Source organism: Lissotriton vulgaris, chromosome 1_1, assembly GCF_964263255.1.
Source record: "Lissotriton vulgaris chromosome 1_1, aLisVul1.2, whole genome shotgun sequence".
NCBI classification, from domain to species: domain Eukaryota; kingdom Metazoa; phylum Chordata; class Amphibia; order Caudata; family Salamandridae; genus Lissotriton; species Lissotriton vulgaris.
Genome location: NC_141685.1, coordinates 342,248,765 through 342,320,853, shown reverse-complemented (window position 1 = coordinate 342,320,853; position 72,089 = coordinate 342,248,765).

Genomic DNA, 72,089 nt, shown 5'->3' with positions numbered 1-72,089 from the left:
CTTCTGTTTTACACCCAGCCCTTTCAAGATGAGCTGGATAACTTCGGCTCAATCATGGGGGCTGATCCTATGTGTGCAGGGGAGTGTGCCATAGTCAATATGGGAATCAGGTATGAGTCAGGTAGCAACCATTTGTTCGTGTCTTTTGTCCGCCAGCAGCCTTCATCGTCTTTCAGTCCCACCCGTGCCCATTCAGTCAATTCGTGTTGTGAGCTAGCCATTTGAATGTCCCTAATAGTGTCCCTAGCGTCTGTCCATTTCTCTGCTTGTGACCTGTTCACGTACATGCGTGTCGTCGTCCTATTCTCAGCTGTGGTCCGAGTGGTGGTGTCGGCTAGTGCATTTCCCTGTCCAATAATGTCTGTCACTTTCTTGTGTGCCTGGCATTTGATGACCGCAAGTCTTTTGGGGAGAAGGACGGCTTCGATCAGGGCGGAGACTAGATCTCCATGTAAGATGGGGGTGCCATGTGAGGTCAAGAATCCCCTTTCCTTCCAAAGGAGCCCAATATGGTGAACCACCCCGAAGGCATACTGGCTGTCGGTGTAAATGTTCGCTGTGGTTCCTGCTGCTAGGATGCATGCTCGTGTCAGGGCAATCAGTTCTGCTGCCTGTGCAGATCGTTGTGTGATGCGGGCTGTCTCTACTACAGTTCGGGCCGTGGTGACTGCATAGGCAGCTGAAGTGGTGCCATCGGGGAGTTTGATGCAAGAGCCGTCCACCCACAGCTCTCCGCCAGGGTCAGGAAAAGCCGTGTCTCTGAGGTCAACCCTACTTCTAGTCTGTTCCTCTGTGAGGGTCACACAGTCATGTACAGGGGACACATTTGGATCGTTCTCCGGTAGGGGCAACAAAGTTGCCGGGTTCAGTGTGGTGCATCTTTTCAGGGTGATGTGGGGTGCAAGCAGAGTCAGTTCGTATCCAGTCAGTCGTGCACTCGTCAGGTGTTGCGTCTTAGTTTGGTTCAGGAGGGTGTCAACTGCATGGGGTACTAATACCGTGAGGGAATTCGAGAGCACGATCCCCTCACTCTGTCGGATAGAGATAGCAGCGGCAGCTACAGCTCGAAGGCAGGCAGGCAAGGCTCTGGCTACGGGGTCAAAAGTGGCAGAGAAGTAAGCGCATGGTCGTTGCTTTGGGCCAATGGACTGGGTCAAGACAGATAAAGCACACCCCTCCCTTTCGTGAGTATAGAGGGAGAAGGGCTTCGTGTAGTCGGGGGTTCCTAGGACAGGGGCTGAACAAAGGGCATCTCGCAGCTCTATGAAGGAGGATTGGCATTCAAGGGTCCAAGGGAGGGGGAAGGGGACATCTTTAGCTAGCAGAGAAAGCAGTGGTTTCACAATGAGGCTGAAGTTTGGCAACCACTGCCGAAAGAAGGAGGTGAGGCCTAGTAGGGAGCGGACTTGTTTCTGAGTCTTAGGGACGGAGGTTTCAAGAATGGTTTGGATCCGGTCGGGAGTAAGTTTCCTTCCGTCTTTGAACAAAAGGTGGCCTAAGTAAGTGACCTGGGATTGGCAGAATTGCAACTTCTTCTTGGAGACCTTGTGGCCATTTTCCGCAAGGAAGTGCAGGAGTTGAATGGTGGCTGTGACTGCTAGTGGAGTGGTATCGGCCGCCAAAAGGATGTCATCGACGTATTGTATCAACACCACTCCATCGGGCAACTGGACCTCATCCAGTTGTCTCTTGAGGGCCTGACTGTAGATGCTGGGGCTTTCTGTGTAGCCTTGGGGTGCTCAACAGAATCTATATGAGCGGGCTTTTAGGGTGAAACCAAAGAGATATCGGCTGTCTGGGTGGATGGGGATAGAGAAAAATGCGTTTTTGAGGTCAATGACAGTGAAGGTGGTGGCAGTAGAAGGAATCAAAGTCAGGATAGTGGTGATGTCTGAGACCACAGGGTACTGGGGTACAACTACTTTGTTGATCTTGCGAAGGTGGATGATGAAGCGGTATGCTTTCTCATCTCCCTCTCCTTGTTTCATGATGATGGGCAAGATAGGGCTGTTGCAAACATTGCTAACCACTTCCTCTACCACTCCTGCGTCTATCAGTGACTGAATAATCTTTACCAATGCCTTCTCGCCCTCGGGCGATATCCGATATTGTGGGAGTTTAGGGAGTATTGCGTCCGGTCGAACAGTGATGTGCACTGGGTCAATCATCATGCGTCCTACGTCCGAATCTGTCTTGGCCCACAGATACGGAGGCAGAGTGTCAAATAGGGACGAGTCAGTGTCAGTGATAGAAAACATGCGTCGGGAAGGGCAATGTCTGAGCAGAATGGGGTTGTCGTACAGGAAAACTCGAACTCTGTCTTGTGAACATCTAATAGTCGCTCGGAAATGCTTCAGCAAGTCAAGTCCCATAATGGCGTCAGGAGTATTGGCGGAAAGCAAAAACGTTGTGTCACTTGTGTTGTTCTCTAAGTCAAAGGAGATCGGTCTGGACAAAGGGTTAGTGGAGGGCGTTCCATCGAAACCTATCGATGTTACAAGCGAGCCAGACAAGGGTGCCCTTGGAATCAGTCGTTTAGATAACGCACTATGTGTCGCGCCAGTGTCTACCAGAAATGGAGACTTTGTACCCAGGACCTTAGCGGTGACATAAGGACCTTGCTGGTCAACATAGAGCTCAACTGGATCCCTCCCTTGCCCTTGGCAATCCTATGCGAAGTCGTGGGCATCGTCGTGGAGTTCTGGACTTTTTGGTTCCGTCCAGAGGTGTCAGGGATAACACCCGAAGACCCCGGAGTTCTACCTGTCTCGGTGCACAAATAAACAGAAACACGGGCTTCTCGATGGTGGCGTCAAAGACCAAAGGTTTATTACTGCAGGGACACAGAAGTCACAGAAACTACACACGGGCAGTATCTAGGAGCCTGTTCGATTTGTACAAGAAGGGTTGCTCCTTATATACTAAATATTGGCCTTCAGGCAAATTCTTCACAATGTTAGTACATTCCCAAACCTTTGTGTCCTAAACAATAAATATTTGGCGCTGCACTGGAATCGTCGATAATATCTGATGTCAAACATTACGAAGAGGGGTTCCCACTATTCCATCACAATCCCATGTCAACATTTCATTCAAGAGCCGGACCGCCTCATCGTAAATTTCGTTACCTCCCCCTGATAAAGGCCCAGAAGGAAAGGAGCAGAGCCAGGTGCAGATGATAGAAAAGCAGGATAAGAGATGTTTGTGGGTCGTAAATGGGCAAGGCTACCAGCTTCGGCCGCCTAATCATGATCAGGCCAACGAACACGAGAACCAGTATAGCAGGACTGGCCTCAGGCAGAGGGGGCAGCCTTTGTCGAGTCATGCAGCCACGGCGTGTTCTGTTCTAAGGTGCACGTGTCACTAGAGAGGTGAATCTCCGGCTAAGCCTACGTGTCCTTAATCGAAATGAAGTAATGGAGTTCATTACGTATCCATTGTCTATGTGAGGGCAAGAAACACAAAATGGCTGCTATGATCTAAGATGGATGCCATGGGTAGATCAGAAATGTGTTTGTAACAGGAGTACTCTTGCTCGTAGCATAGCGAAAACACCAGGATATGCTAAATGGATCATTTGCGGTTCACTGATACCAGAATTATGTATTTACGACAATATTGAAAACACGGGTTCAAATCGTCACGGAACCTCAGTCGCAGTCAGACTGCTGGTACTGGTTCTGTCGGGGTCGGTCAAATGTGTTTGGTCTGTTTGATCTATCGTTAGTCGTGTCATTTGCGGACCCCCGTTGCTTTCCTCTATTTCTCGGTCCACCCGCTACGTCCTTGGGGTCCCTATTTCTGTTCATCTCCAACAGAACCGGACACTGGGATTTCCAATGGCCGAATCCTTTGCAGAAGGCACACTGGTCCTCGCTAATGTCTCTGCGTCCAATGTGGGGTGTTGGGGTGCGGTCTTTAGGAGGTGCGCTCCTAGGGACATTTGTCTGGTAGTTCCCTTTGTATTGCTCTCGTCCTATAGTCACCCCTTGCAACTGCGCAATCATTACCCTCTCTTTTAAGTCTTTCTTCTTTTTCTCTGTCGCTCTATCGTTTTCATTTTTCTGGTGCTCGTAATATTGGGCCATCTGAAGGATAGCCGCAGGTTTGGAGGCCGCTCAACTACTCTCACTGGCCTGTAGTTTCTGAGAGACCTCCGGCGACAAACCCTTGACATAATTCTGGACAAACAGATGGTGTCCGGTTGCAGTGGTCATGTCCTGGCCGCTGTAATCGGAGAACACTGTTTCAAACCGGGAGAAGTATTCCGATACGTCTTCCTGGGGTTTCTGACGACAAGCCGTTACTATCGACCAGTCCACTTTCTTTTCTGGGATCAGGGTTTTTCCAATTTCTGTACAGTTTTGTCTGGGAGGTCTAAAATGGATTTCAAAGGCTTCTTTCCAGGTTCTCGTTGCCTATCTATGCCATCGAGTTGTGACCAGGTATGTCCGAACAGCTCAAGGTGGTCGACTTTCCGGATTTGCTTCCACACATCAGCTGGCAGACATAACCCGAAAAACAAGTCAATGTCAGCCAGGTTCATAATCGTTGAACCTAGGGCTGTACCTAATTCAGTGTAGAAGGCAGTGGGGTTTTTACGTAAATCGGGCAGAGATTTCCGGAACGTCAGAATATCTTGCCGATCCCATGGCTGGTAGACCCAGTTGTACACTACCCTCCCTCTTGCATCTTGGTGGTTGACGTCATCGTGTGTTCCTAGACTTCGTGGGGGAACCCAGTAGGGGGCAGCCTCTCTTATAGGCATCATGGTGCTAGCTCGCTCAGTTCGTGGTTCGGTTGCTACAGGTGTCGTAGGTTTAGCTTCCGATTCCTGTTCAGTGAGGTGGCGGAAAACCTCAAGCGTGCGCATAAGGAGGTCCGTCACGTCACACTCGCCCTCATCCCCGATATCGACCTTTCTATACAGAGTCGTTAGGCTCTCGGGACCTTTGTCTCGATATCGGTCCTCATACGCATTCAGGGCATGATAACACAATCGTACGGCAAAGTGCCGTCTGTGGCACCCTGCATATGAGTTGAACATATCCGTGATGTGCTCCTCACTCTCCTTTCTTTCTACCAGTGTCCTCACTATCTTGTCGATCCCTGCTCGCTCATCTTTGCTTAACCTGTTCGTTCTTGTGGAATCTGTCTTTCGGGCCTCTGGGTCATCTAACACTGTCACTTGTGCTGTATCTAGTACAAGGGGTTCGGTCGGCGCGGAGGCCATGGGGACCGAAGCTCTGGTACTATTCTCGTCTGTGCTTGAGGGTAGTGGGTGTTGCGCTAAGGGTTGGGAAGGGGCATAAGGAGGGGGCATGTAGATGATCGGAGGACCTAACAAGAGATCATCGTTGGCTCGCTGTTTTGAGGGTAATTCAGGGTAGAGCGTAGAGGGCGTTCTAACCGGACACTGGCTTGATGTTGCTAACTCTTGTTTCTGTTTGGCTTCTTCTCTCTCCTTAATCTCTTCTTCTAATTTCTTAGCAGCTAGGTGGGCTGCCTTTCGCAGCTCTTTTCCCAACCTACTTTCATTTCTCTTTTTACAATGTTCGGTTTCTTTGCGCCACATGCCGAGACTATCGAGCATAGTGGGCGTTGTCTTGTGTTTCCCAAGGGCTGTTTCTAGCGCGCTTATTTTATCCTCGTCGAAGGATCCTATCAGTGGCCACTGACTTTTCTGATCCTTCTTCGTATATTTATGCCACAGCTTGCTATAAGCTATAGCGATCAATCCATGCTTCATGAATATGTCCTTATTAGGGGTGCCCTCCAGTGGAGCTGGATGGTTCATCTCTAATAAGCGGTCCGGGCTAAACCGGCTACCAATCAGTGGGGAGAAGATAGGCATGACGGATTACAATGGGGACAAAAGTCTGCACTACCTATCTTATCACTGCGTGCAAAGACTAGACAGAATATTTCTATTCTTCGTTGTTTGCAGGCGGTGAATACCTCAAAAGAACCAATATCGAACAGTCAATGTTCGGTCAAACAAACAATCAATGGGGAGAATAAGTAGGCACGACGGGTTACAACGGGGACAAAAGTCTGCGTTACCTACCCTTTCACTACCTGCAAAGAGAGAACCTGTTCTTCCCTGTTTGCAGACAGAGAATCTCCAGAAAACAATCCGCGAACAACAGTTCGGGCCAAACAATCAATCAGTGGGGGAGGAAGATAGGAACGGCGGATTACAACGGGGACAAAAGTCTGCGTTACCTATCCTTCACTGCTTGCAAAGAGAGAGCCTGTTGTTTCTCCGTTTGCAGACAGTGAATCTCCAAAAGAACCAACAATTCAAAGAGTAATACTAATATTATCCAAATCAAACAATCATTTCGCAAATTGTCGCGTTACACGACCTTACCCGGACCGCATGGACAGTTTCTTGTCTTCCTAATCCAGCGCCCGATCGTCCTCTATTCTTCGTGATCTTCGCGGCACTCCTGATGGTTCCCAGTCAGGACCGTAGATCACTCGAGAGAGGTCTGTTCGGAACCAGTGAAGTTCGGATGATCGGCTGCCAGACGAGGGTCTATCTGGTAGGTGCACTCCCGATCGTTGCAGTCGTTCACTCTGTCGTCAGGACCTCTCCTACTGGATCCACGAGTCACTGATGGGCCCCACGTGGGCGCCAATTGTGGAAAAAGGTAGGGCCGACGACCTTTTTCAAAGTTGCCCGGCGCTAACTGCCTCTATTACCACTCAAGTTACAAAACAAAGAGGCAGGCGCTGGAGACTGGAAGGCAGGAAACAGAAGTTTTATTCCGATGGAGCAGAACACTTCAAATCAGACAACAGGGTATCTTCTCGAGGTGCTCTAACCGCATCTCTCAGGCCTGGCCTCTTATACACAGATTTATGATCTTTATTACAGTTTATTGCATGTGGTACATTCTTGCAAATGCTTTGAAGTATGAAAGGACATCCTCGGAATCCCCGCTTCAGGCCCGTTCCCACACACATATACAGTTGAAGTCCCTACCCCGGTCACAACAGGTGACGATTGTTGCGCAGCTGGATATTCCGCCGATTCACGGAATGTATGTGGGTGATCGGATCTCATGGGGTGGGGGCTTTGATCAACTCGTGGATCCTTTGATGGGAGAAGCTTCCTACTGTATGGGGGGGCAAAAAACAGCATCCGCCGGGCCAGGTGGCGGCCTGGGAACGAGTAAGACAATCGGGCACAGAGGAAAGGGGGTTTTATCAAAGGACCTGGGATAATGAAAGGAATGGAGGGAGGTGTTGAGCTGGGAACAGGATGGGGTTCCGAGGCAGAGTTGCGCTGAAGAGGGGTTTATGGCCCAAGGCATATGAGAGCGGGGGCTGTCAGCGCGCGGGGGATACCTGCGAGGTCGAGAGAGAGAGAGAGAGAGAGAGACACGCTGGCTGTGGGTGATGGGCAGAGAAGCCATGGTATTTTAAAATGGCTGCCGCTTACGCGTATGAATGGACTCAAAAGGGGAACAAGATGGCGCCGATAATGTTGACACTGCAGTCTAGGTTTTAACAGTCCTCCCTTTTCAACAAATCTAGCCAGCTTGTCTAATCAATGTCTATCTGCATTAGATTCCTAACCTCGACATCATACAGTGCTCTCATGCGTTCCTTTCCAAAGTCCACAGTCTTAGGGCAGATACAATTCGCACATAATGAACACAGAGGCGGCAGGCATTGAATCCCTAGGCAGAACCCACATATTACAACCACAGGAATCAGGATAATGGTAAACAGTCTGCAGCCCCAGTTCTTAACAGTACTCCAAAACCATCCACCAAGCGATCATTCTTCCTGCTCCTGGTGAACTTCTGAGGAGAGTCTGTGGAGATGTTCGATGGCTTTGTACACTGAGGGTGAATTGTCCGGTATATATGTACAGCAGCTGGACCCAATAATGCGGCATGCTCCACCACGATCCGCTAGAACCACATCTAGAACAAGGCGGTTCTGGAGAGCCACCAGGCGGACCGCTTGGAGCTCGGCTGTGTTGTTTGCAAGGATACCAGCTGTGATGTTCATTGTTGTCTCGACTGCCTGAGTCAAATGTCGGATGGCACGGCTGTTTGCCATTGGGCCCCAGAGTGGAACAAGTCCCTTCATTGCATCGAGGAACTGTGCTCCTGTAGAGTCGGCTTTTTCAATGTCCTTGGCTCGCTTTTGTCTATGGTGATTCGCCGGAGCCACGTAGGTCGGAGGAAGGATGAAGGAGATAAAACAGGTGCCCCCCCAGCCTTTGGGGAGCCAGGTGTAGGCTTTTGTGCCGCAAACAAAGTACATGTTTGGAGAGGATACAAAGGAAGGTGGATCGGTGGAGTCCAAAGTTCTGGTGAAGCGGCAAGCACCGAAGGTAGGAGAAGGTGGGTCTGGTCGGATTGTTGAACACCTGCATTTCAATTCGTTGTTTGGAAGGGATGTCTATGTGGATAAAGTCGTTGGAGGTCTGCGGGCAGAAATGTGTCTTCATTTTGTTTCGCCAGACCTCATGAAAGAAATGTGCCATAGTTTTGCTGGAGGTGGCATTGTCCCTATAGCTCACTTGCAAAAGGATCAGCCAAGCAAGGCAGGAGCCGTGAATTGAGAAGGGTGAAGGGATGAAGGGTATCGAATGTCCAGTGGCGTGGGGTAGCAACCCACAGATCCAGCAGTTGGTGGCATTGGTGGCAAGATTGTGCTGGTGCAGCAGCTGCACGAAGGAGTTGTTCCAAAACTCCTTTCGCCTTTCTCTGAGTTGGGGTGAGAGAGAAATCAAATAATGTTCCTTCATGGTGGTAGGCTGTGCAGTGGTCAGGAATGTCTCATGAGCGGGTGCGTTTTCTTCCACAATCCAGAGTGTGGTCATGAGGAGAAGGCAGAAGAGGATCGTGATAAAAAGTGCAATTGTCTTTGAACTGTGGATTTGGTCTGTCTTTGGGTTTCTGTCGCAAATTTTCGGATGTCCGGTTGCTTCCATCATCTTCTTATCGGGCGCTTCCATCATCTTCTTATCGGGCGCTTCCATCATCTTCAAGGGAGCTCGGTAGCGGGCAGAACCAAAAACCTCGTCTGGCTTTCTCTCCTGACAGCCTTTGTAGTGTTAGGCCACCGATCTGAGAATTATGACTTAGTCAATGGTCTGCTTAGCCGAAACTCCCTCCTTTCGTCGCAGGTTATACCCTTCTTTGGATGGCACGGAGGGGTCAGGAATCTTTGCACGTTCAAGTGTCTCTGTGTCTGGATAGCAGTTCAGTGATGGTCGGTCTTTGTTCAGGAGCTCTTCCTGGACGGTCACGTCTTCAGTCGTCGTGAGAGTCGGGGGGATCCGTTTGCAGTGGTGCGCATGCACCCAGGTCCGCTTTCCTTCCACTCGAAGAGCTGTTCAGGTGGTGAGGAGGACTTGCCAGGGGCCTGTCCACCGGGGTTCCAGACTCTTGGCGCGCTGGAAGTTCTTTATTAACACGAAATCCCCGGGTTGCAGGTCGTGTCCGGGACCCCTGGAAGCATCTGGGATGGCATGCAGCACCTGTTGGTGAATGACAGAGTTTCAGTCAATTTATACAAGTAATCAGACATTAGGACTTCCGGGACGTCATGAATGGAAGTCGGTTTTGGTGCAGACCAGACGCTCATGGGTCGGCCGAAAACGACCTCGTAAGGTGTCAAGTGGTGTTTGGTGGGGGTGGAACGCATCGATAGCAATGCCAGTGGGAGAGCGTCTGGCCATTTCAGTCCTGTGGTAGCCACTATCTTGGCTAGTTTTAGTTTTAGTGTGGCATTGTGTCGCTCAACAAGTCCAGCACACTGGGGTTGGAAGACTGCGTGGAACTTCTGTTTTACACCCAGCCCTTTCAAGATGAGCTGGATAACTTCGGCTACGAAGTGGGGGCCATTGTTGCTCCATAAAATTCGACAAAGGCCGTAGCGAGGGAAAAATTCTTTTAATAGTACTTTTGCAGTGGCCATAGCAGTGTTATCACGGGTTGGGTATGCTTTTACCCATTTGCTGAATGCACACACCACAACAAGTACGTATTTCAGGCCTTGGCATCTGTCTAGTTGGATGTAGTCCATCTGTAGGACTTCAAATGGGTGATTGGGAACCCCAAACCCTCCCCGGGGTACCACAGTTCCTTTCCCGGGGTTATGTTGCAAGCATATCAAGCATTGTTGGACAAGACGTTAGGCGGAGTCTGTGATTTTGTCGTTGTGCCAAACTCTGGAGACAAGTTCAATCATGGGGGCTGGTCCTATGTGTGCAGGGGAGTGTGCCATAGTCAATATGGGAATCAGGTATGAGTCAGGTAGCAACCATTTGTTCGTGTCTTTTGTCCGCCAGCAGCCTTCATCGTCTTTCAGTCCCACCCGTGCCCATTCAGTCAATTCGTGTTGTGAGCTAGCCATTTGAATGTCCCTAATAGTGTCCCTAGCGTCTGTCCATTTCTCTGCTTGTGAGCTGGTCACGTACATGCGTGTCGTCGTCCTATTCTCAGCTGTGGTCCGAGTGGTGGTGTCGGCTAGTGCATTTCCCTGTCCAATAATGTGTGTCACTTTCTTGTGTGCCTGGCATTTGATGACCACAAGTCTTTTGGGGAGAAGGACGGCTTCGATCAGGGCGGAGACTAGATCTCCATGTATGATGGGGGTGCCATGTGAGGTCAAGAATCCCCTTTCCTTCCAAAAGAGCTCAAAATGGTGAACCACCCCGAAGGCATACTGGCTGTCGGTGTAAATGTTTGCTGTGGTTCCTGCTGCTAGGATGCATGCTCGTGTCAGGGCAATCAGTTCTGCTGCCTGTGCAGATCGTTGTGTGATGCGGGCTGTCTCTACTACAGTTCGGGCCGTGGTGACTGGATAGGCAGCTGAAGTGGTGCCATCGGGGAGTTTGATGCAAGAGCCGTCCACCCACAGCTCTCCGTCAGGGTCAGGAAAAGCTGTGTCTCTGAGGTCAACCCTACTTCTAGTCTGTTCGTCTGTGAGGGTCACACAGTCATGTACAGGGGACATATTTGGATCGTTCTCCGGTAGGGGCAACAAAGTTGCCGGGTTCAGTGTGGTGCATCTTTTCAGGGTGATGTGGGGTGCAAGCAGAGTCAGTTCGTATCCAGTCAGTCGTGCACTCGTCAGGTGTTGCGTCTTAGTTTGGTTCAGGAGGGTGTCAACTGCATGGGGTACTAATACCGTGAGGGAATTCGAGAGCACGATCCCCTCACTCTGTCATATAGAGATAGCAGCGGCAGCTACAGCTCGAAGGCAGGCAGGCAAGGCTCTGGCTACGGGGTCAAGAGTGGCAGAGAAGTAAGCGCATGGTCGTTGCTTTGGGCCAATGGACTGGGTCAAGACAGATAAAGCACACCCCTCCCTTTCGTGAGTATAGAGGGAGAAGGGCTTCGTGTAGTCGGGGGTTCCTAGGACAGGAGCTGAACAAAGGGCATCTCGTAGCTCTATGAAGGAGTATTGGCATTCAGGGGTCCAAGGGAGGGGGAAGGGGACATCTTTAGCTAGCAGAGAAAGCAGAGGTTTCACAATGAGGCTGAAGTTTGGCAACCACTGCCGACAAAAGGAGGTGAGGCCTAGTAGGGAGCGGACTTGTTTCTGAGTCTTAGGGACGGAGGTTTCAAGAATGGTTTGGATCCGGTCGGGAGTAAGTTTCCTTCCGTCTTTGGACAAAAGGTGGCCTAAGTAAGTGACCTGGGGTTGGCAGAATTGCAACTTGTTCTTGGAGACCTTGTGGCCATTTTCCGCAAGGAAGTGCAGGAGTTGAATGGTGGCTGTGACTGCTAGTGGAGTGGTATCGGCCACCAAAAAGATGTCATCGACGTATTGTATCAACACCACTCCATCGGTTAACTGGACCTCATCCAGTTGTCTCTTGAGGGCCTGACTGTAGATGCTGGGGCTTTCTGTGTAGCCTTGGGGTGCTCGACATAATCTATATGAGTGGGTTTTTAGGGTGAAGCCAAAGAGATATCGGCTGTCTGGGTGGATGGGGATAGAGAAAAATGCTGTCTGAGACCACAGGGTACTGGGGTACAACTACTTTGTTGATCTCGCGAAGGTCGATGATGAAGCGGTATGCTTTCTCATCTCCCTCTCCTTCTTTCTTGATGATGGGCAAGATAGGGCTGTTGCAAACATTGCTAACCACTTCCTCTACCACTCCTGCGTCTATCAGTGACTGAATAATCTTTACCAATGCCTTCTCGCCCTCGGGCGATATCTGATATTGTGGGAGTTTAGGGAGTATTGCGTCCGGTCGAACAGTGATGTGCACTGGGTCAATCATCATGCGTCCTATGTCCGAATCTGTCTTGGCCCACAGATACGGAGGCAGAGTGTCAAGTAGGGATGAGTCAGTGTCAGTGATAGAAAACATGCGTCGGGAAGGGCAATGTCTGAGCAGAATGGGGTTGTCGTACAGGAAAACTCGAACTCTGTCTTGTGAAAATCTAATAGTCGCTCGGAAATGCTTCAGCAAGTCAAGTCCCATAATGGCGTCAGGTGTGTTGGCGGAAAGCAAAAACGTCGTGTCAGTTATGTTGTTCTCTAAGTCAAAGGAGATCGGTGTGGACAAAGGGTTAGTGGAGGGCGTTCCATCGAAACCTATCGATGTTACAAGCGAGCCAGACAAGGGTGCCCTTGGAATCAGTCGTTTAGATAACGCACTACGTGTCGCGCCAGTGTCTACCAGAAATGGAGACTTTGTACCCAGGACCTTAGCGGTGACATAAGGACCTTGCTGGTCAACATAGAGCTCGACTGGATCCCTCCCTTACCCTTGGCAATCCTATGCGAAGTTGTGGGCATCGTCGCAGTCAGACTGCTGGTACTGGTTCTGTCGGGGTCGGTCAAATGTGTTTGGTCTGTTTGATCTATCGTTAGTCGTGTCATTTGCGGACCCCCGTTGCTGTCCTCTATTTCTCGGTCTACCCGCTACGTCCTTGGGGTCCCTATTTCTGTTCATCTCCAACAGAACCGGACACTGGGATTTCCAATGGCCGAATCCTTTGCAGAAGGCACACTGGTCCTCGCTAATGTCTCTACGTCCAATGCGGGGTGTTGGGGTGCGGTCTTTAGGAGGTGCGCTCCTAGGGACATTTGACTGCTAGTTCCCTTTGTATTGCTCTCGTCCTATAGTCACCCCTTGCAACTGCGCAATCATTACCCTCTCTTTTAAGTCTTTCTTCTTTTTCTCTGTCGCTCTATCGTTTTCATTTTTCTGGTGCTCGTAATATTGGGCCATCTGAAGGATAGCCGCAGGTTTGGAGGCCGCCCAACTACTCTCACTGGCCTGTAGTTTCTGAGAGACCTCCGGCGACAAACCCTTCACATAATTCTGGACAAACAGATGGTGTCCGGTTGCAGTGGTCATGTCCTGGCCGCTGTAATCGGAGAACACTGTTTCAAACCGGGAGAAGTATTCCGATACGTCTTCCCGGGGTTTCTGACGACAAGCCGTTACTATCGATCAGTCCACTTTCTTTTCTGGGATCAGGGTTTATAATTTCTGTACAATATTGTCTGGGAGGTCTAAAATGGATTTCAAAGGCTTCTGTCCAGGTTCTCGTTGCCTATCTATGCCATCGAGTTGTGACCAGGTATGTCCGAACAGCTCAAGGTGGTCGACTTTCCGGATTTGCTTCCACACATCAGCTGGCAGACCTAACCCGAAAAACAAGTCGATGTCAGCCAGGGTCATAATCGTTGAACCTAGGGCTGTACCTAATTCAGTGTAGAAGGCAGTGGGGTTTTTACATAAATCGGGCAGAGATTTCCGGAACATCAGAATATCTTGCCGATCCCATGGCTGGTAGACCCAGTTGTACACTACCCTCCCTCTTGCATCTTGGTGGTTGACGTCATCGTGTTTTCCTAGACCTCGTGGGGGAACCCAGTAGGGGGCAGCCTCTCTTATAGGCATCATGGTGTTAGCTCGCTCAGTTCGTGGTTCGGTTGCTACAGGTGTCGTAGGTTTAGCTTCCGATTCCTGTTCAGTGAGGTGGCGGAAAACCTCAAGCGTACGCATAAGGAGGTTCGTCACATCACACTCGCCCTCATCCCCGATATCGACCTTTCTATACAGAGTCGTTAGGCTCTCGGGACCTTTGTCTCGATATCGGTCCTCATACGCATTCAGGGCATGATAACACAATCGTACGGCAAAGTGCCGTCTGTGGCACCCTGCATATGAGTTGAACATATCCGTGATGTGCTCCTCACTCTCCTTTCTTTCTACCAGTGTCCTCACTATCTTGTCGATCCCTGCTCGCTCATCTTTGCTTAACCTGTTCGTTCTTGTGGAATCTGTCTTTCGGGCCTCTGGGTCATCAACACTGTCACTTGTGCTGTATCTAGTACAAGGGGTTCGGTCGGCGCGGAGGCCATGGGGACCGAAGCTCTGGTACTATTCTCGTCTGTGCTTGAGGGTAGTGGGTGTTGCGCTAAGGGTTGGGAAGGGGCATATGGAGGGGGCATGTAGATGATCGGAGGACCTAACAAGAGATCATCGTTGGCTCGCTGTACTGAGGGTAATTCAGGGTAGAGCGTAGAGGGCGTTCTAACCGGACACTGGCTTGATGTCGCTAACTCTTGTTTCTGTTTGGCTTCTTCTCTCTCCTTAATCTCTTCTTCTAATTTCTTAGCAGCTAGGTGGGCTGCCTTTCGCAGCTCTTTTCCCAACCTACTTTCATTTCTCTTTTTACGCTGTTCGGTTTCTTTGCGCCACATGCCGAGACTATCGAGCATAGTGGGCGTTGTCTTGTGTTTCCCAAGGGCTGTTTCTAGCGCGCTTATTTTATCCTCGTCGAAGGATCCTATCAGTGGCCACTGACTTTTCTGATCCTTCTTCGTATATTTATGCCACAGCTTGCTATAAGCTATAGCGATCAATCCATGCTTCATGAACATGTCCTTATTAGGGGTGCCTTCCAGTGGAGCTGGATGGTTCATCTCTAATAAGCGGTCCGGGCTAAACAGGCTACCAATCAGTGGGGAGAAGATAGGCATGACGGATTACAATGGGGACAAAAGTCTGCACTACCTATCTTATCACTGCGTGCAAAGACTAGACAGAATATTTCTATTCTTCGTTGTTTGCAGGCGGTGAATACCTCAAAAGAACCAATATCGAACAGTCAATGTTCGGTCAAACAAACAATCAATGGAGAGAATAAGTAGGCACGACGGGTTACAACGGGGACAAAAGTCTGCGTTACCTACCCTTTCACTACCTGCAAAGAGAGAACCTGTTCTTCCCTGTTTGCAGACAGAGAATCTCCAGAAAACAATCCGCGAACAACAGTTCGGGCCAAACAATCAATCAGTGGGGGAGGAAGATAGGCACGACGGATTACAATGGGGACAAAAGTCTGCATTACCTATCCTTCACTGCTTGCAAAGAGAGAGCCTGTTGTTTCTCCGTTTGCAGACAGTGAATCTCCAAAAGAACCAACAATTCAAAGAGTAATACTAGTATTATCCAAATCAAGCAATCATTTCGCAAATTGTCGCGTTACACGACCTTACCCGGACCGCATGGACAGTTTCTTGTCTTCCTAATCCAGCGCCCGATCGCCCTCTATTCTTCGTGATCTTCGCGGCACTCCTGATGGTTCCCAGTCAGGACCGTAGATCACTCGAGAGAGGTCTGTTCGGAACCAGTGAAGTTCGGATGATCGGCTGCCAGACGAGGGTCTATCGGGTAGGTGCACTCCCGATCGTTGCAGTCGTTCACTCTGTCGTCAGGACCTCTCCCACTGGATCCACGAGTCACTGATGGGCCCTACATTGGGGGCCAATTGTGGAAAAAGGTAGGGCCGACGACCTTTTTCAAAGTTGCCCGGCGCTAACCGCCTCTATTACCACTCAAGTTACCAAACAAAGAGGCAGGCGCTGGAGACTGGAAGGCAGGAAACAGAAGATTTTATTCCGATGGAGCAGAACACATCAAATCAGACAACAGGGTATCTTCTCGAGGTGCTCTAACCGCATCTCTCAGGCCTGGCCTGTTATACACAGGTTTATGATCTTTATTACAGTTTATTGCATGTGGTACATTCTTGCAAATGCTTTGAAGTATGAAAGGACATCCTCGGAATCCCCGCTTCAGGTCCGTTCCCACACACATATACAGTTGAAGTCCCCACCCCGGTCACAACAGGTGACGATTGTTGCGCAGCTGGATATTCCGCCGATTCACGGAATGTATGTGGTTGATCGGATCTCATGGGGTGGGGGCTTTGATCAACTCGTGGATCCTTTGATGGGAGAAGCTTCCTACTGTATGGGGGGGCAATAAACAGCATCCGCAGGGCCAGGTGGCGGCCTGGGAACGAGTAAGACAATCGGGCACAGAGGAAAGGGGGTTTTATCAAAGGACCCGGGATCATGAAAGGAATGGAGGGAGGTGTTGAGCTGGGAACAGGATGGGGTTCCGAGGCAGAGTTGAGCTGAAGAGGGGTTTATGGCCCAAGGCATGTAAGAGTGGGGGCTGTCAGCGCGTGGGGGATACCTGCGAGGTCGAGAGAGAGAGAGAGAGAGAGACGCCCTGGCTGTGGGCGATGGGCAGAGAGGCCATGGTATTTAAAATGGCTGCCGCTTACGCGCATGAATGGACTCAAAAGGGGAACAAGATGGCGCTGATAATGTTGACACTGCAGTCTAGGTTTTATCACACATGCATAAGTAAGTTTCTAGAACTGAAAACAACAATTCTCACTTTTTTAAAGCCCAAAACCTTTTCTTAATGGCATACATACATCATTTCTCAAATATTTTTGTGCCTTTAAAACATAAATTCAGAATTTCTCAAAGAAAAGTTACATACCAAGTGAACCTAGCACATGCATGGTCAAAGAAATACACCACCCTCACCATACACATGACATTTTTAGCAGCCTTAAAGAACATAAATCCGCATGTAAAAATATATATGATTTCATATTAGATATGCACCTCCAGGCCATCTTTACAAATATATATAGTTCTCTTCATCTTTAAGTAAACTCAAGAGTCTCATTGTACATATAACTATCTGCAACCACAAAAACTTTATCTCACCATCTAAGTATATGGAAACCATTCATATAAGTTAAAAACCACATTGGTAAACACTTCCTAATACATACCTAACAAGTATTTCTAATGTATTATTCATATACGGACACAACACATTTTCCTATGTTTTATTCATGACTACACTACTACTGTTTAATAATGTGACTAAAAGTACTAAAATTGCTCGAATGCAAATAACATAGATCTGTCTGTAGTTTTTTAAAGGCTTGGCTCATGGTAACTTTCAACAGTTCTAACATCTAAAACAAATCCCTCTGCCAGATACAGTTCATGTGATTCTATTTTTGTACATCACTGTGGTACTTTTTTTATCAAACTCCCATATACATCTTTTTTTCTAATGTAAATCTTTTAAATAATGAAAAAATTATATACATACCAGTCAATTGAATGCATAGACTATATTGTTGTTTTAGCTTCTTCTGGATAATTTTGACACTGTTAAAATTTGTGGAAACTAAGCACAAGAATGGTACAACACTCTCATAGAAAGCAACTAGTAGTAGTAGTACTTTATTCGATAGCAAGGTATCATAAAAGTAAATACATCATGAATTGAATTAAAATACGATTACATCATACAAAGAATAAAAGTTACTAAAAAAGTGTTCAGATATAGATTTTGTTTAAAAAGGAGATTTTTCTAAAAATTCAAAGTTAGTAAAAAGGGCAAGAGTCCAAATGAGTATGTCACAGCAGAAAAAGGTACTAAGAAGTAAAGTGCTAATTCAAACAGTTTAACAGAATTTAAACGTCTACCCAGTACTCAATCGCACCAGCTTGGATCGAAATCAACTATGATATGGCAACCTCTTTCACTTTCCATTCTATGATCATGAGAAAGGCAACAAATGAAATCTTGTCTTTCCTTTTAGACTGCAGTATCTCCACTTGTGAATGATTAGCATCTCATAACCTTGTCACACTCTTTCAAAATGAAGTTCCTGTCTCTGCTTATCCAAACCTATATCTAGCTTCAGTTGTTTAGATTTAAATACTGCACAACAGTTTTTTACATTGTCCTCAGTTGGAAATTGAAGTTTACCATTACTTAAATTGTGTAATGACTCCTCAACTTTTTGAAAATATTCTGTCTCTTTAACTCCCTTCCCCTTAGCTGAGTGTACCAAGCAACCCAGTGGAAGCAGTAGGTCACATGTTCACAGCACATTGTAGAAGGAACATGCTGCTTCCAAATGAGATACAGCAGGTTAGGTTTACGCCACAGATTCAAAAGCATATCCATGTCTGTATTACATTTATTTTTTTAAACAACAGCTAATATTAGGACTTCTTTCTAACGCATCCAAACCACTACCTAATTTTATTCACTTTCATGCTGACAGCATCCAATGAAATATATCTTTTTTTTAAACTCAATTTTATCTACTTTTCATTTGTAAAACTACCTCATCCAGCTCCAGTCATCTCCTATCTGCTGTTACTTCTTCAATTCAAAATGCTTAAAGTGTGGATTGTTGGTCACAGCTATGCCTATTGGGCTAAAGAGGCTGCAAAAAACATAGGCATTGACAAGGACTTGGGTCTGCCAAGTGTAGAGCTTGATTGGTTTCACCAGAGAGGGGTAAGTTTCATCAGTTGGCTGCTTTGGTTAAATCAACTGAGGATTGCTGAGCTCCTCATCTCATGAATGTGCACTGTGGTGGCAATGACCTAGGCACATTGACTGTGGTTGGGCTGGAAATCGTAATGAAAAGTACCTTTGCAGAACTGATTTTGCTTTTCCCTCACACTGTCTTGGTGTACTCTAATATATGCCCAAAGACAGAAATGGAAGTGGTCAAATCAATTCTGACCACAGATTGACAAAGCGAGGAAACATGTTAATAAAACTGTTTCTGCATTCCTCAGAGACCAAAGCATTGGCTGTATCTATAGCAACAATCAGCATTTTGACAGGCATTGAATTTATAGAAATGAAGGAGTGCACTTTACAAACGAAGGCAACAGGGTGTTTCTAAGTAAACTGAAACTCTGCATCCGGTCTTATGTGTAGCTGTCATATACAAACAATCATCACAAAGGCATTGTCGGAACCACCCTAGTATAGAGATCCTTTTTTTTCAGTTTTTGGGAATCTTCACGATGACCTCAAGATTGCTGTGCATATGTCACTATGTCACAAAACAAAAGCACACATTCAACAGCCACAAACACATCCAAAAATATTAACAAAAAAAATCTATTCAAAACATTTTGCTGTACTTTTGTAACGTATGTTTTTCTAGTGTATTGCTAAAACAACCATCTCTAAAACCTATTTTCCATTTTTGAGGTGAGGTCGGAGGTCGTGAGTACATCTGTAATCGTGATCCACGTGGATACAGTGTGAAAGCAGAAACCAAAAGCAGGTGTTTAATAGTCACCACCACATTAAAACATTATAACTGCATAATTAATGTTAACAATAACACTAGATTAATCACTTTCTGAAAAACTAGATGAAAACATTTATCGGAATCTCAAAAATAATATAATGTGTATTAATGATAAACTGATTTTTTTTATATTTCCACCAATATTCATGGTGTTGGTACGATACGCATGACATCCCCGCAATGGTACACGAGGGAAGCGCTGGTGGTCGCAGCGTCATCCCGAATATCACGTGCATTGAATCTTTTTTATTTTGGTCACATAACATTTGTCACTAACACACTCATTTCTCAAACATGGAGTCAAAGTATCTCCAGCCTGACCCCTTATTTTAGCTTTCACACAAATTATCTGATCTGGGAATCATTCCCAAATGATAAAATGTAGGCCACAACGTTATGTTCAGGTTCGCTTTCAGCCAATTAGAGCATTCCTAATGGCTCGTGCATTCACGATTAATTGCAAAACCACTGTGAATTATTCGTGGACAGAGATATATCTCGCTTACATTTCTCAGAAACTACTCTACCGATTTGCAACAAATAACGAAAAGCCGAATCTGCTTAACAACATCTAACTTTCTGCCAAATTTGGTTAATTCCGTCCAGTGGTTCTGGCTGTAGGTTCGACAACATGTTTCAATGGGAATTAACATTACAACGGACCCTTTTGTCGCGCCTCTATTGCTGGGTCTCCCTGGACTTATCACCCCCATACTTTCCATGACACACAGACCCTACTTTGACACTCTTTGGGGAGAAATTTTATGAAGATGAGCAAGTGCCCGCCTTTAGGTAATGCATCTATCTATCTATCTATCTATCTATCTATCTATCTATCTATCTATCTATCTATCTATCTATCTATCTATCTATCTATCTATCTATCTATATCTATATATATATATATATATATATATGAGCAAGGGTACTCATTACCCGAAACGCGTCATGCCGAGAGTGAACAAAGAAGGGATAATAAATATACCCTAAATACTCTATGCTGCTTGGTGGTCCGTGATTTCTGTGGTGCCGCACTGGAGAGTCAGAAGTAGCTTGGATATATATATATATATATATATATATATATATATATATATATATATATATATATATATATATATATAGAATACCAAGGAATCGCTGCACACGCCTTGATGATTATGCAGTTTTCTTTATTTCAAACGTGACAAACACCCCTACGCGTTTCGAACCGTAGTTCCTGTTCACGGTAGCTAAGGTGATTAGTCCCTTCATTATTTTAATACATTCAGCCTAAGGGCACACCCTTTGGTTAACTAGGGCATGCTGGGACATGTAGTTTAAATTATTGTTATTGCCAATGCAATTATACCTTTCGGGGTTGTGGGTTTTTGCAACATTGGGGCGCTGATTTATGTTACTGCATGTGGAAAGCGTGTCCGCATTTACCAAAGACAATCTCGCTTTGCTAACGCTCGTGATTACACGTGCGTGTATGATCAACTCTCTGTTTACCTGAGAGTTGATCGTAATGCGTAACTATATGGACTGAGGTCCTTTTGACATTAAAGGGCTGAGTGCCCTATGTCCCCAATGTATGCAGGTGCCCACCACATATGTATTACTTCATTGATAATTGGCAGTCCAAAGATAACTCAGTTGTCGCAACTGTTGTTAGCAAGAAAAGCATAGGTAATAAGAGCACATTCCTGTGATTATTGGTCAAAAATATTTGTCAAAAATATTATGCCTTATGCAGGATAGTCTGTTACTTAGTCCTCATAGATGAACATAAAGTTCTTCATCGCCGTTGAGGCCAGCAGGCTGTTTCGTTTTGAACCTCATGATTAACTTGGATTCAAGTCGTCTTAGTCTTTGTATGCGATTGCCGCCTCTCTCATGCTGTGGTACACTTGCAAGTCCAAAATATCTTACATCTAACCAAGTTTTGTTTTCATGATTTGCTAGATGTTTTGCAATGGCATAGGAGTAATCGCTGTTCTGAATGGCTCGTATATGTTGAAGTATTCGTATTTTGATCGAGCATGTCGTGCTTCCAATGTAAGATTTTCCACAATAACATTGGATCATATATACAACAAATGACGATTCGCAGTTAATGTTGGTTCTAATTACAAAGTTTTTACCAGCAGCATCTTTTAAGTTTTTGATGTTACGTCCTATCTTGCATGCTTTGCAGATTGCACATTTATTAAATCCTTGTTTCCTTATATCAAGCCAAGATTCTGTTTTTTTCATTTCGAAATGACTTTGAGTTAGTTGGTCTGCAAGATTCGGTGCCCTTCTGTAGGAGATGAGAGGATGATCTCCTATGATTGTTCCAATATCTGGATCTTTGCGTAGTACATGCCAGAATTTCATCATGGCTTTCTGTATCTTGTAGCTTTCTTTACTGAAAGTCATTATCATCCTGGGTTGATCATCTTTCTTTTTTTCTTCGATTTCTTCTGTGGCAGCAGTTGCAATACTTCGTTTGTTGATGAGGGTGTCTTCTCTTGATTTGCATCTTGCTTTTGTTTCACATGCATTGAGATCTGTGGTTGTATAACCCCTCTGTTTGAAGCGTTCTTTCGTTTCCTTAAATTTCTTTTCCATTTCTACCTCCTCAGAGCAATTTCTTTTCATTCGCAGGAGCTCACCATACGGAATGCTCTTTCTCAATTTTTGGGGGTGAAAGCTCAGGCCGTGGAGGATGCTGTTAGTCGCTGTTTCTTTTCTATGGACAGTGGTTTGGATTTTTCCATCTGCTATATACACCTTTGTGTCCAGGAAGACTATTTCCTTCGCACTGATAGTATATGTAAATTTCAGCCCCAAAGAGTTTTCATTGAGGATGTTGAAGAATGTCAGGAATTCTGCTTCAGTGCCCTTCCATAAAAGGAAGAGGTCGTCGATGAACCGTAGCCAAAGGGCCACTTTGGCCATGTGATGGTCGTTTTCCTCTCTCCAAGCCACGCCCTTCTCCCACCATCCCATGGTGAGATTGGCGTAGCTCGGAGAAAAAGAAACTCCCATTGCTGTGCCACAGCATTGTTTATAGATGGATTTGTTGAATAGGAAAATGTTATTGAACAAACACAGTGAGATCATCTCCATGATCATTTTCGAATGCTCTCTCTGGGTAATGGGTTGTTGATCCAGAAAGTATTTGATCGCTGTAAGTCCAATATCATGGTTTATCGATGTATACAACGATATCACATCGATGGTACTAACAAGTAGTCAGCTTGCCATTCTGTTTCCATTAAAGTTCGTAGGAAATCGCCCGTGTCTTTTATGTAAGAGCTTAATGTAGGTACTAACGGAGCTATGAAATAATCCACATAACTGGATGCGTTCTCATACAGGCCACCACAACTGGAGATTATCGGCCGACCAGGAGGCTTATTGAGAGTCTTGTGTACTTTTGGTAAAAAGTAAATGGTCGGGGTGATTGGATTCTCGACCATTAAAAATTTCTTTTCTGCATCAGTTATTAAGCCTTTTTCATACCAACCGTTCAATTTGGTTTCGAGTTGTTGTTTCATCATTTCCGTTGGATTTTTGGTTAGTGCGATGTAGTTTTTCACATTTTTTAATTGTCTCATAGCTTCCTCTACATAAAGTTCTTTGTCCATAACTACAATATTTCCGCCCTTATCCGCAGGTTTTATTTCGATTTGGGCGTTGTTTTTGAGGCTGAGTATCGCCTGGCGTTCACCTTTAGTTAGATTTTCTTTTCTTTTTTTATTGTAGTTTTTGGGCATTTCTTCAATTTCATTTGTTACGAGTTCATAGAAAGTGTCAATTTTGTTGCCTGGGTAGAGAATCGGACAAAATTTGGATTTCGGTTTGAAATCTGTTCGTTGCCGTTCGTTGGATGTAATGTTCATTTCATGCAATACCTGGGTGTCTGGAATTTCAGTTTGTTCCATTTCATTCGCCAGTTCATAGGCAACTCTTATTTTTGGAACTTCCGAGGTACGGTATATTGAATTCATATTTGATGATGCGTTGTCTTCTGGCGTTTTGGTCTTATTTGTGGGTTTCTTGGCAAAGAATTTCTTTAATTTAAGTTTTCTGGTATATTTGTAGAGGTCTATTTTGGTTTCAATTGTATCATGATGTGTTTCCGGGCAGAAAGACAGCCCCTTGTTTAGCAATTTCATTTCCATGGGTGTTAAACTGTATTTGGATAGATTTATTACTAAATTACTAAATTGGGGGTTGATGTAGGATGTTGTCCTATTTCCTCTTGGTCGTGCGGGCTCTTAGGTTGTATCTGCTTCCCTGTGCGCTTGCTGCGTCTTGTTTTGCGCTTGGGCTCCTCTTCCTCTCGATCGGTTGCGATACTGTCCACGGCCTCTGCTGTTGCTTTGCGGTGTTTGTTGCACATGGTATAGCAACTGCATCTCGTCTAAAAAAGACATTATACGGAGACCAGGGCGTCTCTGTTCGCCCTCACTGAAATCAGATTCAGATCCGCTTGTTTGTTCACCAGGTGTCAATGTTCCTGTTACCCATTGTTGCTTGTAAATGTCATATTTTTTTGCAAAGGTTAAAATGGTGCCATATTTATAGTCATCTTGATCCCTACAAAATTTTCGTTGTTTGCGGTTCTGTACATCCTCTTCATGGTTATCTAGGTTTTTTTCCATTTCACTTCTTAATTTCTTTAATATGCCAGACTCCTCATTTAAGGCCGTTATTTTAGATTCCAATTCCGCAATTTTTGTGTGTAGTTCTTCGACCTCTATTCTTGCATATTTAATTATTATTAGCATCATATTGTTGGAGCATCCCATGTTATTATTGCCCCATTCGTCGAGCATTTCGGGCTTAGTGTCTGGATGGTTCGGCAAGGTAAAGATGCGAAGACCTCTTGGTACCATCTTGAGTTCCACATATTTTTCTAATGTCAGAATTTCCCATTCTCTAGAGATTTCTTTCCTCATAAGTTTTTCCAGTTGTATAAATAGCGTTTTACTTGTAGTTGGGATCGATTGTGGTGTTGTGGTTGTTTCATCTTTGTTTTCCCTTACTATGTCTGTTTGGAAAATGCTTTCTGCTTCCGTTGCTCTTTTAACTCTTCTTTCTTCCATTATTTATGCTTGCTACCACAGTCAAAGTGTGTTGAGTTACCGGTGAGTAATTTGTTTTGAGAAGCGTTTTAGGAAACTGTCTCACTTGCGCTGATGGTTCTTTTCTTGAAAAGTGGGTAAATTTGTAGTATACCCCTTGTCACGTTATGATATACTTCTCTCATAGGTATAATTGCATTTGCAATAACATTAATTTAAACTACTTGTCCCAGCATGCCCTAGTTAACCAAAGGGTGTGCCCTTAGGCTGAATGTATTAAAATAATGAAGGGACTAATCACCTTAGCTACCGTGAACAGGAACTACGGTTCGAAACGCGTAGGGGTGTTTGTCACGTTTGAAATAAAGAAAACTGCATAATCATCAAGGCGTGTGCAGCGATTCCTTGGTATTCTACGTACTTGGGACACTGTCCTGGTCCCGTCGCTGGCACCTACTGATCTGTGCTCCCGCTGCGACAGGACAACTCGTGAGATTTTATATATATATATATATATATATATATATATATATATATATATATATATATATATATATATATATATATATATAAATATATATATATATAAAAACACACCTCCTCGACAAGAAAAGAGCCGTGACCCTGAGGGAGAGACAAAGGAGCACTTTAATGAACAAAAGTCTCGGGCGAATGCATTTTAGTAATATCTGCCTGCCTCAGCGCCCCTCTCCAACCGCTCCTTGTGCTGTGATGAATCATCCTATCCCGCTGGTGTTATAACGTCTCATACTCCACCCCCAAGATGTAATGTGGCCATCCAATGTAGCCCCATGTGGTGGAACTACATATCCCACAAAGCTTCAGTGTTGTGCCTCAGGGGATTTGGAACATGCTTCACAGGGTGATATTACCTAAGTGAGAATCCGTGAAAGGCACAGCTCAAGCAGTCCATTGGGAGGTGAGGCAAATGAACAGTTCGATGCCCTCTCGAGTCCCCCTACTCGCCGCCACCTCTCCGCCTGGAATCCTTCGCGGGGGTTGGCACAGGAATCCCGGTCACCCGAAAAAAGGGATATGAATATCCCCTTACCGCGTCTGTCAGCCAAGCGTCCTGGTTGGTGCTGGACATGATTGCTAACGCAATCCCACAGGAAAGTGCTCCACCGAGCTAGCCAGAAAGTCCAGACCGCTTATGCAGCGAGGGTCGCGTGAATGCGCACTGGCTTAGCGCATTAATGTCTGAAAACACACCTCCTCCACCAGAAAAGAGCCGTGACCCAGAGGGAGAGACAAAGGAGCACTTTAATGAACAAACGTCTCAGGCAAATGCATTTCAGCAATATCTGCCTTCCTCAGGGCCCCTCTCTATATATTCATTTGATAACATTTGTGTGCTTTTTATATTTTTGGTTTAATCGTTTGTTTGATTTTTTTGGTTAAGATTGTTTAGAGTTTAATTTTATTGTCCATTCATCTTTTCCTTTGAATTTCGATTCAGTTATGTCTTTATATAAACACTTCTAAACTTGTTGGTAAGACCAATCTAAGATGTTTGTACCTCAATGCTAGGTCATTGCCAAAACATTGCATTGAGATTTGGTACTTGATCTCGTACTCTAAACCGGGTCTGCCATTTATTACTTAAACTTGGCGTAAATCTTCCACATCACCATATAACGCTGCAACCATACCTATAGGTTACAAGCTAATGAATTGTGTTAGGAATGACCTCTGAGGAGAAGGTTGTGTTGTTATTTTTTAAGAATCCCTCACTTGCACTGTGGCTCTCAAGCTCATAACAAAAGGTTGGGAGATTTTAGTCTTACAGCTTACCCACATAGAACGACTATTTTAACAAGGTGCAGTTCTTTATAGACCTACCAGATACGATTCCCACCTGAATAATACCATTCTTGCTCAAATACATTCGCTAAAATTCAAATATGAAAATGATCTATTCAATGGAGATTTTAATCTTCATTTTTAAACAAAAATGGAAGATGAGGCATGCAGGCAATTAGAGAACGATTTGTGTATTCTCCAAATGAAATAATGCATTAGTGGCTCAACTCTTAAAGAAGACTATACTTCAGATTCTTTTTCCAACATTAAAACTAATAAAATCCAGGGTATGGTCCCATTTTATTGGACTGATCATTTTTAAATTTGGTTTTCAGTCACGATCTCTAGAGACTTTGGAGGTGTGTAAATAAGGATATATTTCCCAATTATTTCTCCCACTCCTCAACTGAGATGGAAATACCTTTACCTAAACAGATTTAAAATCTAAATGCGATATAGTAAGCTCTTTAGATAAATATGCACCATTAAAAACTGATTCATTCACTAGAAGCAAACCTTCCGAAAAGTGGTATACTGCCAAACTTAGAATAGCGCTAGGAAATGCAAGGGCTTTGAACAAACGTGGAGTGTTAGAGTAGGCCCTTTGTGGCTAAAGTTCCTTAAACATTTTGCCTTCCTCCTAGAACTTTTTCTGACATTATGTTGCCGACTTAGATGCTTTGGGCACTTTGCCACTGCTGATCAGTGTCAAATTGCAAGTGCTCCCTATATAGAGTGTTATGGTAATTGGTTGTACATAATTGGTATGCTTGACTTACTAGTAAAAGCCCTAATAAAGTGCTCTATGTGTGCCAGGGCTGGTAATGCAAATTCTACTAGTGGGCCTACAGCACTAATTGTGCCACCCACACGAGTACCTAAAGAGAGAACTCAGGCCTGCCACCGCATTCTCTGCACACAGTTTGCTAACTGACATGTTGTCCTGACAAGTGCACCCATTTGTTAGACCTTACCCTTCCCTTTCCATGCTCATCAGACACCCCTATGGTAGGTCCAAGGTACCCCCTGGGGAGGGTGCAGTGTCTCTGAACAGTAGGACATGTACTGAGGTGTGTACCATGTCCTTACAGTGAAATACTCTCCATTTAGTTTTTTACTGGTGCAAGACCATTTCGCCCGTAAGACAGAATGGGGAATGCTGTGTAATATGTTTCCAGCCTATCTTCCCATAGGCTTAAGACGGAGAGGTGAAGTTTAGTGTGCCTGCACTCAGAATTTATTAAAACATCTTTTTGTGTAGGTGGTTTTTGCATTGTGTGTTTAGAACTTGCGCTTTCAAAAGTGGCTGATATCTTTTTTCTAGCAATTCTGTGTGTCTCTGCCTGGTTGTGTATTGACTGTCTGGATTTGAATGTGATAGGATCTGGGAAATGTCTTGACTCGGGGAAGGAGGAGGTGAGACTGCAACAGGCTGACCTGCATCTGGAGAGTAGCGGGGAAGTGTAGCCCCCTGGATGTGAAGAGGCCTGGGCTGCTGCCATAAAAGAATGGCACCCTCCTGCTGAGCGATCGAGGAACCACACACCCACTAATCAAAGGAAGAAGGTGTCACTGGCAGTGAGAAACCAATAACTGGTTTGGACAGGGGTCAGTGCCCCCTGAGCACAAAGAATTCAAAGACATGTAGGGGGGATAACTATGAGAGCTGAAACCCCTGAACGTTGGACTGACCAAGACTAAAATGGATTGAAACTACTTTGTGATCAAGAGGAACCTCTGCCAAGTAAGAACAGCTGAAGAAACTGAAGAGAAGGACTGACCTGTGCTGTGCGTTCTGGGTCTGACCTCCAGTTTGCTGATTTAACCAAGGAAGGCTAAGTGACTTTCCTGTGTGCTGTGTCCCCTGCTTGAAAGGACTTTGCTGTGTGCTGTGTCCCGAAGTAACTTGTCCCCAAGGGCCCGAGGAAAGTTGTCTCCCTGTTGTGGAAACTCAGGAACGTCAAAGATTCCAAATGTGTCTCAGCGGCTCTGTGTGCATGTGCTTGTTGCATTCTGAGACCTTCGTAAGCATTGCCCCGGGACTGTGTGGCCTAAAACCTAACCGAGTCTCACAGACGCTTTGTGTGTGTGCGTTTTCAGCCTTAGACTGCCGTTGGGGTCCATGGTGCTGGTTGGAAAGTGCCCCCTGACTCAAGTGCCACCGCAGCGTGAATCAACGTCCACGCTGCTGTGAAGTTGTTTGTGGACCGAGCCATCATCGTAACAGAGGCTGCTGATCAAGATCACTGCCGCTGGCCCGAGCTGCAAAGTGCGGAAGGATTTCGTAAAGCTAAGGAAGTCGTGAGGTAATCGTGATTGTTGTTTGCCAGAGGAATCTGTCCAAGATCGTCGGCAATGAAGAAGGCAGCGCTGTAACCTGTCTGGCTACAGCATCGCCTTGCATCGGAGCTGCGTTGTCATCGGGAGCGCCTAGCAGGACGTCTGATGAGCGGGGAGAGAGAAAGAGTGAGGCAGCGCATCCCTAGGTAAGGCTTGGACTTTGGTCAGGAGCCTCAAGTGTGTGTGGCCTGTGGATGCACAGGAGGAGCTCCAGTCTCTATCCCGCTGCATAGCATTAGAGGCGCTGAGTCCTCGAGGGGCCTGAACCTGCCCGGCAGAACCGGAGCCACCCTTGGAGGTTCAAGACTGTTGTCTGTGGTTGGGGTCTAGTGATGCCGGTGCTAATCGTGTTGGTTGGCCTGGTATTATTCCCGCACTACGAACTACTGTATTACTTGCATTAAGGAGTGCGTTATACTTGCAGTAAGGAGTGCGTTATACTTTAATCAATCAATCAATCAAAACATTTATAGAGTGCGCTACTCACCCGTGAGGGTGTCAAGGCGCTGAAGGGAGGGGGGTGCTGCTACTGCTCGAATAGCCAGGTCTTGAGGTGCCTCCTGAAGGTGAGATGGTCCTGGAGCAGTCATAGGTGTGCGGAGAGGGAGTTCCATGTCTTGGCAGCCAGGTAGGAGAACGATCTTCCTCCGGTTGTGGTTCTGCGGATCCGTGGGACGATGGTGAGGGCGAGGCTGGGGCAGCTGAGCCGGCGGGTGGGAGTGTAGAATGTGAGGCGGCTGTTGAGGTATTCGGAGCCCATGTTGTTGAGAGCTTTGTGTGCGTGGGTGAGGAGCCTGAATGTGATCCTCTTGTTGACGGGGAGCTAGTGCAGGTCTCTCAGGTGGGCGGATATGTGGCTATGGCGAGGGATGTCGAGGATGAGTCGTGCGGAGGCGTTCTGTATGCATTGTAGTCGTTTCTGGAGTTTGGCGGAGGTTCCTGCGTATAGGGCGTTTCCGTAGTCCAGTCGGCTAGTCACAAAGGCCTGGGTGACCGTCTTTCTGGTTTCGATGGGGATCCACTGGAATATCTTTCGGAGCATGCGCAGGGTGTTGAAGCATGATGACGAGACGGCGTTGACCTGCTTGGTCATCGTGAGGGTGGAGTCCAGGATGAATCCCAGGTTGCGTGCGTGGTCCGAGGGTGTTGGTGCGGAGCCCAGTGCTGAGGGCCACCAGGAGTCGTCCCAGGCGGAGGGGGATTGTCCGAGGATGGGGACCTCTGTCTTGTCTGAGTTCTGCTTCAGGCGGCTGAGCTTCATCCATTCTGCGACGTCTTTCATTCCTTCCTGTAGGTTTGTTTTGGCGGTGGCTGGGTCTTTGGTGAGGGAGAGTATCAGCTGGGTGTCGTTGGCGTAGGAGATGATGTTGATGTTGTGTTTGCGTGCGAACGTGGCGAGGGGGCTCATGTAGATATTGAAGAGCGTTGGGCTGAGCGAGGATCCTTGGGGTACGCCACAGATGATTTTGGTGGCTTCTCAGCGGAAGGGAAGGAGGCAGACTCTCTGGGTTCTGTTGGAGAGGAATGAGGTGATCCAGTCCAGGGCCTTTCCTTGGATCCCAGTGATGAAGAGGCGTGTTATTAGGGTGTGATGGCATACGGTATCGAAGGCTGCCGAGAGGTCCAGGAGGATGAGGGTGGTTGTTTCTCCGTTGTCCATCAAGGTCTTGATGTCGTCGGTGGCTGCAATTAGGGCGGTCTCGGTGCTGTGGTTGGCTCGAAAACCGGACAGGGAAGGGTCTAGTGAGTTGTTTGTCTCGAGAAAAGCAGTCAGCTGTTTATTGACGGTCTTCTCGAAGACCTTGGCCGGAAAGGGAAGAAGAGAGATGGGGCGGAAGTTCTTGAAGTCTTTGGGGTCTGATGTGGGTTTCTTCAGAAGGGCATTGATTTCTGCGTGCTTCCAGCACTCGGAGAAGGTGGCTGATGCAAACGAGATGTTTATGACGTTCCAGAGATGGGGTGCGATGATGGTGTCGGCTTTGTTGAAGATATGATGGGGGCATGGGTCCGAGGGGGAGCCGGAGTGGATGGAGTTCATGACGTTGGTGGTTTCTGCAGTGCTGATGGGGGTCCAGGCGCTGATGGTGGTGGTGGGGGTCATTGGTTCGGTGACTGGAGGCGGAGTCTGGTGTCCGAGCTGTCATGTATATCTGCGATCTTTCGGTGGAGGAACGTGGTGAGGGAGTTGCAGAGTTCTTGCGATGGTGTGATGTCGTTGTTGCTGGCGCTGGGGTTGGAGAGTTCTTTGACGATGTTAAAGAGTTCCTTGCTGTTGTGGGTGTTGTTGTCTAGTCGAACTTTGAATGATGTCCTTTTGGTGGTGCAGATCAGCTGGTGGTGTTTGCAGGTGGCGGTCTTGTGGGCTGTCATGTTTTCTGTAGTTTGTTCGTGGCGCCAGGTTTTTTCGAGGGTTTGGCAGTACTTCTTTGATTCTTTGAGGGCATCTGTAAACCATGGAGTTTTCCTGTCGCCGGTCATGCCTGGGGGGTTCTTCAGAGGTGCGAGGTCGTCGGCGCAGTTGGTGATCCACTGTGCGAGGTGGTGGACTGCGTCATTGGTTTCAGCGGTGTTTGTTGGTGGGTTCTGGCTCAGCGATGAGAGGAGCTGGTCTGTGGTGATTTTGCTCCAGTGCCTGCGGGGGATTTGTTGCGTGCGGTGGTGGGATGTATTCTTTTTGAAGGTGAAGTGGATGCATCTGTAGTCGGTCCAGTGTAGTCCGGAGGAGTGGCTGAAGGAGACGTGGTTGCTGGCGGAGAAGATGGGGTCAAGCGTGTGGCCAGCGATGTGGGTTGGGGTGTTCACCAGTTGTTTGAGTCCGAGGTTGGCGAGGTTGTCGAGTAGGGTGGTGGTGTTGTTGACGCTGTTTTTCTCCAGGTGGAAGTTAAGGTCTCCTAGGAGTATGTGTTCTGGTGAGGCTAGGGTGTGGGGCTGATGAAGTCGGCGATGGTTTCACTGAATTGCGTGCGTGGGCCCGGGGGTCTGTAGATGAGTGTTCCTCTAAGGGTGGTCTTGGGGTCTGTGTGAATCTGGAAGTGTAGGTGTTCGGCGGCGGAGAGTGTGTCTTCGGTGATGGTCGTGTTGTTGATGGTGTTCCTGTAGACGATGGCGATTCCTCCCCCGGTTTGGTTGACGCGGTCCTTCCGGGTGATTTTGTAGCCATCCGGGATGGCTCATTCCTATGGGCCTCTAGGCCCATAGGAATGAATGGCAATTACTGAATCGGTAAATACCGAAGCGTTAAAATGGGGAACACATTGAAGGATGGCAGGGTGTCACTTTGACACCCTGTTGCACCCCTGAATTGTGTATGGGTGCACATGTGGCACACATACATGCCCTAAGGGCATGTATGTCTGCCACATGGCACTGTAATAATTTGCAAAAAATAGCTTCTTTTGGGGTTTTCGATATTTACCTCCAACTTGTAGTTGGTGGTAAATACCGAATCCTAAAATGGAAAAGCACTCATTTGAGTGCTCCCCACATTAAGGACTTGGTAATTTACCGAATGAGTATTTAAGAATTCAGCAATTTACTGATTCCTTAAATTACCGATTCGGTAAATTACCGAATCCTTAAATTAGACCCCTACATCTGAAAAGCCTAATACCGGTCGGGAACGAAATTCAGTAATTTCGACCATTACCGACCGGTATTAGGCTTCCTACATCTGGCCCCATGTGAGGTAATTGGAAAATAATTTCAAAGATAAATTTAGAAAAATATATTCATCTGCAAGGCCAAACCATCTTTCAAGGAATCCCCTAGGTTCACTATGAGCCCCCATCCTGACACTGTCTCTCATTTGGGAGCTTTTGAATATTCTACGGAAGAACAATTCTTCAAATCGATGTTAGAGGTTAAATCTGGCTCCCCTTCTGAGCTGTGCCCATATTTGTATCTATTCTTGGCTACTTACAATACTATGCCCCTGTGAGGGAGGTCTTGCCCCATCCATAATGAATCACGGATCACTAAAAACCCACAATGGATCCCTTACCAGTATGCAACAGAGGAAGATGTCTGTGTCAGATCATCAGCATTAACCCGCGAATCTTCCCTCCTCCCACATCTTTCGACCATTGACCCGGATGCAGCTTGCTCTCTGGGAGGCGGGGTTGACCAAAGGAAGGACCAGTCAGGACCCTTCTCTGAGGAACGGTGACGCCTGAAAAGCGAGAAGCAACACCATTGGGTCGTCCTGCGATGGAGACACCGGATGGAGATCGCTGCGCGAACCTAAACTTGCCGGGAGGAAACGCCGACGCCGGGACCGGAGAACGCGAAGACGAGAAAAGCTAGAGTGAAGAGTGGTGAAGCCCGGAGCAGGAGCGAGCCGCCACAACTCCGGAGAGTTGTGGCTAGTTGCGGTACGTGGCAGGCAGGAGTCTAGGGAAGGGGAGGGACACTGTCCGGGGTTGAGGGTAGAGAGGGGAGGACTAAAGGGAGGGCACTGTATGCTCCGGTAAATATGCCGTTTTTAGAGCCTAGTCTTCTGTCCGTGTTGAACCTAAAAGCACTGCGCAAAGCTTGCTCAATCTACCCAATCCCTGCCTCATAACCTACCAGGACTCTGCCTTAATACCAAGCCTGCAACCCCTATCTCTTTGCCATCACTCTACCTATGGTCTTCAAAAATAGGCCGTAACAGAATTCCCGTTTTTTTTTCCCTTTAAAATTAAAACTCAACAGTTATTGTACTATCTCTCACGTGGTTCTAGTGACGGTACCCCTCCCTAGTGTAAAAAGGATAGACACTGATGCCACTCTCTTCTGTTTTGAGGTGCATCCAGATCCAGGCCACCCCCCTGAAACCCGTGATAGGTTTCATCTCCAAGGAGCGGACCACCCGAAACCCGTCATAGGTTTCGCAACGTGGGGAAAGAACCTATTAGAAGACACCTAACCTCCCAGCGATACCCGAAGAGAAGAACCACATCTTTGAAACAACAATTGTCCTTCTACCCTGAATCTCATTTTGACATTTGGTGCTAACTGTATACCTCCTTACTATAAGTTTAAAAATCAATAAATAGCCTCAATATTGACCCCATACGACCTCCTCACTTCTGATCCGACCATCCCTCCGACAGCCCCTATTTTACAGAAACGTTTAATCTGTCCTTCGCAGAAGCTACCTACCCCGATGACTGATAGGAATGCAACACTCCTACCTCTTGCCAAAAAACCTGCAATTGGTGCCCCCACTCTTTCCAATTATTTGCCTATATCACTCCTCCCTTTTATGTAAAAAATTCTAGAAAAATGAGTGAACTGACAACTAACACATTTTTTAGAAAACAATATTCTTCTGAGTCCTTCGCAGATGGACTTTTGGGCCAATATTTGCACTGAGTTTATGTTGCTAGCTGTGTTGGATTACATTTGGCTAGTAGTTGATCAAGTCAAGCCCATTGCCCTGATCCTACAAGACCTTTGGCGGCTTTGAACACTGTGTCTCACAGTCTGTTGATTAACAAAAATCTTGACATTGGTGTACCTTCCAGAGTTCTCCAAAGTCTGAGCTCATTTTTAAAAAACAGGTCATACATAGTTCAGCTGGGCTCTTTCAGATCCAATTTCCATAAATCAGAATGCAGACTCCCTCAGGGCTCCTTACTAAGTCCTACTCTTTTTAATGTTTATGAGGCACTTTGTCCACAGTTGCAAGGAAACGGGGTTTCAAAGTATGTTCATATACTGACAATACCCAGTTGATCATTTCACTAGGAGAGAACCATGAGGAAACATGTGTCAAACTACATAAGTTCTCACCAAAATGGCAGACTTTATGACCAACTATTGTCTGAAGTAAAATGCAGACAAAACTGAGATTCTGTTATTCGGTGAGGCCCATCAGATGTTGGATGCCTCGTAGTGGGCCGATTCCTTAAGCAACATGCCTCCCCCAATAGAAATCTGCGAAAAATCTGCGGTTTATCATTGATGACTCTCTTTCGAAGCGAAGACATATTAATGATAATTGAAGCAAATATTTTGATATCATAAAATGTTTTAGAAGGCTCTTTAAATGGATTCCAATAGTCTAATTAAGGATCATTGTCCAGCCTTTGATTATGAGTCATTTGGACTATGGCAACACTCTCTATGTGGGCATGGAGAAATACCTTTTTACAAGATAACAGGTAATCCACGGATCACTAAAAACCCGCAATGGATCACTTACCAGTATGCAACAGAGGAGGACGTCGGTGTCAGATCATCAGCATTAACCCGCAAATCTTCCCTCCTCCCACATCTTTCGACCAGTGACCCGGATGCAGCTTGCTCTCTGGGAGGCGGGATCGACCAAAGCCTTCTCTGAGGAACGGTGATGCCTGAAAAGCGAGAAGCAACACCATTGGGTCGTCCTGCGACGGAGACACCGGAAGGAGATCCCTGCGCGAACCTGAACTTGCCGGGAGGAAACGCCGACGCCGGGACCGAAGAACGCAAAGATGAGGAAAGCTGGAGTGAAGAGTGGTGAAGCCCGGAGGACGAGCGAGCCGCCACAACACCGGAGAGTTGTGACTAGTTGCAGTACGTGGTAGGCAGGGGTCTAGGGAAGGGGAGGGACACTGTCCTTGGCTGAGGGTAGAGAGGGGAGGACAAAAGGGAGGGCTCTGCATGCTCCGGTAAATGTGCCGTTTTTAGAGCCTAGTCTTCTGTCCGTGTTGAACCTAAAAGCACCGCGCAAAGCTTGCTCAATCTACTCGATCCTTGCCTTATAACCTACCAGGACTCTGCCTTAATACCAAGCCTGACCCCTATCTCTTTGCCATCACTCTACCTAAGGTCTTCAAAAATAGGCCGTAACAGAATTCCTGGGTTTTTTTTCCTTTAAAATTAAAACTCTTCACACAACAGTTATTGTACTATCCCTTACATGGTTCTGGTGACAGTCCCCCTCCCTAGAGTAAAAAGGATAGCACTGACGCCACTCTCTTCTGTTTTGAGGTGCATCCAGATCCGGGCCACCCCCCTGAAACCCGTAATAGGTTTCATCGCCAAGGAGCGGACCACCAGAAACCCGTCATAGGTTTCGCAACGTGGGGAAAGAACCTTCTAGAAGACAGCTAACCTCCCAGCGATACCCGAAAAGAAGAACTACATCTTTGGAATAACAATTGTCCTTCTACCCTGAATCTCATTTTGACATTTGGTGCTAACTGTATACCTCATTACTATAAGTTTAAAAATCAATAAATAGCCTCAATATTGACCCCATACGGCCTCCTCACTTCTGCTTCCGACCATCCCTCCGACATTTGGTGTCAGAAGTTGGATCGGAAGCTATGGAGACCGTCATTAAGAAAATGGCAGAAAGACAAGAACGATTGGAAAAAGTTATGGAGCAGTTTTTGGAAACTGCAGAAACAGATAGGGGTACGTTACATAAAACTATTACTGAACAAAGTCTATCCCTATCCTGATATTAAACGATGTGTTTTAGAAAGAATGGGAATTGATGAAGAGACCTATCGATTACATCTCCAACATATTAAAGAAGGTCCCTAGGAGAATCCCCGGGCTCTGTGTTACAGCATAAAAGGCGCTACTGACCGTTGGTTAAAACCCATGACGGCTTCTAAAGAAGCTATCTTAGAAAAGATATACTTAGAGCAATTTCTCACTTCTTTGCACCCACCGATTCAGAAGTGGGTACGGCAACCCACTGATCTGACCCTAGAGAGAGCCGTGGAAGTAGCTTCTGCATATTTCAGGGCACTTGGAAACCACCTTCCGATCCCGTAGTTAGGCCACCACGATCTTCCATCTTCCCCAAGAAACCTGAAGCTGTAACCCTTGTACCTCATCCCCTCCCAGTAGTATAGAGACCTACAGCCCCCTTAGGACCCCAATGTTTCCACTGTGGGGCCTTTGGACAGATAGCTAGGGTATGTCCACAAAAAGAAGAACCAATGGAGGTGTGCTATACAAGAGTTCTATATGGCGGACCGGTAGAGGAGTCAGGCTCCTTCCACCGACAAATTACTGTAAATGGGGAACCTAGAGAAGCCCTTGTAGATACAGGAAGCAAACAGACCTTAATCAGGCCCCAGATAGTCCCTGGAGAGGTTTCTCTTCCTACGGGAGTGGAAAACATCCAATGCATACACGGTGATAACAAGTTGTATCCTATGACTGATTTGGATATACAACACCAACCCGACTAAAACCCTATCAAAATGAGGGTTGGTTTTCTCCCTCATTTACCGGAACCTATGATACTTGGAACAGATTACCCCCACTTTAATCAACTATTAATGGGGAAAAGGGCAGCTACAACGGATTGGAGAGAGGAAGCCCCTTTTTTCAGAGCCCCAAATCGAATGGGAACTAGGCAAAAACAGGAAAAGTAGGAGACAATGAAAGCAGGAAAAGCAAAAAGGGAAACCAGTCCTACTAACAAAACCTGTTACTCCCTTCTGGGAACATGACTGGATTTTTTGGGTGGCACAAAGGTAAGACAACACTCTGCAAGAAGCCTGGAGACAAGCCAGCGAACAAGAAGACCAATTACAAGTAGGTCCACAATTTTTTATCAACAAAGGATTGTTATAAAGGAAAGGATGCAAGAAACAACCCTCACAGCTTTTTGTCCCTGTTCCTTTTAGGGACAGACAGGTACATGCATCAATCTCGGCATTTGCGATTCCTTAATTGCGATTTTTAAGGAATTGCAAATGCCTATGCATTAAGAAATCGCTAAATAAATTGTGATTTCTTAGAATTCTTAGAATTCCTTAATTGCGATTCATTCCTATGGGCCTAGAGGCCCATTGGAATGAATGGGAAGACAATCTCAATTTGCGATTCGCAATTAGCTAATCGCAAATTGAGATTGCGATTTCAAGGGTGCAGGGGTGTCCAAAGGACACCCTGTTGCACCCCTGAAATCAAACAATGCACATATGTTGTGTACACACATGCCCCCTAAGGGCATGTGTGTGCACAACATGAAAGTTAAAAATATGCACAAAGATGCATTTTTCTAACATTTCGCAAAATTACCATGAGGTCTAACCTCATGGTAATTTTTTCTCTCTAATTGCGAAATCGCAATTTTTTTCAGTTTCATGCATTGCTTTTAAGGAATCGCAAAATTGCGATTCCTTAAAAGCAATCGCACTTTAAAAAATCGCTAAAATAGCGATTTCTTCACTTTTTGGATGATGCATCCCAAATAGTGATTTGGGAATCGCAAACGGACGAATTTTGCGATTCGCACCGTTTGCGATTCCTAAATCGCTTGATGCATGTGCCTGCGAGTGTTGTATTTAGCTCACATTTGTTGGGGGGCCATTTTGGGGGGGAGAAAACTGAAAAAGCCATACTAGAAAGGTTTTATTGGCCCGGTATTTACCACCAAGTCAGGAAATACTGTAGGGAATGTGCAGTATGCCAAAAAACTAGTCAGTCACTTCCCCCCAAAGTGCCCCTAAGACCATTACCCATAATTGATGTTCCTTTCTCCCGGGTGGGTATGGACATAATAAGCCCTCTGCTCACTTCCCGAAGTGGATGTCGATATGTGCTGGTCTTAGTAGACTATGCCACTAGATTTCCGGAAGCTGTAGCTTTGAGACAACCCAACACTAGCCAAATTGCTAAGGCTATGATTAATATCTTTGCTAGAGTAGGATTCCCAAAGGAAATCTTGACTGATCAAGGCACGCCCTTTACTTCCCGACTCATGAAGGAGGTATGTCAACAGTTGCACATTAAACAGATTGGCACCGCTGCCTACCATCCCCAAACGGATGGATTAGTAAAACGGTATAACTCCACCCTAAAGACGACCCTGAAGAAATGACTAAACTTGGAAGCGCGCAAATGGGAGGACATGCTTCCTCTAGCTCTTTCTGCTATTCGGTGCCATCATCAAAAGAGCTTAGGATATTCCCCTTTCGAATTACTATATGGAAGGCCTCCCCGCACTCTTATTGGCATGGCGAGGGAGGAGTGGGAGGAGGAAACTGACAACACAAAAACCCTATTGAATTATGTATCAAGTTTAAAATCCCATCTAAATCAAGTACGACAGATTGTTCGTACTAATTTAGAACAATCACAAATTAGACAAAAAAAACAATATGACAAGACTACTAAAGAACGATACCTCGAGATAGGTGATCAAGTCTTGTTGTTACGTCCCTCTTCTGAACATAAACTGCTCAGTCAGTGGCAAGGACCATTTAGGGTGATAGAGAAAATCACCCCAGTTACCTACAAATTAGAACTAGACCCCCAATGAAAACCACTCAAATATTTCACATAAACTAAAGAAGTGAGTAGGACCCCCCCCCTGAGATGGTAGCTCACCCAACTATAACCCTGACAGAACAGAGCATAAATCCTGAACTTTCTGATAACCTCAAAGTAAAACTAAGGGAGGCTGTTATTCCCCTACAAAAAGTATTTTCCCTCACTCCAGGTAGAACAACACTGATAGAACATGAAATCCACACTCCACCAAGAAAAATAGTCAGATTAAAACCATACAGGGCCCCTGGAGCCCGAAGAGCAGCCATAGAGGAAGAAATACAGCAAATGCTGCAAATGGACATCATAGAACCCTCTAAAAGTGAATGGTGTTCTCCCGTCATCCTAGTATCCAAACCAGACGGGTCTATACGCTTCTGTATCGACATAAGAGAAGTGAATAAACTATCACAGTTCGATGCTTACCCCCTCCCGTGGGTCGATGAAATGGTGGAAAGACTTGGCAAGGCCCAATACATCAGTACTCTTGATCTGTGTAAAGGGTATTGGCAAGTGCCACCAAGACCTCAGGACAGGGAGAAAACTGCATTTTGTACGCCTAAAGAATTGTACCATTTTAAGGTCTTGCCCTTTGGCTTGCATGGGGCTACAGCGACCTTCCAACGTTTAATGAATAAAATCTTACATCCCCATCAGCAGTATGCACCACTGGATTCAAGCAAGCTGGGCTGAAGACGGCTGGAATGCCAGAAACCGGTCCTCGGAAGCTTGTTTCCGGTCCAGGAAAGGCATGGCTTGGCAGTTCGGGCTGGACTGTTCCCATGAGGCACAGGGTCAGACTGATTTGCATATGGCCATGTCTGAACTGGGTTGGTGTGGAGTGCAAAAAAAACCGATGGATTTAGGCCCAGATCTCTGTACTGGGGTGAATGTATGACATTGTTCTGCATTCTGCCCATCAACTGTGGTTTTTGCTTTTGTCACCCCGAGTGGGATGGGTATGCTCAGACGTGAGTCCCATGCTCTCCACACCACTGGATTCAAGCAAGCCGGGCTGAAGACGGCTGGAATGCCAGAATCCGGTCCTCGGAAGCTTGTTTCCGGTCCAGGGAAGGCATGGCTTGGCAGTTCGGGCTTGACTTTTCCATGAGGCACAGGGTCAGACTGATTTGCATATGGCCATGTCTGAACTGGGGTGGTGTGGAGTGCAAAAAAACAATGGATTTTGGCCCAGATCTCTGTACTGGGGTGAATGTATGACATTGTTCTGCATTCTGCCCATCAACTGTGGTTTTTGCTTTTGTCACCCCGAGTGGGATGGGTATGCTTAGACGTGAGTCCCATGCTCTCCACACCAGTGGATTCAAGCAAGCCGGGCTGAAGACGGCTGAAATGCCAGAATCCGGTCCTCGGAAGCTTGTTTCCGGTCCAGGGAAGGCATGGCTTGGCAGTTCGGGCTGGACTTTTCCATGAGGCACAGGGTCAGACTGATTTGCATATGGCCATGTCTGAACTGGGGTGGTGTGGAGTGCAAAAAAACGATTGATTTAGGCCCAGATCTCTGTACTGGGGTGAATGTATGACATTGTTCTGCATTCTGCCCATCAACTGTGGTTTTTGCATTTGTCACCCCGAGTGGGATGGGTATGCTCAGACGTGAGTCCCATGCTCTCCACACCAGTGGATTCAAGCAAGCCGGGCTGAAGACGGCTGGAATGCCAGAAACCGGTCCTCTGAAGCTTGTTTCCGGTCCAGGGAAGGCATGGCTTGGCAGTTCGGGATGGACTTTTCCATGAGGCACAGGGTCGGACTGATTTGCATATGGCCATGTCTGAACTGGGGTGGTGTGGAGTGCAAAAAAACGATTGATTTAGGCCCAGATCTCTGTACTGGGGTGAATGTATGACATTGTTCTGCATTCTGCCCATCAACTGTGGTTTTTGCTTTTGTCACCCCGAGTGGGATGAGTATGCTTAGATGTGAGTCCCATGCTCTCCACACCACTGGATTCAAGCAAGCCGGGCTGAAGACGGCTGGAATGCCAGAATCCGGTCCTCGGAAGCTTGTTTCCGGTCCAGGTAAGGCATGGCTTGGCAGTTCGGGATGGACTGTTCCTACGAGGCACAGGGTCAGACTGATTTGCATATAGCCATGTCTGAACTGGGGTGGTGTGGAGTGCAAAAAAAGATGGATTTAGGCCCAGATTTCTGTACTGGGGTGAATGTATGACATTGTTAAGCATTCTGTCCATCAACTGTGGTTTTTGCATTTGTCACCCCGAGTGGGATGGGTATGCTCAGACGTGAGTCCCATGATCTCCACACCAGTGGATTAAAGCAAGCCGGGCTGAAGACTGCTGGAATGCCAGAAACCGGTCCTCGGAAGCTTGTTTCCGGTCCAGGGAAGGCATGGCATGGCAGTTCGGGCTGGACTTTTCCATGAGGCACAGGGTCAGACTGATTTGCATATGGCCATGTCTGAACTGGGGTGGTGTGGAGTGCAAAAAAACGATGGATTTAGGCCCAGATCTCTGTACTGGGGTGAATGTATGACATTGTTCTGCATTCTGCCCATCAACTGTGGTTTTTGCATTTGTCACCCCGAGTGGGATGGGTATGCTCAGACGTGAGTCCCATGCTCTCCACACCAGTGGATTCAAGCAAGCCGGGCTGAAGACGGCTGGAATGCCAGAAACCGGTCCTCGGAAGCTTGTTTCCGGTCCAGGGAAGGCATGGCTTGGCAGTTCGGGATGGACTTTTCCATGAGGCACAGGGTCGGACTGATTTGCATATGGCCATGTCTGAACTGGGGTGGTGTGGAGTGCAAAAAAACGATTGATTTAGGCCCAGATCTCTGTACTGGGGTGAATGTATGACATTGTTCTGCATTCTGCCCATCAACTGTGGTTTTTGCTTTTGTCACCCCGAGTGGGATGAGTATGCTTAGATGTGAGTCCCATGCTCTCCACACCACTGGATTCAAGCAAGCCGGGCTGAAGACGGCTGGAATGCCAGAATCCGGTCCTCGGAAGCTTGTTTCCGGTCCAGGTAAGGCATGGCTTGGCAGTTCGAGATGGACTGTTCCTACGAGGCACAGGGTCAGACTGATTTGCATATAGCCATGTCTGAACTGGGGTGGTGTGGAGTGCAAAAAAAGATGGATTTAGGCCCAGATTTCTGTACTGGGGTGAATGTATGACATTGTTAAGCATTCTGTCCATCAACTGTGGTTTTTGCATTTGTCACCCCGAGTGGGATGGGTATGCTCAGACGTGAGTCCCATGATCTCCACACCAGTGGATTAAAGCAAGCCGGGCTGAAGACTGCTGGAATGCCAGAAACCGGTCCTCTGAAGCTTGTTTCCGGTCCAGGGAAGGCATGGCATGGCAGTTCGGGCTGGACTTTTCCATGAGGCACAGGGTCAGACTGATTTGCATATGGCCATGTCTGAACTGGGGTGGTGTGGAGTGCAAAAAAACGATGGATTTAGGCCCAGATCTCTGTACTGGGGTGAATGTATGACATTGTGCTGCTTTCTGTCCATCAACTGTGGTTGTTGCATTTGTCACCCCGAGTGGGATGGGTATGCTCAGACGTGAGTCCCATGCTCTCCACACCACTGGATTCAAGCAAGCCGGGCTGAAGACGGCTGGAATGCCAGAAACCGGGCCTCGGAAGCTTGTTTCCGGTCCAGGGACGGCATGGCTTGGCAGTTTGGGCTGGACTATTCCGATGAGGCACAGGGTCAGACTGATTTGCATATGGCCATGTCTGAACTGGGGTGGTGTGGAGTGCAAAAACACGATGGATTTAGGCCCAGATCTCTGTACTGGGGTGAATGTATGACATTGTTCTGCATTCTGTCCATCAACTGTGGTTTTTGCTTATTTAGATGACATCATATTTCATAGCAACTCCTGGAAGGAACATATACAACTTCTATCTCAGGTTATCCTAACGCTACACCCTGCAGGATTGACCATCAACCCGGCCAAAAGTAATTTAGCCTCACAATCAGTGAAGTACTTAGGGTTTCTTTTGGGAGGCGGGTGTATGAAAGCACAGACAGAAAAAGTTGCAGCAATAGACCAGTTTCCTTTTCCCAAAAGCAAGAAAGACCTCCAAGCCTTTTTAGGTCTCCTTGGTTATTATAGGAGGTTTATCCCACATTTTTCAGACATTGCCTCTCTCGTAACCAACTTATTAAGAAAGACCAGTCAGGCTGAAAGAAGTTTGAGAAACCCCTCACCCTCAGAATTAGGGGTGTGTCAGCAATTGAAACAGGCCATTACGTCTAAACCAGTCCTTGTCAATCCCAATTATGAGAAAACATTTTTGTTACAAACAGATGCCTCGGATCATGGTATCGGTGCTGTACTATCTCAAGAAGGGGATAATGGGGCAGAACATCCTATCCTCTTTACCAGCAGAAAACTCTTTCCCCGGGAGTCCAAATATGCAGTTATTGAAAAAGAGGCCTTAGTCATCAAATGGGCTGTAGAAGCTCTCCGATATTATTTAGACGGAAGAGAATTCCACTTGTATACAGATCACGCACCCCTTGAGTGGCTTACTAGAAACAAAGGACACAAACCAAGGATGTTGAGATGGTTCCTGGCCTTACAACCCTGCAGATACACTGTGCATCATAGGAAAGGGAAAGACCATGCAAATGCAGATTTTATGTCCCGATATCCCTGTGAATTGTTTCTTGTAAACGAAAAAGTTAGGGAAGGGGGATGTGAGGGAAGTCCCGCCCCCAACCATAATGAATCATGGATCACTAAAAACCAGCAATGGATCCCTTACCAGTATGCAACAGATCTTCTGGTGGATCCCCACCGAGACCAGGAAGACCGTCACCCAGGCCCTCGTCACCAGCCGACTGGACTACGGCAACGCCCTCGACGCCGGTACCACCGCCAAGCTCCAGAAGAGACTCCAGCGGATCCAGAATGCCTCAGCCAGACTCATCCTCGACATCCCACGAACCAGCCACATCACCCGACATCTGAGAGACCTTCACTGGCTCCCCGTCAACAAAAGAATCACCTTCCGCCTCCTCACCCACGCACACAAAGCCCTACACGACCAAGGCCCGCGCTACCTCAACAGCCGGATCAACTTCTACGCTCCCAAACGCCACCTCTGATCAGCCAACCACGCCCTCGCCGCCGTCCCCCGCATCCGAAGAGCGACAACAGGAGGAAGGTCCTTCTCCCACCTGGCCGCCAAGACCTGGAACTCCCTCCCGACCGACCTGCGCCTGACCCAAGACCACCTCTCCTTCAGGAAGAAGCTGAAGACCTGGCTGTTCGAGCAGTAGCGGCACCCCCCCCCCCCCCAGCGCCTTGAGACCCTACGGGTATGTAGCGTGCTCTATAAATGTCATTGATTGATTGATTGAACAGAGGAGGACTTCGGTGTCAGATCATCAGCGTTAACCGGCGAATCTTCCCTCCTCCCACAGCTTTCCACCAGTGACCCGGATGCAGCTTGCTCTCTGGGAGGCGGGATCGACCAAAGCAAGGACCAGTCAGGACCCTTCTCTGAGGAACGGCGGATGCCTGAAAAGCGGGAAGCATCACCATTGGGTCGTCCTGCGACGTAGACACCGGAAGGAGATCGCTGCGCGAACCTGAACTTGCTGGGAGGAAACGCCGATGCCAGGCCTGAAGAACGCGAAGACAAGGAAAGCTGGAGTGAAGAGTGGTGGAGCCCAGAGGACGAGCGAGCCACCACAACTCCGGAGAGTTGTGGCTAGTTGCGGTACGTGGCAGGCAGGGGTCTAGAGAAGGGGAGGGACGTTGTCCGGGGTTGAGGGTAGTGAGGGGAGGACTAAAGGGAGGGCTCTGCATGCTCCGGTAAATGTACCGTTTTTAGAGCCTAGTCTTCTGTCTGTTGAACCTAAAAGCACCGCACAAAGCTTGCTCAATCTACCCGATCCCTGCCTCATAACCTGCCAGGCCTCTTCCTTAATACCATGCCTGACCCCTATCTTGTTGCCATCACTCTACCTAAGGTCTTCAAAAATAGGCCGTAACAGAATTCCTGTTTTTTTCCCTTTAAAATTAAAACTTAACAGTTATTGTACTATCCCTCACGTGGTTCTGGTGACGGTACCTCTCCCTAGAGTAAAAAGGATGGACACTAATGCCACTCTCTTCTGTTTTGAGGTGCATTCAGATCCGGGCCACCCCCCTGAAAACCGTAATAGGTTTCATCTCCAAGGAGCGGACCTCCCGAAACCCGTCATAGGTTTCGCAACGTGGGGAAACAACCTACTAGAAGACACCTAACCTCCCAGCGATACCCGAAGAGAAGAACTACATCTTTGGAATAACAATTGTCCTTCTACCCTGAATCTCATTTTGACATTTGGTGCTAACTGTATACCTCCTTACTATAAGTTTAAAAATCAATAAATAGCCTCCTCACTTCTGCTTCCGACCATCCCTCCGACAGCCCCTATTTTACAGAAACGTTTAATCTGTCCTTCGCAGAACATACCTACCCCGATGACTGGAAGGAAGCAACACTCCTACCTCTTGCCAAAAAACCTGCAATTGGTGCCTCCACTCTTTCCAATTTTTTGACTATATCACTCTTCCCTTTTATGTAAAAAATTCTAGGAAAATAAGTGAACTGGCAACTAACATATTTTTTAGAAAACAATATTCTTCTGAGTCCTTCGCAGATGGACTTTTGGGCCAATATTGGCACTGAGTCTATGTTGCTAGCTGTGTTGGATTACATTTGGCTAGTAGTTGATTAAGGCAAGTCCATTGCCCTGATCCTACAAGACCTTTTGCGGCTTTGAACACTGTGTCTCACAGTCTGTTGATTAACAAAAATCTTGACATTGGTGTACCTTCCAAAGCTCTCCAAAGGCTGAGCTCATTTTTAAAAAACAGGTCATATATAGTTCAGCAGGGCTCTTTCAGATCCAATTTCCATAAATCAGAATGCAGACTCCCTCAGGGCTCCTTACTAAGTCCTACTCTTTTAAATGTTTATGAGGCACTTTGTCCACAGTTGCAAGGAAACGGGGTTTCAAAGTATGTTCATATACTGACAATACCCAGTTGATAATTTCACTAGGAGAGAACCATGAGGAAACATGTGTCAAACTACATAAGTGCTCACCGAAATGGCAGACTGTATGATCAACTATTGTCTGAAGTAAAATGCAGACAAAACTGAGATTCTGTTATTCGGTGACGCCCATCAGATGTTGGATGCCTCGTGGTGGGCAGATTCCTTAAGCAACATGCCTCCCCCTATAGAAATCTGCGAAAAATCTGGGGGTTTTATTGATGACTCTCTTTCGAAGCAAAGAAATATTAATGATAATTGAAGCAAATATTTTGATATCATAAAAATTTTTAGAAGGCTCTTTAAATGGATCTAAATAGTCTAATGCAGTTGTCCAGCTTTGATTATGAGTCATTTGGACTATGGCAACACCCTCTATGTGGGCATGGAGAAATACCTTTTTACAAGATAACAGGCAATCCAAACAACTGCTGCTCAAATAATCTTTAATATAGACAGGTTTAGTTCTGCCTTGGCGTGCTTCACATGTTTTCACTGGCTACCAATGTGAAAAAGAGCAGACTTCAAACTTCTATGCTATGCTCACAAGGCTTTGTAAAACACTGGCTTGGAAATTTTATAGACCAGAGTTGAATTTTATAAACCTCCCCATGACCTGAGATCCAGAAATGTATCAGAATAAGGAAAGCCAGTACAGGCAGACGCTCATTTTTGCATCTGGTTGCAGTTCAGTGGAATGCCATCCCCCTGGAACTCCGCCTCACCATTGATCATTTTCAGTTTAGTAAGAGGTTGAAAACATGGCTGGTTTTGGTTTAATTTCCTCCTGTACCATTGAGAACACCAGAAAGTCAAATTATTCTTGTCAGACTGCCTACATAAGCGTTGCAAGCTGTGAGAACATAGTCACAGGAAATCGGTTCATCTCAATGTGTGTGTCTATTTAAGATGGCAGACCAACTACCGATAGAGCCACTAGTGATGGTAATGAGGGAGCGATTGGTCTACGAAGCACCGTGCAATACGAAACTCTTGCTCCTGTGTTCTGCAGAGGTTCCGACACTCACTAGTGTAGAGGTGGTGTGCTCCCCCAATGATGACAGGACTCACTGTGGCTGTCAACACTATTTATTCTATTCAAAATGTATGCTTCACAGGGAGCGCCGAGCCTGCTGCTCCTCTCTCTGGCTCCGGCACCCGAATTCGCGCTCTCCGCGCGACCTAAAATGGCCACCGTTCACGCTACGTGATGACGTAGCGTGAACACTAGAGCATCAACTCTACATATCTTCCCCTTTTTGTACCATTTGAATAAACACAGTCTTAGGGGTTATCGTCCATCACCCATCTCATAGTCCCGGAACCTGGAAGGTGTCACCACCAATCGCCCCCCTTTTGTGCACCTTACCGGGATGGACGTCACTTCTCTTTCGCCAGCCATCGTGGCCTCCCTCGCTTTACCTTCTTGACTGCACGGACTCTCTCTGCAAGACGGCTTTCTCCTCTCTCGACTCTGTGTTTCTGCTCTGGGAGTTTCACTGCCTCCTTGCTCCAACCCAATGTCTGCACCTTCCATGCCTCAGTCCTGGGTGATGTGCTCATTCTCTGACGTACTCTGACCTGTCTCGCTTTGTTCCCGATCTTTGGGAGCCCATTGTAATATCTTGTTGCATCGGGCCATGTGATCCTGGGACCACACATTACCATCGCTCAACAACGCTGCTCGATCATAAACCTTTTTGACTTGGAGGGGTCGGCTGTATTTACTGTCCCCCTTTTTCTGTAACACTGCCAGCTTTACTCTCAGCCATTCTCCTTCTTCCAACGACATGTCCTTTACATTTTTCCTCTTGTTATAATGTTCAGTATATATGGTTTGAGCTTTTTCTAAATTTGCCTGTACAACTACAGGAGACCATTTGCTGGTCACCGTCTTCTACTTCCATGCCAAATTGTCTTTAGTGAAGGGGTCTCTGCCTCTAAGAATCTGGAAGGGGCTGTACCCCGTACTCGTGGGGGTGATGCGATAGGCCCAAATCATGTGCAATATCTCCTTTTCCCAGTCCTTTCCCATCATGATAGCTGCCTGGATGGACCCCATTATTACTCTGGTAAACCGTTCCACTTGTCCATTCCCAGCGGGGTGATATATGGATGTGTGTTTTGTGATTATCCCGTTCCTCTCCATGTATCTAAGCCATTTTTCTGATGTGAATTGAGGACCATTATCACTCAATATGGACTTGGGAATGCCTTCCCTGAGAAAGGTCGCCGTGAGGAACCTGAGTATGGTTTCCGTGTCCATCTCCTCTTGGACGTGAATTTCTGACCATTTAGACTACCTGTCTACTAGGACGCACAGATTTTTCGGAGTTCCCTTTTCGTCCAGTATTGGTCCCAGTATGTCAATGGACAGTTCCTCCCATGGATTCGTTGGGCCGCAAATTGTCCTAAGGCTGGCCTCAATGGTGTAAACGTTTTTTCTGCGCGCTGGCATGGGTCACACTTTCTTACGTGTTGTTCCATTTGTATGTCCATGCCAGGCCACCAGTACCCTTGTTTGGCCCTCAGTTTGGTTTTTCCAATACCCAGATGACCCTCATGCAGAATTGCTAGTAGCCTTGGGATTTGCCACTCCGGGGGTACCACCTTATCCCCTCTGTATACAAACACCCCCTTGTCATCCAGCGACAGTTCATCTCTTACTTCGTAGTACTTTCGTAGATTTCCTCTCACATGTTTTTTCTCAGGCCATCCTCCGACTATGTGTTCTATCACCTCTTGGATATCCCTGTCCGCCTTGTACGCATCTTTCCATTCTTGATTGCTTATCCCTTTCTCCGGGTCTTCCATCAGTGCTACCATCGCTTCACTCACTTCCTTCTCTTCATCGGCTGATCCCATTGCTGCAGCCCTGCTCAGGTAATCTGCCCGCTTGTTTCTGCTTCATGGGATGTATTCCAGATCGTACCGATACTCCAATAGTTTCAGGGTCATTTTCGCAATTCTGGGAGTGGCGCTCGCATGCCCACTAGACATGAGGACTCTCACTAATGGTTTGTGGTCCGTTTTAAGTTGGAACCTCATGCCTCATAAGAACTGGCGGAACCTGCTCTTGGCCCACTCTACCGCGAGCATTTCCTTTTCGATGACACTGAACTTCTTTTCTGTGTCTGTCAGGGTTCTGGATGGGAAGCTTAAAGTCTCCAATGTTCCTCCGCCTCTGTCTTGCATTAGGACTGCTCCCAGCCCTTTGTCGCTGGCAACCGTTGTCAGCACCGTTTGACCTTGCGAATCGTACCCCTGGAGGGGTATGGCCTGAACAATATCACTTTTGATGGATTCAAACTCCTTCTGTGTCTCTTCCGTCCATGTAAACGCTGTCTTCTCTCTCGTGAGTTGTCTCATGTGGTGCATCTTGGTGGCAAAGTGTTGCACAAACTTGCTGTAATATTCAGCCATCCCTAGGAAGGACCTGACCTCTTCCTTGCTGGAGGCGGGTGGAGCATCACATATTGCTCTCACGTTCTCTTTCTTTGTTGTGATACCCTGTTCACCAGTTTCGCGTTCCAGATAGGTGACGAAGGCCATTCCTAGACGACACTTCTCCCACTTTGCGGTCAGTCCTTTATTCTCCAGCACATTCAGTACCCTGGACAATTTGGTGTCATGGTCTCGTTGGTCCCTACCCATCACCAGGATATCATCTTGGAAGTATTGGATCCCTTCCATGTCCTTGAAGAGGCGGTGCATGAGTTTCTGGAAGACGGCCGCTGCTGAGGTCAGGCCAAAAGGCATTCTGCAGAATTGGTAACATCCGAAGGGAGTTATGAATAACGTCAGCTTCCTACTCTCCGGGTGTAATGCTATCTGGTGGTACGCCAACGTCAGATCAATGGTGGAGTACCATTTCTTTCCCTTGGTTTTCGCCAGCATTTCTTCGATGCGGGGTAACGGGAACTTTTCCACCACAATGCTTTTGTTTAGTTCACGCAGTCCACGCACAACCGGACCTTGCCGTTGGGCTTCATTACCACCACCAGGGTTGCAAGCCACTCCGCACATGTGATGGGTTCTATTATCCCATTCCTTTCCAGCTCTCTCAGTTCCCATTGCACTGCTTCCCTCACTGCGATCGGCACATTCCTCACTTTGTGTGATATCGGCCTGGAATCCATCTTGAGGACGATCTTGTGAGAGAATTTCTCCAATTTCCCCACCTTTCCGCCGAACACCTTTGGGAAGTCTCTTCTCCATTTTTCTAGGTCTGACCATTGTTCCGGCACCGTCATCAGCACCTGCACCGCTCCGCCGGGGTCCAGCTTGATGCACGGGTCTCCTTGATCCATCCAGCCTAGGACCGACGGGTCCTTTTCTGCTACATATAATTTACAAGCGGCACTGCATCCCCTGAACTCGAATTTCAACTGCCTAAGCCCCACCATTGGGATGCGGTCTCCAAGGTACGTGACCGGTCTGATGTCTGGTGGTTCCAACTGGTTCCAACTGCGGACCCAAATGAGGCGTGAATTTCTCAGTCCATACTGCTCTCTGGACTATCGTGTATGGCGATCCTGAGTCCGCCACGATGCTTATCATCACACCGCCTATTAGCATGTCAAGTAACGGTTTGTTCGATCTCCTGGCATTCACACTTAGAACTTTATCCTCTATACATAGCACCTCATCCTCTTCCTCTTGACATCTTCCTTCTATGCCTTCTTGGTTTTGGTCCACATACTTCACCGTGCTGCAGCCTGCTTTCCTCATAATCGTTGATTGATTCTCCATTTTCTTGTTTCCGCTGTTGAAAGTTGTAGCGGTCTATCGACACGCATACTGCCGGCCAGTAGTGCTCATTGAGTTTTTCTATCACGTGAGCGAAGACATTGTCATCTCCTTCATGCCGAGGCTTGGGTACTAAGTTCTTGAATACCCTGATCCCTTCCAGGCCTAGGTTGTGTAGTAAAATCCTTCTTTTTCTTTTACTCGTGAACTCCTCCTCATTTTCGTCTTCCAGGACCTCAATATAATTCAAGATGTACTCTCTCCAGTCATCCCACTTCATCAGGGGTTCACCCGGTTTGGGCAGGAATGGTATCGGAGCCGTCGCTGAGGTGGTCTGCGCGCACATGGCTTTGCGCTTTTCCAGCACTGTATTCTGCCTCTTGGGGCTGCCTGGTGCACTGCTCTCCTCCCCCTGTTCCGGATGGAGCTGGGGACTTCCTGCATCTCCACTATCTCTGCCCCTTAATTCCGCCAGTGCTCCTGCTCCGATGGGATCTTCCCACGCAGTGTAGCCTCTTTGCGCACTTCCTGGCATCTGTTTGGGCCTGGGTGGGCTGTCTTCCCACTGCCTCACCCTTTCTGGGCATGCTTCTTCCTTCCTCCCAGCCCTGGTCCTGTGGTCCCGTGGTCCCCTTGTACCTGGACTCCTCAAGCTGTTGTCGAAGTTGGTGTACAGCAGCTTCTGCTACGCTCCCTGTGTTGGGCCAGCTAGCTCCTGTGGCCAACTTGTAGTGCTGTCTTACTGCCTGCTCCTGTGCTTCTGTGGATGCCTTCTCAGAATTTCCATTTTTTTTTCTCCTGAGATTTCAGGTCCCAGCCTCGTCGCCACTGTAGAGGTGGTGTGTTCCCCCAATGATGACAGGACTCACTGTGGCTGTCAACACTATTTATTCTATACAAAATGTATGCTTCACAGGGAGCGTCGAGCCTGCTGCCCCTCTATCTGGCTCCGGCACCCGAATTCGCGCTCTCCGCACGCGACCCAAAATGGCAGCCGTTCACGCTACATGATGACGTAGTGTGAACACTAGAGCACCGACTCTACAACTAGTCCATTTTTAGCGGTTTACTGCCAGAAAGACCACCGTAGCTTCCCTCAGTCTCCGCGTCTCCTCAGCGAGAGTCACGGAAACGCCACATCTTCCTTTGGCGCTAACCACGCCCCGTATATATGTTTTTAACTGATGTTGATATGTTTTCATTCGGGTGATTTATAATTAGTTTGGTAATGTAATATATTTATTTTATTGGTAAAACATGTGTTTATGTTGCTTAACGTTTATTTTATTGTTGTGGATAACATAAATAGTAGTTATTTTTTTATTAATGATTATGCACTTATTTTGGCAATATTATTGTAGATAATATAGTGTGAGGTGATATTTTTGATTATTTAACTGTTTGCTTTAAGTTAACGATGGGCTTGTTACTGATATTAGTAAAAATGTATCTTTTTCACAGTGATATCTTTTTTCTCAATGTTTGTGGCTTTATTCTTTAAGTATAGGAAGGCTATATTTTCAGTAACGATATTTAGTATCTGATATTTTTGTCCATCGATGTACAGTGCATTAAACCCAGTGCATGTTGCTACAGTGACTCCTTTCCTAGTTGTGTTCCTCAACTTTCTGCACTGGTCTTTAAGTGTGTGCTATGCTGCCAGAGGTGGTGGAGTGGATATGTAGGTGATGGAATTAAAACAGTTATTCTGTTTACCATTACTTTCTCGACTTCGTTCACATGTATTTATAGTGAGGCGTGTTCCAAATTTGTGTAAGCACTTACATCGCTAGTATGCATTAGATGTAGCAATTCTTTAAGTGTGGTTTACTTTTATTCTGGAATATATACATTATTCCAATTTTACCAGATACCCTGGGGAAGATCAGCTGACATACTACTGAGTCTGGCTGTCTATTAAGGACTTTGCAAAAAAGAGTTTTATTTGTTAGTATTTGTTCTTGAGGGGTGCAAAATTAAATTGTGTTGTGCTTGGTACTGAAGCACTTGTAGAATGCAGATGGCTTCCAGTAGGGCTCTCTGCTTTTTGCATGAGTGGTGTCCACGGTACAAGGATTGACATATCATCATTAGTGTAGTCTAGCATTATGGCAACTGCCGCTTCAGTAGTACTCATGGTATTCCTGGTGTCACAAGTGGTATCCTCAATGACATTTAGGGCTACCTTTGTGGCTCTGAATCTTATGTTGTAGGTAGGAGCCATCTCAAATCTGCAAAGAGCGCTGGCAGTCATTCTTTCTAAAGCAGGGTTGTGATATATTTCTAGTGGCTTCTGGAATCACTGTCAGTTACTGGGGGTCTAAAGCTCCTAGCTCTTCATTGGGCTCTCTATGGCACTACAATGTGTTCTGATGCAGAACTGACATGGACCTCTGCCCTCCTAGCCTTGTATAATCGGTTGTAGCTCGTGGTCTTTATTTATTGATGTTTCTGGGTTACAGATGTAGCTTGTGTTGTCTTCAGTTGCCAGAGTCACAAAATGTTGACATCACTTCCCCTACTTTCATTGCATGCCTTATTTATCTATTTGTGATTTGCAGCTTCAGATATGCGGAGTACTTTCATTGCATAAAAATTACCTAGGTGTGATATTGTGATGGGTCTTAGATGCAATGTTTTTGATTGTGCCAACCTGCTGCTTTACTAGCTAGTGTCTTTCCAGAGCACATCATTTCATTGTAGATTTGGAGCTGGGAAAATTGCTTATAAAGGGAAAGGGTTCAAGTTGATTGGCATTGTAATCTTGGTGTAAGCATGAAAAAATTCACTGGTGAAGTTATATGTTTAATAAATATTTGGGAAAAGTGTGTTGTAAAAAATGTGACTTTGTCTGCCTAACCCTTCAGTTTGTTTCCCCACTGTCAGTGCTTTTCCTTAGTGAGGTGTGAAACTGCTCCTAGAGCAGTACACAATGTCTTAGGGCTTTTGGCAGAAATACCTGGATTTGAGGATTGTGACTCCTATTAGCTTTGGAAGGGCAGTTTGATTCATTAACAGGTAAGAGGCCATAGTGAGACTTTGCTCATTCATGGTTAAGTGTAAAAGGAGACCAGGGTAAGAGAAGCCTTTGTTTTCTGGGCCATCTGTAGGTGGCTGGGCACTAGACCAGTGGATTGAGGAGCTGGTCCTACAACATGTTTGGTGTCGTTGATGAAGAGCAACCCCGAAAGCAAAAGGGTGCTGCCATCTTGACAAGCCATGGACCCGCTAATTATAGACTGTGAGGCAAGGTTTTTCGCCAAATGCCTGCGGGATGACCTAACCTCATGGGTGACTTACAAAAATCTGCTGCCAAGAAATCAGACTGGGTTTTTTAAAGGCATGGGTAATTAATAATATTCAACGGCTAGCACAATCAATTGAATTAGCAAGGCATTGCTCATTGTATCTTCATTTGTGTTTTCTTGGTTTTCACTCTTCCTTTGACACGGTGCGAAGGAATATTCTTTGGGATAAGCTATCCATATTGGGAATTTCACCTAAACTTTTGAGAGCGATTCAATTGCTGTATACGAACACCTGGATGAGAGTAAGGTTGGGCCAGGGCACAACCATTAAAAAAAAATTATTAACAATGAATAGTTTGAAACAAGGTTGTGTCTCGGCTCCGATCTTGTTAAATTTTTATCTTGCTGAAATCTCTTTAGGTTTCAAAAGCATTAACTCACACTCTCAGTTGGTGGCTGGCTTCAAGGTTTCCCATTTATTGTACGCCGATGATTTGTACTTATGAGCTAAACAAAGGTGGGGCTGCAGCTGTTAATTAGCTAAACTGCTCTTTATGCATTGTTCCAAGAGTTAAAGGTCAACTTACAGGAGACATAAACCATGTTGGTATCAAGGGGTATAGAAGCTCAACCAATACTGAACATAGAAGGGACCGTGTTAGAATCGTTTTTTGAGTATAAATACTTGGGTGTCATATTAGATGCGAGGGGCTCATTCAAGAGCCAGTGTGCGGCACTACAGAGAAGAAACAATCATTATGTGCAGCATTTGCAACCCTCTGGAGCAGCTTAAAAGTGCTCTCCTTCAAGCCACTATCTCAACTTATGACAGTTAAACATGTTCCATCTCTGACATACGGTGTGAAGACCATAAGATGGAAGGCGGTTAACATCATAGACAAGCTAGTGACAGGAACCTATCGTCGCCTGTTCAATCACCCTCAGCAGACCTCACCATCACAAATTTGATTAGAGTTTGGGCTTAAGAGACAGAATTTAAACAGCTTAGAGGCATACTTGCAACTCTGCCACAAACTTAGAAGGGATAATAATTCTACACTTATGACAGTCGTCTAAGAGGCTGTAAGTGACTGCAAACATACACAGGCCCATGAATACTTCAAATTGGCATTATCGACGTTCAAGGCAGAACAATTATGGGCCTTACCCCTCTCCTAGGCAGCATTTAATAAAGTCGTCAATGGGTGCAGTAAAAAGAATTCTTCACTAATGGACAGAGAGGCGTTGTCGAAAAGATCCCATGCATGGATATTAATTGCATTATATGGCAAGCTATACCCACAGAATTATCTAGGTGACCTAAATGGTTCAAGTGTTAAACTGAAGTGCTTGAGACTTCAGCTGGGCAGTTTCCAATTTCGTGGTGACGCACCAGCTTGGAAAAAGCTGAGTAGTGAAAGGACATTCCGCGTTTGCAATTTTAAGAGAGAAGACATTTGTCATATGGTTTGTAGTTGTCCAGCTTTAACAGTTGAACGCAGAAGTCTGTTGAGGCAGGAGTTTGATAGTCACACTATACGAACACGTCGACAAACTGTTATAGCTTGCTTTCAGGGAAAATGTTTACAATTTACTGGCAGATTCTTGAAGTTCGTAGATATAGCAGAAAGGAATTCGGCTAATATTGCCCAGTAAAGAGATCTTATCATTTTAACATATTTACACACAAAATAATACAAATCAGCTAGTACCCTCCGCACTTTACACAGCTGGACTGAATAGTCCTACCTATAGTGAGCAGCAAGTTGGTAACCAATAGATTAATTGGGGTAATCTAGATAAGATGAAATAGTAGGCAGATGATGTAACCAGTAAACGCACTGTAAGGTTAGTTTTTTTTTTTAACTAGATGAATTGAGGATTCTTATGGCGGGACACATTTTATTTTAATCATGTTGGTTTTTTAAAAATGGTTTAACCCGTTAACCGCGGGCGGCATTTCCATGCGCGGGTGGGGCCGCGTCGGCCATCGGCCGACGGCAGCACTGGGGAGGTAGTGCTACCGTCGGCCAATGGCCGACGGCAGCAAGCAAAGGGTTAGTAATAGATTTTGAATGAAATGTATGAAATTTGTGTAAAGGTGTTTTATTGTAAGTTTTTATTAAATGAACAATAAAAAAAATCATATTTCATTTTTCAGGTCCTGCCATCTTGTATTTGCCACAGAATAGTTCATTGTGGTATAGTGCAATCAGGATGTGCTGAAAAAGTGATGAGGATTAGCCCATGGAACTTTTTTCTTATTGGTTAGGGAGTGTCCAGGTGTCGCCACTGTTTGAAATATTTGAGAATTCCCACTAACCTTTAGGTTTATGGATGGTGTTTGCACCTTGCACTGCTTGCCACCTTGGAAATCACACTTTCCTGCCATTAAACCTGCAGTAAGGAACAATAACCCTGTTAATGGATTATTCACCATAACAAGTCAATCAATCAATCAGGGAATTGTAGGTGCGCTACTCACTCATGAGGGTCTCAATGCACTGAGGGGGGGTCCGCAGATCTGTTGAGCCAAAGAACCAGGTTTTGAGGGTCTTCCTGAAGGTGTTCAGGGAGGTGGTGTGTGTGATGTCTGCCGAGTACGTGGAAGTTGATTCTGTTATTGAGGTATTCGGGTCCATTGTTGTTTAGGCATTTTTAGGCGTGAGCTAGGATTTAGAAAATTACTCTTTTCTCCGCGGAGAGCCAGTGGAGACTTCGTAGGTGTTGACTGATGTTTTTGTGTCGGGGGATGCCGAGGACAAGTCTGGCGGCGGTGTTCTGTATTGTCTGGAGTTTGCGGAGGACGAACTTGTTGATGCCGGCATAGAGTGGGTTTGCATAGTCCAGTCTGCTGGTGATGAATGCATGAATGCCATTTAAAGAGCCCATATTTGCATGTAGGACATAAGTCATTGAATATGGAATGCATGAATGACTGTCTTCACTGACTCAGGGGGGATCCACTTGAAGGTCTTGCGGAGGATGCGGAGGGTGCTGAAGCAGCTGGAGGTGACAGCGTTGACCTGCTGGTTCATGGTGAGTGATGAGTCGAATACAACACTGAGGTTCTTGGTGTGGTCGGAGGGCGTAGGTGGGCTTCGAGGGCGGTCGGCCACCAGGTGCTGTCCCATGCAGAAGGGGTGGTACCGAGGACGAGGACTTCTGTCTTCTCTGCATTGAGCTTCAGGCAGCTGTTGGTCATCCAGACTGCGATATCTTGCATTCCTTTGTGGAAGTTGAGTTTGGCAATGGTGGGGTCCTTGGTGAGGGAGAGGGTGAGATGGGGTCGTCAGCTTAGGATACGATGTTGAGGCCGTGTTGCGGACGATTCTTGCGAGGGGGGCCATGTAGATGTTGAAGGGGGTGGGGTTCGTGGATGAACCCTGTGGGCCTCCGTATGTGATTTTCGTGGGGTCAGAGAGGAAGGGGGAGAGTCTGATCCTTTGGCTTGTTCCGATGAGGAATGATCTGATCCATTCCAGGGCTTTTTCCTTGTATGCCTGCGTCATGTAGTCTGGCGACTAATGTGCGGAGGAAGACGGTGTCAAAGGCCGCTGATAGGTCGAGTAGGATGAGGGCTGTGGAGTGGCCTTGGTCCAGGAGGGTGCGAATATTATCTGTGGAGGTTTCTGTGCTGTGGTTGCTGAGGAATCCGGATTGGGATGGGTCAAGGACTGTGTTCTCTTCAATAAATTGTGTTAGTTTCCTGTTGACTGTTTTCTCTGTAACTTTGGCTACGAAGGGTAGGAGCGAGATGGGCTGACAGTTCTTGAGGTTGGTGGGGTCAGCTGTGGGCTTCTTGAACAGAGGTCTAACTTCTGCAAGCTTCCAGTCGTCTGGGAAGGTGCCTGTTTTGAAGGTGGTGTTGATGGTGCATTGCAGTTCGGGTGCGATGGTGGCAGCGGCTCTGTGGTAGGTGATGACGGGGGCAAGGGTCAGTGGGGCCCCCTGAGTGGATGCTTTTCATGGTCGAGGCAGTGTCTTCAGCCGTGAACGGTGTCCAGTTGGAGATGGTGGGCTGGCTGGTGTTTCTTGGGGCCTGGGTGCCAGGTGGATGGCCGATGAAGTTGTCATAGAGGTTTTTGATCTTGAGGTGGAAATAGGTTCCAAGTTTGTCGCAGAGGTCTTGGGATGGTATAATATCTGTGGCTTCGCTGCGTGGGTTGGTGAATTCTTGAATGGCACTGAAAATTCCTTGGAGTTGAACAGGATTTTGTTGTGGATGAAGTTCCTCTTGGTGACTCTGATCCGGTTGGGGTATTCTGTCATAGTATCCTTGTGGGTGTTGTGGTTTTCGGTTGTCTTTGTGTTTCTCCAGTTCTTCTTCAGGCGTCTGCAGGTGCATCTGGCTTTTTGGAGAGTGGTGGTGAACCAGGCAGCTTTCCTGGGGTGTTGTTTGTCAGGGTTGCCCAGCGGGGAGAGCTCGTCTGCGCAGTCGGAGATCCAGGTGTGGAGTTCTCTGGCTGCGTCATTTGTGTTGGGTGCCCAGGTGTGGTTGTCTTGGGTGAGGGTGGAGTTAAGTTGCTCATCAGTAACCTTGCTCCAGTTCCTTCGTGGTGGGCGTGGGGCTGGTTTAGGTGGTTTGTTGATGGTGAAGTGTACGCAGTGGTGGTCAGTCCATGGCGGCTGTGTTGTGTGGCTGAATTGGATGCTGTTTCCTGCCATGAAGATGGGGTCGAGGGTGTGTCCTGCGCTCTGTGGGTCGGTGTGTTGATGAGTTGTTTAAGACCGATGCTGGCGAGGTTGTCACGAAGGATAGTGGAGTTGAGGTCGCTGGGATTGTCGAGGTAGAAGCTCAGGTCTCCAATGAGTATGTAGTTTATTGAGGCGATGGCGTGGGGTGCGATGAAGTCAGTAATGGTGGTGGGGAAGGGTGTTCGGGCCGGGGGGTCTGTAGATTAGGGTCCTCGGAATGTGCATTTGGGGGTGGTCTGAAAGTGAAGGTGTTTGGCGAAGGGGGAGGTTTAGCTGGAGGCGATGAGATTAGGGAGTGCTCTTGAGGGCGATGGGGAGGGCCCCTCCTGGGTGGTTGGGTGGTCTTTCCTCTGGATCTTGTATCTGTCTGGGATGGGGGTGCTGATGTGTTTGTCCAGGTCTCTGTAAAGAAGGCAATGTCGGGCTAGAGAGAGTTGAGTATGTTCCAGATTTCCATGGCGTGTTTGTGTACGTTGAGGAGGATGCATTTTAGGGTGTCTCCGGTGCTGGGGTCTGCAGTGTTGGAAGGCAGTGTGGTAGTGAGGGTCTGGCGGCAGTGGAGTCAGGTGAACTGACTGTGGAGAAGTGTGGCTCACTGGTTAGAGCAGGCAGACCCTGAAGCAGAGGTCAGACCCGGGACCAGGGTTCGATTCCCGACGCGGCAGGGTGATGAGCTCAAATGTCCACGGACTCGATAATTCTCGCTTTGGTGCCTGACCTAATCATGGGTTCACACTCTGCAACTCTGGGCATTAAGCTTGCTTAATCTCCACAACGGCCCCCTGCGGCGGGATGCCTGGCTTTCACCTTGGGGATGCCCTGTAGGGGCTATCTCACAGGGAAAAACCAGGACGGGTTCCCAAGGCAAGCGCGGAGATACCCCTTCGGGGGTCGATTCTGGCGCTATATAAGAAATGCAATAATAATAATAATAATAATAACTGGCCGTGGGTCATGTTTGGCGGGGCCTGTTGGCATTCTCTAAGTCTTCCAGAGTTGAGTGTGAGGAGGGTGGTGGTGTCGTAGAGATGGGTAGTTGGAGGTCTAGGGTTCGAAGTGTACTTTTTATTTTGAAAACCTGATTCCATGAATCAAGATGTGATTATCGTGGAGAAGCAGCAACTTCTACACTTCAGTAGTACATTGATGCAAAGAAAGATTTATGAGTCCAGCCTTACATCTGTAAATTATGTTTTGTGCCAGATTCCCTGAAAACAGTAAGAGTAGCTCATTGCTAAAAGAAAATCTAAAGAGTAGACCACTGCTCTGGCTAATAATTAACCCATCTTGCCAATTCATTTTTCTCCAGGAATTAAGAGAGGGGATTATCATTTTATTTCTTAACAATTACACCATAGCCTCGGTTTTACGAGACCTCAATTATGTTATGTTATGTTATGTTATGTTACAGTGCATTTTTATAGCGCACGGCTACTCTAAAAGAGTGTCCCGGCGCTTTCCACAGGCAACTTACAGTGTCAAATCAACATAACAAATAAGACAGAACCCCAGAGAAAAAAAGACGGAAAGAAAACCCACCTAAACAGAATGATTAAAAAGCCAAGTCTTCAAATTCTTCCTGAATTGAAGCAGGTTGGGAGTGCTGCGGAGTGCCAATGGAAGCGCATTCCACAGCTGGGAGGCCTTAAGGCTAAAAGAACGCCCCCCAATAGGGCCTTCCTCACACGTGGGACCACCGCAGTGAACAGGGATTCTGAACGCAATGAACGAGCTGGGCGATAGAAAGCTATTCTTTTCTTCAGGTATCCTGCGCCTGAGCCAAACAGAGCCTTGTGCACCAGCGTCAAAGATTTAAAGACAATCCGCTTCCGGATAGGAAGCCAGTGGAGCGTCTGCAGCAACACCGAAGCCCGTGCTCGTCTATGCAGACCAAAGATTGCCCGGGCTGCCGAGTTCTGTGCCACCTGCAGACGCTGAACCAAATAATCCGGGAGGCCTAAGAAAAGGGCGTTAGCGTAGTCTAGCCTGGATCCGATGAGCGCCTGCACCGTAATCCGTCTGTGCTCCTCAGACAGAAGGGGTAGAAACTTGCGGAGCATTCTGAGGATGCCGAAACAGGTGCCGGACAGGCCAAGGATGTGCGTTTTCAGAGAGAGTTTATTGTCAAGCTTAACACCCAAGTTCTTGGCAACCAAGGATGATTGTGCCGGAGGACACATGGCGGCCGGCCACCACTGCCGCCACTCGGGATCGAAGGCACAGCCGAAAAACAAAACCTCCGACTTGCTGGAGTTGGCCTTCAGACAGTTTTGCTGAAACCAGCTGAAGACCCTGTCCAGGCAGTCCCGGATTCTCTCCCCGTCAAATGTCTGATCTTTTTCACATGTGAAGAGGAGTTGTGTGTCATCGGCATAGGACACGATCTGGGCTCCGTAAGCCTCCACCTCGGCCGCCAGAGGGGACATAAAGATGTTAAATAATGTCGGGCTCAAGACCGAGCCCTGTGGAACCCCAACACCCAATGGCGGCATCTCGGCGGAGCTCTGGGAAACCCAGACCGTCTGGCGGCGGCCCTCCAGGAAAGATGTAAACCATCTGAGCACCGTCCCCCTTAGGCCGATGTCATAGAGCCTGGCAAGCAGCGCCTTATGGGGAACGGTGTCGAAGGCCGCCGACAGGTCCAACATGACTAGCATGGCCTTGCCACCCCCATCCAAGGTCTCCCTGATGATCTCAGAGACCTCCACCAACGCTGTTTCCGTGCTGAAGTTCGGACGGAAACCGGATTGGGATGGATGGAGCAGATTGTTAGCCTCCAGGAAGTTCGACAAGACGCCATGAACATGTTTTTCGGTGATCTTGGCCAAAGCCGGGAGAAGAGAGATTGGCCTGTAATTGGCCAGGGCCTCGGCATCAAGACCAGGCTTTTTCAGGAGGGGGATCACCATTGCCCTTTTCCAGGCGCATGGGACACTCCCCGCACTCAAGGAAGCATTCAGGATCGGGTTGACCAGGGGATTCACCACTGCCGCCATTCCAGTCAAGAATTTGGCGGGGCAGGGGTCCAGTGGGGAGCCAGATTTAAGACTGGCCAACAAGGTCCGGGACATATCACTGGAGACAGGTGGAAAGTCTTAGATACTAAACATTTTCACTGTCCCTTACCACAATGTTTTAACCGGCGGGAACAGACAATGAAAACTGGCCATTTGACTGCCGACAGGTGGTCAAATTGCGAAAACTCTAATGGTCCGTACTCCATGGGGCTGTCAGAGCACTATATCGGTGACAGAGCCTGAGAAGGCGACATCGTTAAGACACTGAAGGTTCACCTGCCTGTAATTCAGATTGGTGGAGGAGGTACTCTATCACACTGGCGATTGAGTCCCCCCTTTGCCAAACTCTAAATCAGGCCTTAACTTTTTAAAATATCATCTACAACACTAATTTTGAGACAACATCAAAGAGTTTTAATCTCTTTCCTGAGAATGGCATGTGCAGATTCCTGTAGAAGAATAGAGTGAAACGTGTCATCAAGTATTTCTTTCTTAAGCAAACAGTTGCAATTTGTGCCCTAAATAGGTAGTATTGTAATCAAAGAAGATGCGTTGCAAAACACAAATATCTAAATAATGTTCTGCACTTTTAAGTCATGTTGATCAAAGATGTGTTAATATTGTGGAGAACATTCTCCATTGTGACGAAACTTTATAAAGTGTAATCAAGCATACCAGTTTATTCCAGCATAGAGTCCTTGATATTGAATGAAGGAGTTTCCCTTTTTTTAATAATTGACAGCGGAAGAAAAACCAAAAACGGAAACTAGCATAGATCGCAGAATCAAAACTGGTCATGGAAAAACTTAAAGAAGCACTACATAATGTTTGGTAAATTCGAATGTATTTGTTTTTATTGTCATCAAATGTTAGAGGTATATGTAGAAATGTTAAATAAATCCTAAAATGAAATAAATGGTACAAAGAACTACCCTGAACGTCAGTACTGGAATAAACCTGGCTTGCCAACAGTAATTTCCTTTTCCACCCAAGGTGACCAATAACCCATTAAGATGTATCACTTAATGGCCAGCATCAAAGTGCGATAGATTCAGGCTAGAAGACAATATGCGTTAATTTTGTATTTACACTCCAAGCTCCCAATAAGGATGGAACCTGTAAGATGTCCTTGGAATCCCCACTTTTTTTTTTACATTTCTATAGATGTTGATAGACTCACTGAGGCTCCAAGAGTGTCACCGTAGAGCACTATCTCAGAGTCTTGCATCTTTACATACATTTCAATTACAGCCTTTTCTTCTGATTCCTCAAGGTCCACCCGGGCCTCCAAAATGTATTTTTAGTCATTCTTGTTGCAGCCAACTCAGGTTCTGCCTCATTTACCTTTACAGCAAACGAGGCACTTTCCTAAAATTTCCATTACACGCAGCATCCCTGAGGTATAAACACATCCTCTGCGCTGGGACACCCTAGACAGGAAGTGTGGTCTTTTCCGCTTAGCTATGCTTTCATGTGGGGCCAACCAGCCGGAACGAGACGTGAATTGCAGAGGGTTTTTTCTGTCACTTTTTCCATGCATTAGTCAATGGTCTGCTCTCTTTGGAGCGCTACAGCCGTCTCTGGACCAAGCAGAAGGTAATTGTTTCTTGGTCGATGTACAGTGGCCTCCTGGGTCCAATAGAGTGGGAAATGCGTGTGTGCTAACACGCCGGACTTCACTAAAGATATTGGAAAGGACCCGTGAAAGCAACAGGGGGCGGGAGTTCAGAGTCACGCTGAAGTTGCCACAGAGGTAAGGTTATAAAACATGGGAACTCGAGAAGCGGGGCCAATACTTCTTGTTTATCGACCACGCACATTACTTAGGCAGCATGGCGACAGGAAGGTGGGCTGTAATCATCTTACAATGTGAAAGGTCCCTGGAATTAACATATTATTCTCATGGGGTGAAGCTGGGCAAAACATCTGTATTTAAAAAATTTCATAATTGGGGCATACTTGCATTGTTATTACTTGCGTTTTGCAGTGGCAAAATAGCCGAGCAAGCTTGATAAACTCTGCACATTTAAAATCGCATTAATATTTGGAAGGTGTAGGTTTTACTATATTGAGATGTACTAACGAACATATGCTGAAGACTAGAAAATAACAGAAAACTAACATTCAAAATAAAAATATCCATTGACCATTAATAGAAGAAACAAATCTCATCCATCTAAAATTCAGTCTTAGGGGTCGTAATGCAATACCCAGGATGATCCAAAATATTGTAAGGTAATCTAAGAAAATGTGACAGATGACAGTATTTTTCAAATATGTGGCTAGGTGCTGAATGTTCACTAAAAGTAGGAATGAGTCATTCTCCCCACAACCATCCAAGGGATGCCTTCAGTAATTAATGCCAAGCCTGGGGCCATTCTGGAAATGGATGGGTGTACCGTAGGCTATCACTGTTTCAGTAGTAGCCAAATCTCTTCTCTTTACTTGCCACCTGTGGTACTTATATTCACTTCAAATTCTGGATGATTACTAATCAAGGTTGAGGTCCTGAAGGATTTTCTGAACCATAGGAGCTGCCTGGATCTACTGAACATGAGGAGCAGTCAGGTAAATAGTAGATGGCAATGACTATGGGCCCGATTCACGAAGGCAATATGAGACAAAAGTCTAACTTTAAGGCTTTTGATATTCACAGAGGTCTTTTACGAGTCGTATATTTATGTCCACAGTCAGGCTGGAGTTTCCGGCTTAGGCCAAACTCTCCGCACCCGGGCCGTACTCTCCGGCTCGGGCCGTATTCTCCAGGTCGGGCCGTATTCTCCAGCTCGGGAGGGAGGAAGCGTAATCAGGCCCGGAATGCAATTCTTACAAAAAGGAAAGTGTGATAATTGGTAGAGGAGGTCACGAAAGTCCATTTGGGCAGGGAAAAGGGTGTGGCCGGACCATGCATCATATCACAGAAAAGTTTGCTTCTATGCATCAAAGTACATGCAGAATACAACTTGCGCTCCCCTCAGTGTTGACTGTAGTCCTCTTGACAGTACAGTGAACATGGAGAGGAGCGCTTTATGTATGTTTAATAATAGTAATAATGCCTCTTTTTCTTGTACCTGTAGGTTATTTTTCATTCCTGATTTTTCACATTGCCACTGTTTTTCCCCTTTTCTCTTCCTCCCCACCATTTTTTCTCTCTTTCTCTGAATCAAAGTATGTTGAGGGAATGTAAGTGGTGGTTCCTGAATATGTGTGTCAATGGGCTTCACTTGCAACCACCATCTCATTGCAAGTACTGGTCTTGGTAAAGGAAGTTAGGTAATGTGAAAGTGCACCAACGCATAAATTGTGACCCCTGTATAAATGCTTGCTTGCACATCAATCGTAATTACAAGTTAGGACCTAATTATCACACTCTTGCAGTTTGCCCAAGTAGATTCCTGCAGGCCAAACCTGTTGAGGTTTATTAAGAGAAAAGGCATGTAAAAAAGGCAAAACATGGAATTCAGGCGCATATTACCAAGCATAAGCGATAATGATCCCTATGCTTGGTTAGCGGCAATTATTTTAACGCTGTGCATCGCCTATTTTTATCGCTTAGGAGCCTTGCTATTATCAAGGTTTATCTCCTAAGCGATAAAAATCAGCCGAAATGCATGAATATTGCTGAAAAGTCAGCGATATTCATGCATTAACAAGCTAATGCTCTTAGCCATGTTATCCACCTACCATTGGATAACATGGCTAAGAACTGCTCAGGGCAGGCGTTAGCTTTTGGAGATATTCGCGCTTAGCGCGAATATTCTCAAAAGTTGGTAATAGGAGAAAGCGATGTTAGCGATTGTTTCCAGTCGCTAACATCTTGGCACGCCCACTTTGCATGTCATTAGCAATAATTATTGCTGACATGCAAAGTGGGCCCCAAGATGATCGCTATCTCCTACTAGCTGTCGCTAACTGGTGTTAGCGACAGCTAGGTGATAGGGCGATAAAATTATCGCCGCTTTAGCGAGAAAAATTCACGCTAAAGCGGCGATAAGGCCCTTGGTAACATGCCCCTCAGTTTGTTAGATACTGATTCCTCGTGTTATGCTTCATTTTTAGGTTATTTAACTCAGAATAGGAGGTACTTATCACATGTGGTATATACCCCGCTTTGGTGGTAAAATACCTTACCAAACGTGTAATTAAGGCCTGGGTGTTTTAATGTTGTGACACGGCCTAATGTATAAAATAGCCTCCTTGAATCACTGCTACCGAGTTCGGTGATAGCTTTTTTTTTCTTGTACTCTGTCACCAAATTCCCTACTCTAGTGACAATCTTTTTCTAGAACCATCTTGGACGGCAACACCTTCCTGCTCTCTATGTGTCAGGAATATTGCCTTGAACCGTTGGATTGATGCTGTTGTTTTTTTGGACTCTGTTTACTGATACCCTGCTAACCAGACCCCACTGTATGTGCTCTGGACCCACAAAACTTGTTGAATTGGCTAAAATCCGTGATTGGCAAATCTAACTTCTAACTCGTTCCTAGTATATGGTACCCTGTGTGCCCAGGGCCTGTGATTTTACCATTAGAGGAATGAAGCAAATATTGTGCTACCACTTAAGCGACCATATAATGCATGCTGCTAGGCCTACAACATCAGCCTAACTCAGCAGTTTAAAAACTGCCCCGCATTCTGTTTAAATCACCCTTTTGCCAAGCCTAAACCTTCCATTTAAATGTAGTCAGTCCTAAAGTAGGTGTTATTAGTTCAAAAGCAGGGTGCATAATATTTTAAAGTAGGGCATATGTATTTAATGTTTTTACATGTCCTTACAGTGAAAAATGCCCAACCCTTTTTTCACTGTAGCACAGCTGGCGGTGCCATACAAAACACTGGGTTATTTTATTTCACTTCATAAAGCAAATTTCAGATTGACACTTGTTAAAAAATTGTTTAGAAAGTCACTATATTTCTGCCTAAAGACTATAGCTGCATATAGCCTATAGTAGCCCTTTCAGAGTTAATCCCTAACTTTCACCTGGCAGTTTGCTGGCCCCCTGCAAGGTTGCAAGTGGGTGTGAAGGGCTTCCTGGAAATGGAACAAAATAGAACTTTGGTGGGAAGAGGTGTGACCTCCTCCTGAAATGATAGCAGGGGGGATGTGCCACCAACTGCATAAGCTTCAAGGGGAAATCCCGTGTGAAAGGCAGATGTAGCTCACACCCAGATCTGGCCCTTTCATCGCCAGGTAGTCAGGCTGACACATACCTTAGTGTGAGGAAATTCTGTTTCAGAACCTGGCTGCAAGGGGAGTTTTTTATTTACCTAGACATCCTTCAGAGTTGTGGCCAGAGCTCTGCCCAAAGGAAGATGTGTGTGCCATGTTGGATTTGGCAGAACAGTGCACTATGGTATTGTTTAGGGTCAAATCCACAGAGAATCATGTCAACGTGAGTAGGGTTACACCGGATAACTTTTTGTTTATTGGGCATGGACTCTCATCCACCCACCTGCTAGTGCCAAGCATAAATGTGGCACCCTTGCATATCTTCTTCCAAGCACATCTGAACCTGTGGAAGACAGAAGGACTGAACTTGATGTTGAACCTGTGGAGAGAGGTCTGGACCTGCTCCCTCTTATATCCAAGACAAGGGTTTACTGGCTGACCTCCTGTTAGCTACAGGGCCACAAAAGCTGACCAGTTCCAACTGAATTTACCCTGGACCCTTCTGGTGGCTTCTGGGAGAGTGAGTCCTAACCGCCAAGTGCCTTAAAAGTCCTAGTCAATGTTAGAGGGCACTCCCCTGAACCTAAAGCCTGCAAAAGTGAATATTAACCCCTTCCACACTCATGACGAGCCCAGCTCGTCATGGAGCAGGGCGCTCGCACGCTGATGCCGAGCTGGGCTCGTCATGGATAAAGGAAAATAGCAATTCCCAGCACAGCAGGGGAAAACGTCTAGCAGCCATGGTGTTAAGAAACATTTTCAGAACTTTTTCTCCAGAGAACCCGCAGAGACAGACACCAACATCAAATTTGGTGATGTTGAAACACCAGTTGGATTCCTCTCACTTGTTTAACCCATTGAAAGGATTTTGACTTCCCAAAAAGTTTCTATGTCCAAATATGGCATAAATTCACAGAGGCCGCATCAATCAGTATTTGACCAACAACAAGACCTTTCTGGGTATGGAGTGTGAACTTCACCCATTCAACATTGACTTTGCCAAGCTTCTCTCATTAGCTGAGCGTCCTTCTAAGGACCCATGCTTTAGCCGTCCTTGGGACCCAGCCTGCAGCCCTATTTGCCGATGACATGTGGATGAGGACTTTTCACTTGAAAATCAGTCACAAGGCAAACTTTCCACTGGGACAAACCTGGCCCATGTACTCGACAAACAGTGGCTCATGGTCAGCCTTAACATTTGACTTAGATGTGGTCTAGCGTAGAGAGAAAACAGTAGTTGGTGCATTGTACTTTTAGGTGGTATTTTGACTTAAAACTTTAAAAAATCATATCTCTAGTTCCCTACATCCGATTTTTGTTATTTTGGTGACTATTTGTTCAATTAATGTAACTTTATTTTTATAAAATGTAGTGTGTTTTTGTTTTGTTGTGTTTTCTACTTTTTAATTGTTTTTTGCAGATAAATGCTTTACACACTTCTCCCAAGTTAAACTTGTGTGCTTTGTGCTACAGTTACCAAGGTTGAGCTCAGGTTTAAATTACTGAGACCTAACTGGATCTGGTGCAGAATTGTCCCATTATAACTTGGTGAGGACTCGTGCCCCCTCCAACTAATATTAGAGTTTCTCACAATGTCTTAGTACACAAACTTGAGTACCATAACTAACCACTAGTACTGTTCAAGTCTTCTAGGGACTAACAGCAGGCCAGTTCCCATGCCTTTAATGATGTCACCGAAGTTTCAAGTAGTCTCAGGGGCAGAGTTAGCTAGTGAACACAGCCACTCCAAGTACTTTCTTTTGTGTTACTGGGGCTCAGACATACATACATTCTTAACAAATTGTTACTTTTCCTAAATTGGGCAATTCACCCACTTTTACTACTTAGAGAACAGTTAAATGACCCAGAATTTGATAACATTCCATATTCCATGACTTATGTCCTACATGCAAATATGGACTCTTTAAATGGCAAGCTTGGAGAACCTTTCCCAACATTAGGGTGTCCTGTAAATTTCAACAAATTATGTCATAGCTGAGTGTCAGGATTGGCCCAAATAGATCCGTAGCAGATTTTCCCCTTAATCTGATTTGCAAGCTTAAATATCTGGATTTATGAGTGTAAGTCCTACATAAAAGAATACTTGCACTTCTAAATGCTTTTAGGTCTGTGAAATATTACACAACACTTTCATGATATTCTGCAGGAGTAAAACTCATGCAAGTGGTTGGGACTGGTCGCGCCTTGTACTGAGCTCTTGATGGGATGCCGGGAGTCCTATTATATGAGATAAGCAGAAGATGTAGATAGGCAGGAGATACTGTGGGAGTGACCTGATAATGCCGAATAACTATGCATGGTTTAAGCTCCTTTAAGTAGCCTCCTTCTAACAATTGTTAGAGGGGTTCTGCGGAAGCCACTATTATACTCCTCCACTGTTGAACTTTGTCTTGATCCTTGGGCTGGTATGGATATCATTTATTCCCTAACCTCCTATGGACCAATGAACCCAACCCTACTATGGGTAGCTTTAACTAGGGGTTGAAAGAAAGGGATCCCACATTTCTTTTTGCTTCACTGAGCCATTTAAACTGGCCAACCTAACAATATGTTTAGCGGAGTCAACCCAGTCCGAACAGGAGGGTGGTATGGTGGAAACCCACTTTATACATATTTCTCTACGTACAATAATTGTCAGAATGAAAAACAGCTGGGTTTGTAGCTTCCACAGTTTTTGAGGAGGCTCGTCTCCTGCTACAATCCCAAAACTAGTCAAAGAAGGCTTACCTCTATGTTCTCCCCCAAGATTCCATCTAGCACCTTACCTACTTCTTGCCAGAACAGCAGAATGCCTGGACACTGCATTAGAAGTTGGACATCATGTTCGTTTTAACCCCTTCCATGCTGATGACGGCCCCCATCCGTCATGCATTACAGTGCTCGTGTGCTGATGACGGCTGGGGGCCGTCATAAAGCCATTGATTCTTTAAAAGCTCAGCACACGAGAAAAATCGGCCCAGCATGGAAGGGGTTAATAAAGATAATGTATTGAAAATAAAAGTGAATTTTGGGACGAAGATGAGTCCACAGCTGCAAAAGCTTTTTAGTTTCTAACACGAGCCTGCTAAAATGTATCTATGCCAATTTCTCCAAGTCTCTAACCAATTGTACCCCCAAATATCTCATTTCTAACTTTTCTAGAGAACTGTCCATTATTCAAACCCAGGGCATAACCCCTGTTTTACCATCATTGACTAGGTAACCGGAGACTCTCTCAAAGTCACTCAATGATTCCATTATTATGGGGTGAGAGTGTTTGCAGTCAGGTGTATACATTATAAGATCATCTGCATATATAGCTTCTTTTTGAAACCAGTCTAAGTAATGTAAGTCACGATTTTCTGTTCTGACCTTATTCTTCTAGCCAATGGTTCAATATAAAGATTAAACAGGAAGGGGGACAGTGATCAGCCTTTCCAGGTGCCTCTACCTATGTGAAATTGTGAAGTGAGAGAGCTGTTGACCAATATCCTAGCTGGAGGGGTATTGTATATAGATCTTGTTGCTTTGAGGAAATTATCCCCTAGGCCATTTTGCATAGTTACTTCATATAAATAGGGCCAACTGACTCTATCAGAGGCCTTTGCAGCATCCACCATTATAGTGGTTAAGGAAGTTTGTGTTACCAAAGGCACATCAATCGCACTTACCAAATCATGAGCTGAATGGTAGAGCTGCCTATGTTTCATAAAAACCTTTTTGGTTTTCATTTACAATAGCCCCTACAACACCCTCTATTCTTTTGGCTAGTATTTTCGTGTACATCTTAAATCATTATTAAGCAAGGAAAATTATGTATATGATTCACATTTCTTGGGGTCTTTATTGGGTTTTAGGATCAGTGTTATCAACAAGCATTGCTGGAAAGCATCGAACGCTCAGGTAACACACTAACGTTCACTTTATGATCTGTTGCACATTTTAGGTGTAGGTTGTATGCATTAACAGATTGTAACCCATTTGAGCTAGCTCGTTGGGGCATTAGGAGAGAGCAGAACGACCTTAGTAACAGATTGCAGCTCATACAAGCTCGTTGTATTATTAGGAGAGAGTACAACGGTCCAAAAAGACGATGAATAGCGGAGACCTCTATTTTTGATGGAGTGTAGCGTTAAGCATCTAACGGGCATAAACTATTTTGATTAGTGATATAGTTTTAGTCATTGAGTAATTATGAGGACATTTCATTTTTCAGAATGTAATAGGCAGCGTATCAAGAAAAGGAACAGTAGGCGTTTTCACCGCTTCTAAAGGAATTTCATGAAGTTTGAGATCAAGATCTTGTCGTAAAGTAGGTTGGAATTCGATGTTTTCATATTGTATTTAGTGATCTAGTTAAAATGACGGAGTTCAGTGCATTTAGAAAACTTCCAGCACGAAATACACTTGCAGAGCTAATTGTTGATGGAATCTCGTAATTCGATTTCTAAGAGTGACATAACTATTTTTCAGACTTTTGTGTTTCTGTCTTTCAAACGTGCAAAGTGATTTGCATAGCTAAAAGGGTGGTGAGTTTTTTCAGTTTTGTTTACATTGTGTCATGGCACATTTTTTTCACTTCCATGTGGTGAAGATGGCATTATATTGATAAGGTTTTTTAGTGAATCGTGACTTATTCTGCTATATTATGTGCTGAGAATTGTAAATAGATCTCTTCTGTGTGTAAATTTTTTACAGTCCCCCTGATAAAGGGAGTCATTCCCGAAATGCATTGGGATTGCAAAACAAAGATCCTCAAGCAACTATATATTTGTTTCTAAGTGTGTTGTTTTGATGATTATCTATTCAGAAATTAGTGTTTTCTGTTTAGTACAGGGCATCAGTTAAATGGATGATGTCAATGTAGATAATGTTGAAAATGTGTGTACTAGTGATACTTGAAAATTAAAAAAGTGTAAATTGAATATATAAATATTGTTGATTAATTTGGGCAGATGGAAGTTTGTCAATAGCTGTGCGGGAAGGGTCAAGTGACTATAGTCATCTGATATTTTTTGTTGCATTGTTGAATTTGGAGGGTAGCATCCTCCTTCCCATCCTGCACGCCCCTATAGCAACTGATGTAAGTAGGAACTTAAATTAAAAAGTTTTTGAACAGGCGTGCTTTGCACAAACACTCAGTAATTCCTCCCTGAATTGAGTCATCTGGGCGGAGGAGACACGCCAGGGGTTCCATTGCCA